Raw genomic sequence first — 70,028 nt, 5'->3', positions numbered from 1 at the left:
AAAGCTCCTCTCCCACTTTTATCTACTTCAGTCTCCAATTCATGTACTTCCCCACCACTGCTCCAATGTATTTCCTCTTTTATTCCCTTTGTTCCACATTTCTCTGACCTCCTCCACATGCCTGTTGCTCTGAGCCCCTATACCCCCACTTACAAATTCAACCACCAATTCCACCCTCTTTGACATTCCATGCCCCTGGTAAACCTGGAGGGGCTATGGGAAGAAGGAAGGTAATGGGCCTGTGAGAAGTGCATGTAACAGCTGAAGTCAGGAGAGTGTAGACTCAGGCCTGGTCTACACTTAAAATATAGGTCAATGTAGGTACAGCTCCCAGGGCTGTGAAAAATCCAAATTGTTCAGTGCTCTAACTATATTGACTTAACCCCTGGTGTAAATGCAGCTAGGTTTGTAGAAGAATGCTACCATCAACTTTACCTATCATTACTTTTGGGGGGAGGGGAGGGCTTGCCCCTGGGAGAGTTCCTAAACTGATGGAAAAACCTCTTCCATAACTGTAGTCTGTGTCTACACAATGGGGTTATGTCAGCATAGCTATGGCACTTTAGGGCATGGCTACACTTGTGAGTTAGGGCACATTAAAGCAGCCCCAGGTGCCCTAACTCACGACGTGTCCACACTGGCAAGACACGTGAGTGCCCGGACTCCGCAGCTGGAGTGCTCTTGGTAATACACCTCAACGAGAGGCATAACGCTTTCAGCATCACAGCTGGAGCGCCACGGCACCAGTGTGGATGCCCTGTTCTGTTAATGCGCTCCGATCTGCCTCCAGAAGTGTCCCAGAATGCCTGTTCTAACCACTCTGGTCATCACTTTGAACTCTACTGCCATGTCCTCAGGTGACCAACCATCAAATCCACCCTTTAAATTCTCTGGGAACTTAAAAAACCCTTTCCTGTTTGCTCAGCAAGGTGTGGAGTGCTCTCAGCAAATCTTTCCAGGTGACCATGCCTCCACAAGCCAGACGATCCCCAGTATGGAGCAATGGCGAGGTGCTGGACCTCATCAGTGTTTGGGGGGAGGAAGCTGTCTAGTCCCAGCTGTGCTCCAGCCATAGGAATTACGATACCTTTGGGCAGATATGAAGGGATATGATGGAAAGGGGCCATGAGCGGGACTTACTACAGTGCAGGATTAAAGTGAAGGAGCTGCGGAATGCCTACCACAAAGGCCTTGAGGCAAACCGCCGCTCCGGTGCTGCCCCCGCAACCTGCAATTTCTACAAAGAGCTTGACGCAATACTTGGAGGCAACCCTACCTCCACTCCAAGGACCACCATGGATACTTCAGAGCCCAGTTCAACAAGGCAGGAGGGGGAAAGCAGGAGCGAGGGTGCTGAGAAGGAGGGAGACAGCCTGGCATCCCTAGATGCATGGAGCCAGGAGCTGTTCTCAAGCCAGCAGGAAGGTAGCCAGTCGCAGCGGCCAGTGCTTGGGGAAGGACAAGCACCAGAGGAGGTGCCCGGTAAGTAGCTTTTATTTTGGGAAGGAAGTTATTTGATGCGGGCTCTTGGGGCAAGGAGGGTTAGGGCTACTTGCATGCCTAGATGCAGAATAGGGTGTTGATGTGCTCTCTCACATCATGGTAATTGGCCTCAGTGATCTCTTCAAAGGTCTCATACAGAAGCTGTGCAATGAGCTTGCGCATGTTCCTTGGGAGAGCTACTGTGCTCCTTGTCACAGTCAGGCTAACATGTCCACGCCTCTGTGCTGTGAAGGGCGGGGAAATCATTGCGGCACACAGGCAAGCTGTATATGGGCCAGGGTGGAAGTCACATTGTAGTAGAAGACCCTCCCTTGCTTCCCAGGTCATCCTCAGCAGTGAGATATCTTCCAGGACGAACTCCTGTGGAAAATGTGGGGACAGTGTTCAGTATAGGGGCCTCCTGCAGCTGTTAGCTCTCCCCAAGGCACAGAAACCCAGAGGACAGTATGTCCATGAAACAATCAGTCCCCCTTGTCCCTGTGCTTACTCACCATTTTGGAGCTCCTGTGGGTTATGTGCGCTCGCTTTGGGATGGGCAAATTCTGCTATTGTGTAAACTGTGCTTGTCTTTAAGTATAAGCAAATCATTGCTCTGTCTGGTGTGAACAATGCTTCCCCTGGTAAGTGTTGCATTTTGCCTTTACAGATGCGACCTTGAGATCTCAGCCGTCTGTGTTATCACCGGCCAAAAGACTCCACAGAATTAGGAAGAGGCCACGTAGAAGCAAAGAGGACATGCTGCATAAAGTAATGCAGCAGCCCCTTAATGAAAATCAAAAAGTGCAGGAGTGACAGGAGAGTGAAAGGAGGGTCCACCAGGAGAACGCAGAATGCGGTCACCAAAGTACGGAGCAGCTTCTAAGTATTATGGAGCACCAAGTGGACTCGATACAGGTGCTTGTAGCCATGCAGGCGGAGCACTACCGCGCCCCGCCCCTCCGAAGCCCTTATCCCAAAACTCTTTCCCTTGTGCCCCCATGTGACCTTCAACCCACTTTCTCCCACATTCGGGTTCTTATTGCCACCAGCTGCCTCAAAAACCTGTAGTTTCACCACCCAGCCCGGCAAATTACGTCCTTTACCCACTGCACTCAACCCGCATCACTATGCATTTTAGCCAGCCTGAAGTACAGCACTCACTGCACAGCATGCCAGACAGGAAAGAAGAGTATGAGAACAGGACATATGGAAATCTGTGATTGAACCATTCCCCACCCTACCCCCTTGCCCTTTCTGTTTCCCAAGCAGTTGTGTTTCTTTTCAATAAATTAATTTTCTTTTCAATAAATGGATTTTTTGGCTTTGAAAACATTCTTTATTATTGCATTAAGTAAAAGACACCTTAGCCCAGGAAAGCAACAGGCACTGCAAGTCAGTGTAGCAAACACTATTCCTACCAACATTGGAACCACTGCTCTTCACTCCCATGCAGGGCACCAAACATTGCTGGTGGCTTTCAGCATCAAATTGCTCCCTCAAGTCATCCCTAATCCTTGCAGTCCCACACTGGGCCCCTCTAATAGCTCTGCTCTCTGGCTGTTCAAATTCAGCCTCCAGGTGTTGAACCTCCGAGTTCCATGCCTGAGTGAATCTTTCACCTTCCCTTCACAATGTTATGTTATGGAGGGTACAACACGCGGATATTGCTGCGGGGATGTTGTCATCGGGCAGGTCCAGCTTCCCATACAGAGAGCGCCAACGACCCTTTAAACGGCCAAAAGCACACTCCACAGTCATTCTGCACCTTCTGAGCCTGTTGTCGAGCCACTCCTTGCTGCTGTCAAGGCTCCCTGTGTAGGGTTTCATGAGCCAGGGCATTAAAGGGTAAGCAGGGTCTCCAAGGATCACAATGGGCATTTCAACTTCCCCTACGGTGATCTTCTGGTCTGGGAAGAAAGTCCTGGCTTGCAGCTTCCTGAACAGGCCAGTATTCCGAAAGATGCATGCATCATGCACCTTTCCGGGCCAGCCTGTGTTAATGTCAATGAACCACCCGCGGTGATCCACAAGCGCCTGGAGAACCATAGAGAAATACCCCTTCCGATTAATGTACTCAGAGGCTAGGTGGGCTGGTGCCAGAATCGGAGTATGTGTCCCATCTATCGCCCCTCCACAGTTAGGGAAACCCATTTGTGGAAAGCCAGCCACAACGTCATGCACGTTACCTAGAGTCAGGGTTCTTCTGAGCAGGATGCAATTAATGGCCCTGCAAACTTGCATGAACACGATACCAACAGTTGACTTTCCTACTCCAAACTGGTTTGCGACCGATTGGTAGCTGTCTGGAGTTGCCAGCTTCCAGAATGCAATAGCCACCTGCTTCTCCACTGGCAGGGCAGCTCTCAATCTCGTGTTCTTGCACGGCAGGGTGGGGGCAAACTCAGCACATAGTCCTATGAAAGTGGCTTTTCTCATCCAAAAGTTCTGCAACCACTACTTGTCATCCCCGACTTGCATGACCATGTGATCCCACCACTCAGTCCTTGTTTCCCAAGCCAAAAAGTGGTGTTCAACAGAGGTGAGCATGCCTGTGAATGCCACAAGCAATCTCATGTCATATGCTTTACGTGAATTGACATCATCATCGGACTCCTCACTGTCAGTTTGTAGCGTAAGAAGTAACTCAACTGCCAAACGTGACATGCTGGCGAGACTCATCAGCATATTCCTCAGCACTTTGGGCTCCATTCCCGCAGACTGAAAGGGAAGACAGAGCACGCAGTACAAAAAACGTTGAAAGATGGAGCCAAATGTGGATGGAAGAACAGGGATTGCTGGGACGCGAAACGATGCATCACGGAGTGTTGGGAGAGGACCCAGAATGCCCTGCACCCCCTCATCCCCTTCCCACAAACCACAGCGCCAGAATGGGAAGAGGGGCTCTGTGGGATAGCTGTCCATAATGCACCACTCCCAATGCCGCTGCAAGTGCAGCAAATGTGGCCCCGCTAGTGCGCTTGCAGCTGACAGTGTGAACACACTGCAGAACTTTCCCTACTGCGCTCTCCGAGGGGTGGTTTAGCTCACAGCACTCTACATCTGCAAGTGTAGCCATGCTCTTAGCTGTGCCACATAGTTCTCATAGTGTAGACATTGCTCCAGAGACGTGGACTAAGTGCCTGGGGAAGGGCTTTACACATCCACCTGCAGCATAGGAGGCTGGCAGACATGTGAAGTGGCCCATTCGTCTTAAGGAGATGTTCTTAGATTAATACAAACTCCTCTTGGAGAAGAACAGAGTCTGAACAGAGCCTGAAACAGAGCCAGAAACAATGGCTCTTTGAGAGGTGTGAACTGCTCCATTCATCTCAATGGATGTTCTCATTCTCCTTACCCCAGTGTCAGTGCTTGTAGCTACTGCCATGTAATGAGCATGACTGTTCTCAACTCCCAAACCTGTCCAGCGCTGTGTGACTGTTCTGTTCCACTCATCCAACAAGCCTAGTCCCAGCTCCTGATTCCAGACTAAACATTTTGTGCCTGCTCCATGCACCGAGCCTGAACATTTTTCAGCTCTCCACCTTGTCCAACTCTGTGTGCCTGTGCCATGGATCAAGCCCCAGTGCCCCACCCTGGTCTCAGTATGAAGTGCCTGAGCCTAAATACCATTGAGGATAAGGTCTAATATGACCACTTTAGCTTCTCTGCATAACCAGAGTAGCCAGATACACCTGACTGAGCCAAGTATCAGACTGTCATGAATACTACCAGACTGCCAAACATCCCCACAGCAAAAATACACCATTAGATTCCTCTACAGAATGGCCTCGGTCCAAAGAGGAAGGATCCCCAAAAGACAAACATCCACCTCTTTTTGTAGCTCAGTGGCAGCTGTAGTAACATGCTGAACTAATCCCCGGCAGAGCTCCCCATCCCTGGAGCGGATGCGGCTGGAATGGGAGAGGGAGATGAAAATGAGGGAGCTGGAGGATCATGATTAACAACGTCAACATGAGGAGAAACAACGTCAATGTGAGAAGGAGGAGAAGGAGAGGGAACGTCAGGAGAAGGAGAAACAAAGACACCATGAACTGGAGCTGGCCAGGCTGAGGAGCAGTGGGGCCCCGGCTGCGGTGAGTGAGGGGGGACCCAAGACTGCAAAGAGCTTGGATAAGTTCTTCCTGGCCCAGCGTAAGGAGGGAGAGGACATAGATAGTTTCCTGACGCGCTTTGAGAATGCCTGCGAGATGCACACGGTTGACTCTGCAGACAGGCTCCAGTTTCTCACCCCCTTACTGGACCTCAAAGCTGTGGAGGTGTACAGCTGAATGACAGGGGTGGAGGCAGGGGACTATGAACTGTTCAAACAGGCCCTGCTCCATGAGTTTCGGCTGACCCCCGAGATGTACCGGAGAAGGTTCCGGAGTCAGCGTAAAACGCCTGAGGTCACATACCTACAACTGGTCAACCGAATGCAGGGATATGCCCGCAAGTGGACAGCTGGGGCCCAAGCTAAAGAGGACCTGCTTGACCTAATCATACTGGAGCAATTGTATGAACAGTGCCCTTCCCACCTGAGGCTATGGTTGGTGGACAAAAACCTAGAGAACTCCCAGCATGCAGGGCAGCTGGCTGACGAGTTTGTGAACAGTCGGTCAGGGGGTAGCAGGGAGGAGTCCCAAAAGAACAGGCCCCCCCCGATGCGGAGAGAGAGTCACCATGGGACCTTCCAGCGGGGTAATATGGAGAACCCCCTCCAAAGGGGAACGCCTGGCGTCGGGCCCCTCCGACCCGCTCGAGGGGACCAAAGTGACTGAGCTGCTATCACTGTGGCCAGAGAGGCCACGTATGGACCCAGTGCCCCAGGCTCAGGGACAGACTGAGCAGACCCAACTTACCCAGGGACCCAGCTGGATGAGGGGCAGACGACCCAGGCAAGGGGGGCTGCCAGTTTACCACCTGCTCAGGAGGGAAGAGTACCCCAGGCCAGCTCCCCCAGAGGGCTGGATGTTCGGGACTCAGGGTGCTTGGTTTACAGGGTGGGCGCAGGGCTGTCCCTCCGGAGAGAGTGCCTTGTTCCCCTGGAGGTGGATGGGAGGAAGGTCAATGGATACTGTGATACGGGCGCGGAGGTGACGCTGGCCCGGCTTGAGGTGGTGGCCCCAGATTGGGTGGTGCCCAACACCTACCTGACCCTGACGGGGGTGGCGGGACCCCATTTAAGGTGCCTGTGGTAAGGGTACACCTGAAATGGGGGGCCAAGGAGGGCCCCAAGGATGTGGGGGTACACCACCATTTGACCACTGAGGTGTTGATGGGGGGAGACCTAGAGGACTGGCCAAGCAAGCCCCAGACCTCCCTGGTTGTGACCCGTAGCCAGAGCCAGCAAGGGGCACTGCACCCCGACCTTGGGGAGGGTACCACACCAGAGGCGCAGGACCCTACCCTGGTGGGGAGGGAGCGCTGAGGGGCACGGCTCAGAGAGGCTGTGGCCTCAGACCCGGCCAGTGAGAGGGAACCGGTCCCCATCCCTTCCCCAGCCGCTGAGTTCCAGGCCGAGTTGAGGAAAGATCCCTCCTTGCGGAAGCTCAGGGATCTGGCTGACCTCAGTGTGGGACGGACCATGAGGAGAGGCTGCCAGGAGAGGTTCCTGCGGGAGAAGGGGTTCCTGTACCGAGAATGGGCTCCCACAAGGGAAGTAGAGTCCTGTGGGATCAGGAGGCAGCTGGTGGTCCCCCAGAAGTATCGCTGCAAACTACTGTACCTAACCCATGACATCCCCCTCTCAGGCCACCAGGGAATCCGGCGCACCCGGCAGAGGTTGCTACAGAACTTTTACTGGCCCAGGGTCTTTACCACGGTCCGGCAGTATTGCCGATCCTGTGACCCCTGTCAGAGGGTGGGGAAGGCCCGGGACAAGGGGAAAGTGGCTTTGAGACCTTTGTCCATCATAGAGGAGCCTTGCCAGAAGGTGGCCATGGACATCGTGGGGCCTCTCAGCAAGACGACCCGGTCGGGGAAGAAATACATTCTGGTGGTGGTAGATTTTGCCACCCGCTACCCCGAGGTAGTGCCCTTAGCTTCCATTGAAGCAGACACCGTGGCAGATGCACTCCTGACCATTTTCAGCTGAGTGGGGTTCCCCAAGGAAGTCTTAACAGACCAAGGGTCGAACTTCATGTCGGCCCTGCTCTGGTGCTTGTGGGAGAAATGTGGGGTCCGGCGCAACTGCGCCTCAGCTTATCACCCCCAGTCCAATGGGCTGGTGGAGAGGTTCAATGGGACGCTAAAGATGATGCTGAAAACCTTTATGAACCAGCACCCGCAGGATTGGGACAAGTACTTACCTCACCTGCTGTTCGTGTACAGGGGGGTGCCCCAGGAGTCTACTGGATTTTCACCTTTCGAACTGTTATATGGAAGGAGGGTAAGGGGCCCCCTGGACCTGATGAGAGACGAGTGGGAGGGGAAGGCCACTCCCGATGGAGAGTCAGTGGTGGAGTATGTCCTGATCTTCCGAGAGAGACTGGCTGAACTCATGGGCCTGGCCAGGGAGAATCTGGCCAGAGCCCAGAAGAAGCAGAAGGTCTGGTATGACCGCATGGCGCGGGCCCGTGCCTATGCCACCGGGGATCAGGTGATGGTTCTCATCCCCTTGAGAAAGAACAAACTACAGGCCGCCTGGGAGGGCCCTTTCAAGGTTGTCAAGCAGCTCAAAGAGGTATACTATGTGGTGGAGCTGTCTAACCGGGCGCACCACCACTGGGTGTACCATGTGAACATGATGAAGCCATATTATGCCAGGGGGAATGTGTTGTTGGCCGTGTGTGGACAGTGGGAGGAGCAGGGAGATGATCCTTTAGTAGATATATTCCTTGGGACCAGAGCTGGTTCCCCCCTGGAAACAATTCCCCTCTCGGATCAGCTAACCACTGCCCAGCAAGCTGAGGTCAGGGGGGTGCTGCATCTGTACTGACAGCTGTTTTCCAACCAGCCTGGATGCACTAATCTAACTGTCCACCGGGTGCAGACAGGGTCGCACCCGCCGCTAAGATGCTCCCCCTTCCGAGTCACAGGGAAAACTGATCAGGACCTGGAAAGAGAGGTCCGGGACATGCTGGCTTTGGGGGTGATCCAGCCATCTGCCAGCCCTTGGGCCTCGCCGATTGTGCTGGTCCCCAAAAAGGACGGGTCGGGTCCGGTTCTGTGTGGACTATCGGAAGCTCAATGCCATCACTGTATCTGATGCCTACCCCATGCCCAGGCCTGACGAGCTCCTAGACAAGCTGGGAGGAGCTCGGTACCTTACCACCATGGACCTTACAAAGGGCTACTGGCAAGTGCCGCTGGATGCAGATGCCCAGCTGAAATTGGCCTTTATCACCCTCTGGGGCTCTATGAGTTCCTGACCCTGCCTTTCGGCCTCAAGGGAGCGCCGGCCACCTTCCAGCACCTAGTGGACCAGCTACTGAGGGGGATGGAGAGTTTTGCTGTGGCGTATATTGATGACATCTGTGTCTTTAGCCAGACCTGGGAGGACCACGTGTCCCAGGTTAGACAAGTGCTGGACCGACTCCAAGGGGCTGGGCTGACTGTAAAAGCGGAGAAGTGCACGGTGGGGATGGCTGAAGTATCTTACCTGGGCCATCGGGTGGGGAGCGGCCGCCTAAAGCCGGAACCAGCCAAGGTAGAGGTGATCAGAGACTGGCCCGCTCCCCACACCAGAAAACAGGTCCAAGCCTTCATTGCGATGGCAGGATACTACCGAAGAGTTGTGCCCCACTTTAGCGCCATCGCCACCCCCATCACTGAGCTATGCAAGAAGGGGAAGCCAGACAAGGTGGTCTGGACTGAGCAGTGCCAGGAGGCTTTCCGGGCGCTGAAGGAGGCTCTGGTCAGTGGCCCAGTTCTGGCAAACCCAGACTTTGACCAGCCCTTTGTGGTGTTCACCGATGCCTCAGACATGGGACTGGGGGCGGAGTTAATGCAGGAGGATGAAAAGGGGGAGAGACACCCCATCGTGTACCTGAGCAAGAAGTTGCTACCCCGGGAGCAACACTATGCGGCTATCGAGAAGGAGTTCCTGGCCATGGTGTGGGTCCTCAAGAAACTAGAGCCATATCTCTTCGGGCGACACTTCATCGTCTACACCGACCACTCTCCCCTGACCTGGCTGCACCAGATGAAAGGAGCCAACGCCAAGCTCCTGAGATGGAGTCTGCTCCTGCAGGATTATGACATAGACGTGGTCCACGTGAAGGGAAGTGCCAACCTGATAGCAGATGCGCTGTCCCGGAGAGGGGGCCCTGAACTTCCCCAGGTCACTGGTTACAGTGACCCCACTCAGTTCAGTCTCGAAGGGGGGAGAGATGTGACGCAGCAGGAAGGGGGGAGTGTTGACCTGGGAATGTACCCTGGGGATGGGAGACCTGAGGGCCTGTAACCTCAGCCAGGAGGGGAAGGCGGAGGTAACACCTCTGTCCAGGAATGTGAACCGAGGCTGCAGGAGAGATGGCTGGGGGGGTGGGTTGGTTTCAGTTTGGAGCTGGGTGGTGGAACGCAGGGAACCCCAGGGGTCTAAGCTCCCTGCCCCCCAGAAGGACTTGACTGAGGGGTCCTGGTTGTACCCACAAGCTGTGTTTGAGACTGTGTTCCTATGGTCCAATAAACTTTCCATTTTACTGGCTGGCTGAGAGTCTCAGTGAATCCCAGGAAGAGGGGTGCAGGGCCTGGACTCCCCCACACTCCGTGACAAATGTATAGTGAAATACTTTTTGAAATATTTCTAAACTTGTCCTTGGTATCAGTTAATAGCTGAACTCAGTTATAAAAATTATTTATATAAATAAATATAGCAGAGTCCAATTATATATATATTATTAAGGGTTGAAACCCTATTTCTCCCCCTTAGTCTACACTGGAAGTTAAAACCAGGAGAAAATATTGGTAGCTTTTTTTTTTTTTTTAAATGAGGATGAGCACCCCTCGACCAAGTAACCCCTAATTTACCCCATTATCTCTATCCCTGGTCATCATGAGACAGTGATTTTCAGAACAACGTAAGCATGCAAATGGAATTTAGAACACTTCAAATTTTGGTTCTTAAATAAAATAAAATAAAATAAAATAAATAAAAAGTTTGCAGAACTGATGAATGGGGAAGACAACCTTTCTCTACCTTTCTGCAGAGGTGGCCTTTTCACTAGAGCCTCAGACCACCAAGATGACAATTCTGCTTATCATGGAAAAGACATTGCTGATTATCCTGTGGAAGCTGCATACCCTGAATAGTTACCAGTTAGTTTGGGGAGCGAGGAGGGTGGAGCAATTTGAGGTCAGTTAGTCCAGGACGCATGTTCTTGTATTGCAATATGTCAGTGGTTGCAGGGTCTCATGATCAAGGTGTGAAATGTGCTCAAGATCATGTGAGTGATCTGAATTGTTGGGCTTCTTGAACTGTATAGGAGCTATATATTGAACAGATATGTCCATTCTGTACCCTCCCAACTGCTGAATTCATTAATAGAAAATATTACCACTCAGTAATGAACCAAGCGTTAGTGGATCATATTGACTGTTTCCTGGGTATTGGGGGCATGCAAAGTGCATATAAACTTTAGGACTTTCCAGGAGTAGGCAGAGGGGAATTTTCAAAGCCACAGAATAATTAATAGGTACCCATAATCATGATTCTTTGAGACACTGCATACCCCTTGTTTCCCTAAGGCATGAAACCATATCTTAACTGCACAGACCCTGACTAGCAGCAGTTCAATTATACACTCAGAAGGTGCAGGACGGCAGAGCATGCATTGGGAGTTTAAAGTAAATCAGGGTTTCTGCTAACACTACAATGATGGAAATTCAGAAATTAGGGAATTTGAGAGGTTTTCCTTTAATATTCTACTCACCATTTGTGAAAGCAAGGGTGAGGTGTTTAACAGACAATGGATTGATGTGGTGATTGAACTCTTATTGCAACGTTTATACAGCTGGATAGACAAGAAATGTCTCTGGATATTGTGAAGTCTGTCAGCACCAGGCAAGCAAACGTAATCAGAGATGATTTGTACACCAATCATGCTAGGTCCAGTGGTATAAGAGATGAAGTTGAGCCCTGAAATAGGTGTTTCTGGTGTTGGTTTGATTTATGCAATGATTTTTTAAATAATCTTTAATGTAATATTATGAATTGATATGCTTTGGGGTGAGGGAGATTACGGAACAATGATAATGCAAAGAGAGAAATACAATACTGCAAACAAACACCTTTATTTGACTCAAAACAACTGATCAGCTGCAATAAGTAGCCAACAAAAACCCATATATAAAACATTATTTAGGGACAATTAACTGGAAAAGCATGTCCTGTGGTTTTCCATTCTTTTTGTACTGGTCACTGACAGGGTGGAATTGAAACAGAATTGAGACAAAAACAAAAAATAAACGTAGAAACATCTGCTTTTGATATGATAGGACATACATGTTGGTCTTCAAAGTCACAGCCAGCATTCTGAACGATAGTTTCATGCTGGATTTTTCCGGATTTTAATGTAATCAACGGTTCATCTCACCCTTTCCCACATCAGCTGCAGCAGAGATAGTTGTCTCGCTTGCGTATGGAGGTGGGGCAGGAGGAAAGGAGAGGAGAAACAAAGCCCTAGTGTTTTGAGCAGGCAGTCATTCTGCAATCACTTAAAATCAGTACTGATAAATATATTGTTAATACAGGAAAAGTACCAAGCATTTAGAATCTGAATATTTTTGAGCGGATGAAAACAACATAGCCTCCTGGAACATGTGAGTGTTCCTAGTCTTTTGAATACATGTGTATTAAATTCTCCTTGTTAAAAGAAAAGGAGTACTTGTGGCACCTTAGAGACTAACCAATTTATTTGAGCATAAGCTTTCCTGAGTTTTGAGCTGTAGCTCACGACAGCTTATGCTCAAATAAATTGATTAGTCTCTAAGGTGCCACAAGTCCTCCTTTTCTTTTTGCGAATACAGACTAACACGGCTGCTATTCTGTAACCTGTCATTCTCCATGTTGCAACTTTAGGAAATGGCGGGGAACGCTGGCGAGAAAACAAAGGGGTAGAGTATTATGTGTCAGAAGCTGATTGGTCAGAATTTGCTGCAGACTCCAAAGAGCTGAATAAGGCTGCTTCAATTATGTAAATCAGATCTGCTCATCTCACCAGGAATATTCGCTTCAGGAGAAATGCTCCCTTCGTGTTGTATCTTATATTGGTCCATTTAAACTATGTGGAAACATCAGCACCGTCAACAAAATGTTTTAGAGAGAAGGGGCTAGAAAGTGTACACTATCAATTGGTCGGCTTGTAAAATAGCTTCATCAGACCACCAGAGAACGAGAGAAGAGGGAGGAACAACAACAAATTACTAATAATACAAGCTGTTTGAAATCGGTTCTTGTGTTAAGTAATGTAGTTACAGAGACATCCAATATTGTCAGCAATGGGTTTCCATTGCAGTTATAATTATAATAATCATAGGTTTCGATATTCTAAATTGGACATTATTTTCTCTGAAACTATTCTAGAAATGTGAACTTTGAGTTTATTGCACGTTTGGCGGAGTCTAAACTGACCCAGAGGCAACGGGATGTTGGAGGGTGGGGGAGAAGGACAGAGAACCGTGCCCATAACCTGCCTCTTTCCTTTAGTTTTTAATCGGGTCTGAACTCAAGGAATATAAGAAGAGGCAGCGCAGGCCTATATGCATTAAGAGTTTTTTTGTGTATTTTGATAGTTTTGTACAAACAAATTATAACTGACTTTGTATTTTGATTCACACTGTGTGCTCGTGGTAAAAGTAGAAAGGGAGTAGGGAAAGGAGCTTCTAAATGCCCTAGAAACGTGCTGAGAGCGAGCATTCAGGGTATTACTAAAGCCTATTCGTTGGCTAGCTACCGGAATGATCTATGAAGAGACCCCTGGGGAGCTCAACGTTTTCATTCAGGATGCAGTCAGTCACCTACATTCAAGTGCCAAGCGAAAAACGGTGACGGCCATGGACTTGGTTAATGACTGCCTTAAAGTGCCAGGGATACACACTGTATAGATTTGAAGGTTAAAATCATTTTGGTAACATCTACAACACAAAGGCTCTTTTGTGCTGTAGTGCCTTCATTATATATATATATATATATATATATATATATATATATATATAAACTTAAAAGGAGTCAAAGTGTTTTAAAGAAAATGGGTAAAAAATCTAATCTTACCAATACCACAAATTTAAACAGTCTGTAGTTACATTTTTATTTTGCATGTTTTAACATTTAAAGTTTAGAAAATATGCCACGGAGTGAGTGAGTGATTGAGCTTCTTAAATCTATTTAGTTTAACAAAGAGGAAGTTAAGGCATGGCTTGATTACAATCTGTACCTACATGGGAACAAATATTTAATAATGGGCTCTTCAGTCTATCAGAGGAAGGTATAACACAATCCAATGGCTGGAAGTTGAAGCTAGATAAATTCAGTCTGGAAATAAGGGTTACATTTTAAACTATGAGAGTAATGAACCCTTAGAACAATTTAGCAAGAGTAATGGTGGATTCTCCATCAGTAACAAATTTTAAATCAAGATTGTATTTTTTTCCTAAAAGATGTGATCTAGGGATTATTTTGGGGGAAGTTCAATGGCATGTGTAATACAGGAAGAGAAACTAGATGACCACAATGTTACTTTCTGGTCTTAGAACCTTATTATTTGGAAAATAAAATAAAATAAAATATAAAGCTGAATAAATTTCATTAAAAACAGATGAGTGGCTCTAAAAATAAGTTAAGTACATTTAACCCCTTAGTAAGAGAAGATTTATTAGGGGGTGGTGAATTTAGTGAAGACTGAGAATGAAAATCAGAGATGTATGCAGATTTACGAATTCCAAAAGGGATACTGCACTGCTTTTATCGGTGGGAGAAACAGTCTCTCCACGCGACTCAAATCCAGAATTCTGGACCCCCCCCCCATTTGAAAGCGCGGGCTTTTCAAACTGTCCAATCAGAATTAAGAATTCAAATTTAGCGCTGTCTCAGATCAGCCCAATAGCTTTGAAACGACCAAGAAATCTTAAGAACCATACACTATTAACAAGGTGGAGGAAAAACAAATAAAACACAAAAACAACCAACCACCTCCCAATCAAACCAAACAACTAGAGTGCTCCTTAAATTATATGCACACACACACAAATTAAATTTCCAATCAAGGCTTTAAATAGAATCCATATGTGTTGTTTCTCATGAATTCCGAATTAAGCCACGGAGACTAATTAGGTTGTAATTTCGTTTCAACCCTGGCATTTCATGTCAGCTGGGCTAGTGCTAATCAGGTTACTGTTACCTTTTATTATTTAAAAATACAGCTCCAGTGTCGTCTCGAAATCATAATTTAAATGATAACAATGACAATAATAATACTTCATTAAGTTTCGAAGTATATTCCTTGGCCAACCGACCTCCAGTTTATTCTGTGGGAGGGTGTGCTACCTCTTTCTGTTTGAAATACATTTATAATGAATTCATTGATACAAATCACTGGCTTTCTTTCCTAATTAGAAGAAGACCATCAAAAGAATAGCATTACATTATTTCTCTGATCTTTTTAACAAAGGGACATTTTTAATTTACAAAGAAAATGAAAATGTTCTGTCTCCCGCTGTCCATCCAGCTTCAGTACTCAGGGTTTATAATCTTTTTTTTTAATGCAATTTTATTATTTACTGAAGGAAACACTAATGAATGAAAATATCCTGTTTCAACTTAATTTGCGTGAGAAAGGGGACAATTTGGTGGCAAATATCGTGCAAAAAATACACTTTATTGACTCCGAAGAAACACAAAATAAGAGAGGAGAGAAGAGCCCTTTCTGGTTTGCAGCGGGGCGGGTCTTTAACGCACCAATCAGACAGTGACCCCTCCCTATAAATAACAGGCATCAGGCTAGTTCACTTCAGTTCATGTTCTTTCCGATTTTGTAACGTGTCTGTGACCATGTCTGAAACTGCGCCTGTAGTTGCAGCAGCAGCTGCTCCTGCTCCAGCCTCCAAGGCTCCAACTAAAAAGGCAAAGAAGGCGGCAGCGGGTTCGAAACTCCGGAAGCCCTCGGGCCCCAGCGTGACCGAGCTGATCACTAAGGCAGTGTCAGCCTCTAAGGAACGCAAAGGGCTCTCTTTAGCTGCTCTTAAGAAAGTTCTGGCAGCTGGAGGGTACGATGTAGAAAAAAACAATAGTCGTATAAAGCTGGGGCTAAAGAGTCTGGTGAGCAAAAGCGTTTTGGTACAGACCAAAGGTACCGGTGCCTCGGGTTCCTTCAAACTCAGCAAGAAGTCGGGTGAGACAAAGGAGAAGGCACCTAAGAAAAAGCCAGCGGCAAAACCTAAGAAACCAGCTGCCAAGAAACCTGCCAGCGCCGCTAAGAAGTCTAAGAAAGCTGCGGCCGTAAAAAAGAGCCCGAAAAAAGCCAAGAAACCAGCGGCTGCCGCAGCCAAAAAAGCAGCCAAGAGCCCGAAAAAGGCCAAACCTGCCAAGCCCAAAAAGGCAGCTAAGAGCCCGGCTAAGGCCAAGGCAGTGAAGCCCAAGGCTGCCAAGCCCAAGCCAACCAAACCTAAAGCAGCAAAGGCTAAGAAGGCAGCGCCTAAGAAGAAGTGAAACTGTTTGAAGAGAAAATTAAGAGTCTCGTGCAAACAAACCCAACGGCTCTTTTAAGAGCCACCCACCCTCTTCCCCAAAGGTGCTGAAACACCTAGTGTTCTGTGTATCAAAGGTTGCTTTGGTGGAGGACCCGCTTTAGCAGTTAACCTTCCAAAAACTCATACTCCTTTTTCTCTACAGTTTAAGAAACCACTTTAAATTAATCTCTGAAGCAGAAACAATTTAGAAAAATCTGTAAAATTGGTTGTGTTAAGTTTTTTAAATCTAGGCTAGCAGGGATTCTAGCCATTATTTATTTAGACTTTCTGCTGTTAAAGCTCGTCCCGCCAGCTAAGAATGAAAGTCTGCTAGTCATTTAGAACGCCCTTCTCTGTCTATTTTGCTTAGCTGTTGGAAAAGTCTTTTTGCGGGTATTGGGGGAAAATTTGAAAAAGTCCGCGCTTTTTAGCAATTGGATAATTTGAAAAATCCGCGTTTTACAAGGATTGGTCAATCACACCCTTTCCCTTCCTCCCCTTTTTCAGTTTGAATTAAGTGAATCTACTCTATTTACACCAGAATATTTAATTTGTACGGGTAACTGTTTCAAAATTACACCAGTTTTTCTAAGTTTAATTCTCGATTTTTAACTGATTTCCGTCTATAACCTAGTACTCACGAAAAATATGTCTGAGTAACCTTGGCCCTGGTTAACTCAGAATAAGGAAGACGGTGGAACGAACGTGATTTAAGCTTTCACCCTGATCACTCTATAAAGACAAAATTTCACTTAATGAGAAGGAATCAAGGCACATATTTCTTTATTATTCCATATTTTCATTTTAAACTACTCAGAACTTCTGGTTTTTGAAGTATATAATGAATTAGTGTATTAGGAACTCAACTCTTTTTCTGCTATTGTGGGTGGCTCTGAAAAGAGCCTTTGGGTTGATTTAGTATATGGTCACTTTTACTTGCTCTTCGCTTTATGGCTCTCAGTCTTCTTGGGCAGCAGCACGGCCTGGATATTGGGCAAGACACCCCCTTGAGCGATCGTGACTTTCCCCAGCAGCTTGTTGAGCTCCTCGTCGTTTCGGATGGCGAGCTGCAGGTGACGTGGAATGATTCTGGTTTTCTTGTTGTCCCGAGCAGCGTTGCCAGCCAACTCCAGTATTTCAGCAGTCAGATACTCAAGCACCGCAGCCATATAGACCGGGGCGCCAGCCCCCACCCGCTCAGCATAATTACCTTTGCGGAGAAGACGGTGCACACGACCTACTGGGAACTGTAGGCCGGCTCGTGAAGAACGAGATTTGGCCTTCGCCCTTACTTTACCGCCTTGCTTTCCTCGACCCGACATTGACTCTCTAGTTGACAAAACTAAAGCACTTTTTAAAAAACAAAATCTGAAATTAGGAGCGCCCCGCCCTAATCCTGCCTTTTTATCCCTTCTTTGTGGCACAGAAACTGATTCACGATTGGCTGAAAATTTGCATTGTATTTCCAACCAATGGTGGTGAGGATTTTATTTTGACCAATTGGGTGTAGGATTTATCTTGTGTGACGTCTCCTTTACCTAAGGCCCAATAAAAAATGAAAGATTACAAGCGCCTCATTTGCATAAGGCCCCTATAAATAAGGGGGGTGGCCGCCATTATATGTACGTTGTTTTTGTCATTTAGAGAAAGCAACAAATCTCAATATGCCCGAGCCAGCGAAATCTGCTCCAGCTCCTAAAAAGGGGTCTAAGAAGGCTGTCACTAAGACCCAGAAGAAAGGAGATAAGAAGCGTAGAAAGACTAGGAAGGAAAGCTACTCAATCTACGTGTACAAAGTGCTGAAACAAGTTCACCCAGACACTGGTATTTCTTCAAAAGCTATGGGGATCATGAACTCCTTTGTGAATGATATTTTCGAGCGTATCGCAGGGGAGGCATCTCGTCTGGCGCATTACAACAAGCGCTCGACTATCACTTCCCGGGAGATTCAGACCGCTGTAAGACTGCTGCTGCCGGGCGAGTTAGCCAAACACGCGGTGTCTGAGGGTACTAAGGCTGTTACCAAGTACACTAGCTCTAAGTAGATTGTATCAAAGAACATAAAACCCAAAGGCTCTTTTAAGAGCCACCCACATTTTCAATAAAAGAGCTCATAACACTGTTTTCTGTTTTCCCTGACTAGGGTAAGTGATTGTTCTAAAAATGTTACCTTACAGGAAATACGTTTTTTAAAAAATCTAGATTATATCCTGATTTGCTAGGAAATGTATACTAAACATTTAAATTTCTATTCTTACTTGCGACGTCTCAAATCTTTATTTCGATCAAAGGTTCTCCTTCAACTCTTATATGCTTGGAGGCATTCTAATAAAACATGAACGTGGTAGCTTGTATGTTTAGTAATCTAAGCACGTAGTTGAATTTTTACTTAGCCAATCTCTCATACATCTTGGTTTTCAGGAAAGTAAAACACTTCACAGGACAATAACTTAACTATACTATATTAAAACTATTTCTATTTGCTCTTAATCGTTAATAAAAAATCATGTTGCTTATTTTGTGGGTGATGGGAGGAGAAGGGTTGTAGGTTATTTGTCACCCTCTAGGTAACCCCAAAGTGCAATATAAAATAGAATTCCCTACCAAACTTTAGGCATATGTGGTATGAATTTCCTTCTTCGCTGTCGCAGTTTGGGGGGGGGGGCGTGTTGTAAGGAGGAGGGAGGTATTCAGAATCCCATATCACAAATCTGTCGCTTTCAAGCGGTGAGCGAAGGATTTAAAGAGAAAAATCAGCAGGTATTAAAATAGGGCTTTATTAAATTACTAGGAGAGCGTAATCGAGGCTATGTGGGCCAGAGGGAGCGAGTGCTCTGTGAAATCAGATCATGGAGGGTGCGGGAGGCGGAGGCAGTATAGGCACTACCGGAGGGCAGAAAAGGCGGGAAGGGTCAATTATTTCCCTCCCGGCAGAGCGCGGGCTTTTCAAATATTTAAAATTGTCCAATGGAGTTTGTCTTTTTCGCTAGCCAATCAGGAGGAAAACTTTGGTTATATATTCAGGGTTTTGCTCCAGCGGGTGTTGTTTTCCTTGTCTGAAAGCAGGTTTTCGTTGTTAGTGAGAATGGCTAGGACAAAGCAAACAGCTCGCAAATCTACTGGGGGTAAAGCTCCCCGTAAACAGTTGGCTACTAAAGCTGCCCGTAAAAGTGCTCCTGCGACTGGAGGAGTGAAAAAACCTCATCGCTACCGGCCTGGCACCGTGGCTTTGCGGGAGATTCGCCGCTACCAGAAATCTACTGAGCTGCTCATCCGCAAGCTGCCCTTCCAGCGCCTGGTGCGTGAAATCGCCCAGGACTTCAAGACCGACTTGCGCTTCCAGAGCTCGGCTGTTATGGCCCTGCAGGAGGCTAGTGAGGCATATCTAGTTGGTCTCTTCGAGGATACCAACCTGTGTGCTATTCATGCCAAGAGAGTCACCATTATGCCCAAGGACATCCAGTTGGCCCGCCGTATCCGCGGGGAGAGAGCTTAAATTTCTAATAGGAGTTCATGCAACCAACTAAAAAAAACCCAAAAGGCTCTTTTAAGAGCCACCACATTTACACTGAAAGGAGCTGTATTTCTGCTTTAATATTTCAATGGATTGTACGAACAGTAAGAGTACCAAAAAGATTGCGGTCTAGTAAGGAGTAGACAATTTAGTTGCATGTTTCGTTTACAGAAAGAAATGTCTAGTACTAACAGACCTTTTAAATTAATTAATAAATGTTTAATTTGGTTTAAGTTGCGCTAGAAAGACGGTTAACATTTTTTGACAGGATGGAAGGAAGAGTCAGTTAAAACTTGCGGGTTACTTTGATGGCCGCTCACATTTTCAGGAGAGGAACTCTGTTGGTAAGTAAAATAATCATAAATAAAATCTAACACCCACCAGTTTTTTTTTTTTTAACTTTCCACATTTCAGTTAGCTAACTCAGCCCCACAAAGCCAAGAGTTAGAAGCACAAAATGACTGTACTAATGACTCGCTGCTTGCAGTATCTATCCCTCTTCAGACCCCCGCTTGAAATCATGATTACTTTTCAAAGCCTGAATTTTTCACTTTCCCCGATTCCCATACACACGCTGAGCCGCAATGAATAAAATATTATCTTTCAGAGCAAAAATGACGGGTATGTCTTAGAACCCACCTTAAAAATACCTTTGGGTTACTGGTTTTCTACCTGACCAGTTCTATATCTACAGAATATAATTAACGATGTTAGATGACAGTCTTCTTCAGCTTTTAATTTCTTTCGAATTTAGCACTTACAAAAAGTTACTACCATTTATTTCTAAGACAATATGTGTATACTTTATAAGAAATACATCCCTGGCCCTGTCCTCATGAAAAGTATATGAATTGTAAAATATAACGGGTATTTCATATTCTTTTAAAACCAAACAAAAACATGGCTTATTTTTTATCTGAAGCCACACTGTGTGAATGAGCCAAAAGTAAAATCTAAATGTTTTGCCTAATATTGTAGTTATTGGCAGCTTTTTCATATTAGGTGATTCCCTCTAAATTTCAGTATATTCTGTGGCTTTTACAAAATAGTTGATAGGTTAAAAATAGAGAGTCAGCTCTTCTGGTGGATGTTTGAGTGATTCCGGAAAGAGCATTTGTGTTGCAAATATGTTATTCATAATGTGGATTTGACCATCAAATCCATATGAAATATCCTCCTGCCCTTTCAGAGCACAGCCCAAATCCATGTCCATCAGTCTTTTGCTTGGCGAGTTCAGCTTCAGCATAGGTCCGAGAAAACCATCGCTGATCTCTCGCTAGATCTGTCACGAGATACGCTTCATGCCCCTACGGTGAGCCAGGATGTTATCCCTCAGTCTGCACTCTGCTGTGGTACTTTGCCGGGTCTTTTCCCAAACTCTTTACCTAGACCACCAGATGTGAAAATACAAAATAATCACGGTCGCGCTCCATGAAGCTACCCGTATCCCCCGAAGTCTGACCTGGGGGAAAGATGGTCATTTTTGGCACAATTCCCTCCCTCGCCTCCATTCTGTATACAGCTGGGCTGAGATTTCCCAAGGCATGCAATAAACCCAAAGATAGATTTCAGAGAAAACAATGCCCCATTTAGTAGTTCGAAAATCAATATCAAGTCTACAGTTATAATTTCAATGGAAACTCACATATCCCCTTAGCCTTGGGGGTTGCGTTAAATATATTACTATAACAAGAACGGCTTTCAAGACACATTTTCTGTTACACCCCCCCATACCCTTCCCCATTTCCGGTTGATCTTCTAAGAACACAATTCTACAGGGTGGTCACTTGAAATTCCCAGCATATTTTCGTGCTTCCTCTAGTAGAACAATTAGCTATAGTCTGTAAAATACACTTTTAAAAAGTGATGTCTGTCTTATTCGTGTTGCTATTTGAGATTATGACCCGCCCTAGCTTTAGCAACAGACTTGTTTTAACTGCATATACACTATGCTCAAATCGATTGATAAAGTGCCGTGGGAGATTTCTTGGAGTAAACATATATATATATACACGCACAAAAGGAAGATCAATTTCTACCAGCGTAACAATCTTTGTTGACCTTCACATTGGCTGTTGCTACTTGGTTTTTTTTTTTTTATTATTATTTTTGAGCGGGGGGGGGGGTGGTTTAATGCTCCGCTGTTTCAGGAGTGAGCACTCTGCAGCAAAATCGGACCAATCAGATTTCCTGACACACCATCTTCCTTTCACTGCAGTCTGTGTGTTACCGCCGCCCGCCATTTCTAAAGTTTAATCGGAGCGGGCTATTCTGAAAAATACAAAAAATCCAAATCCAAAGTCCAGTCTTTGTCCGGTGTTCCATTATCTTGACAGTTTTTTCTGTCACTTCTGAATATATGAATAACGTGTCCCCCCTTGCTCTCCCCCTGCCCCCCCATCCCCGCTCTTGAGTATCTGCTGGTTTTAGGAGATCTGATTGTTTTCGACAGAGAGAGAGATTCTTGTAAATGACACATTCACAGTGCGAAAATATATCTATAAAAACATTAGCGGACTTTTGGGCACTGTGACACTTCAGGGGTTAACCGAAATGTACAGGATGAATCACTACCACCTAGTTACAGTGAGAGAGAGCCTTGCCTGAGCTCAAGGGAAAAATCCTTCCATCTCGGCTGGCCGAATGAGCCTATGGGAGCATAAGCACTCCGCTCCCTGGGCTCTGTGTGTGAACACGGCTCTTTTCCTCTTCACTCTGCAGCAGGCTAGCAATTAGCACATTCCACCTTGTTACACTCCAGTGCCCAATCCCTTTTCTTCTGGACACCCTCAATGTACAGGGGTCTGCTGTCTCTGTGTACCCCAGCTCACCACTCTCCCTTCAGTTCAAAAAGAAAAGGAGTACTTGTGGCACCTTAGAGAAAAGGAGTACTTGTGGCACCTTAGAGACTAACCAATTGGTTAGTCTCTAAGGTGCCACAAGTACTCCTTTTCTTTTTGCGAATACAGACTAACACGGCTGTTACTCTGAAACCCTTCAGTTCAACACTCTCTTTCGTGCAAGGCACTTGGACCTGTATATAGTAAATCTAAATATATGTTTATTTAACTCAGTTTAAGAAAAAGATCCAAAATAGACATAAGTAAAAGGATTGGAAACACCAGGCTACAGAGAAAAGAAAAAAATAAAATACAATCTAGAACCTATGCTTATTAAGTTCATTTCCAGTGTAAGAAGGCATTTCTCAGGTAATTGCTAATCCTTTCAGTGCTCCTTCAGTCAAGATAGCTGGGATCCAAGTACTTCTGTTCTTTTCACTTTTCAGTAGACACTCCTGATGGCAGAGTGCCACGTGCATAATGGATAACATCTTGCACCTTTTCTTCTTCTCCTATATAGTCCCAGAAATTTTGTTTCTTTTCATAATCAGGTAGTCCATTAACTTCATTTCAGATCAGCCCTGGTGGTGCCCTATTCCGAGTCTTTTCTTGTGGTTCTTTTGTCTTTATAAACGATCAGGCCTGCATCTGGTCCAGTAAACACAGGGCTGGAATGATGTTGATTGTTCTCACTCTTGACTGAGGTATTTGAGCCCCGCCTGCCTCAGGTGACATGCTTCACCTGCAGCAGCTTAGGAACATAGTATTCCACATTTTACATATCTCTTAACATAGTTTCCATACAAATGTCTCACAGTAACTACGCCAATCAGCTAGTTCTTAGCTTTTGGCAGAGATCATAGAATCATAGAATACCAGGGTTGGAAGGGACCCCAGAAGGTCATCTAGTCCAACCCCCTGCTCGAAGCTGGACCAATTCCCAGTTAAATCATCCCAGCCACACACTTTCCCCCACCCCCCTCCTCCCATGATGAAATAAGAAGAAGCAGGTCAGACATAGGTATAATATGCCTGCCTGGTCATGTCTGGGCATGCCTACATCATAGGCAAAGTTGGTGGACATTCCAGCAGCATTTTCTGACCCACCAAAAGACACCAGACAAGGCTAATGATGGAGGAGGAGGCGGACACAGATATGGCAGACTCTCACTGGGTGACGCTGCTCATGACATTCAGTAAAGCTACTGATGCCCCCTATGTAGATCAGCACTTCTGGAGCAGGGGCACAAGCACGGACGGATGGGACCTACGGCAGGTCCAGAACTTTGTATGAAGAGAGCAATTTTTCTGGAGCTTTGCGAGCATCTTGTCCCGACCCTCCAGCGTTAAGGGACATGCCTGAGGGTGGCCATGCTGGCCCAGAAGCACGTTACTATAACCATCTGGAAGCTGGCTACCCAAACTGCTACAGGTCTGATGCCAACCAGCTTGGTGTTGGAAAGTTACCTACAGGCAAAGTGGTGTTGGAGGTTTCTGAGGTAATCAGGTGGGTGGTTTACCACCAAGTGGTGGACATAAAAGATATTCTTGAAGTAGCTGCTGGTTTTGAGAATATGGGGTTTCCAGACTACGCTGAGGCCACTTATGGGAATTGTGTGCCAATAGTTTGCTCTCTTTAATCTCAATATAGATTCAATATCTAAGGATTACTCCTCCTGGTGTATGATGTGCTGGCATTTAAACAATGATGGGCCCCAAACCAAAATGGAGTCACATGTGCTAACTTTTCCTTAACAAACAAAACCGTGAACAAAGTGTGAACAAGTGCAAGCAGTGAGAAAATTTCCAAGAAGGAAACCCTCTATTGTGGTGTATCCCCCTGTCCTTCCTCCGGTTCTTCTTTCCCTTTGTTACATATTTGCTGTGCGATGGTCACTGGGTGTGGGGGATAGAGGCATCACAGGGTGTGGGGAGAAGGGGTTCAGCATGGTGGTCTGCAGGAGATACATTTGGCCTGTCCACCCCCTGATAGGGCTCAATTGCCTGGTCCACCAAGCCATGGAATTGTCCAAACTGGTCCTTGTCTGTTGCATATTGTACCACGGAGGGGACTCAGGCTGTGGGGCCAGCATTGCAGGAGCCTAGAGACTGCAGTCTTGCAGCCATTAATGAAAGCAGCTCCTCAAACAGTTCTTTCTGCTGTGATCTATCTTCCTCCCTTAATTGCTGTTCTTCTTCCAGGAACTGCAAAGCAAGTGTCTGCTCCCACACTGAAATCCTGTCCTCTAGCTTTGCGTCTAGCCTGAGCCTTTCTGCTTGCTTCTCATCTTGCCTTTCCACTTGCTATAAGTCTCTCTCTCCTTGATATTGAACCTGCTTGTTGGCTCTGTCCAGAATATCAACCATAAGTTCATCTCAAAAACACTTCCCTTTGGAAGGCACCATGATGGTGTTGTGATGACCGATGCTTCTACTGTAATGTGGTCAAGATGTCCAGTCTTTCGAGGTCAGTGGAACTGGAAGTGGACAAGACACTGAAGGTTAATACCTCAAGTGTCTCAGTGCCTCAGCACAGAACAATTCCTTTTGGTATTTCAAGGCATAAAAAAATGCTACTTTGTGAAACTTCATTATATTGTTAGAGGAACACTTCAGAACACAGAATCTCCCTGGACAAAGCCAGGTTAATTGCAGTGAAAGAGGCAGACAGAAGTCAAAAGTCAAAAATCAAAGCCACTTTCTCCTAAAAATTGCAAGCCAGTTTGGGCTTTGTTGGAGGGTGGTTGTCAAGTTTGCCTAAGCCTCCTCTATCAATTCCAGCATGCCACATTTTGGAGGACATAACATTTCTTGAGGTTCCCAAGGAGCAAAAAGAGGTTTTATTCGAAGCTGCAGGTGGGAAGCCAGCTATGTACGCCACTGTAGTACTCAGGCTTGTGGTGAGTGAACTGCACATATATGAGTGGAGTGGCTGGTCAGAAACTCTTACCCTGACCACAGCCCGGCCATGATAAGAGCCATGTGGGCAGATGTGGGGAGCCACAGCGTGGACCCTCCACTTGGCCTAGGCGGAGGACCCGGAGGGCGGGGATACTGGCCGGGGGCTACTCTCAGGCCCCTCACCCAGGGCAATTGGAGGGTCCACTGTGGCTCTCCACAGCTGCCCATGCGCTTCTTATCATGGCCGGGCTGTGGCTCCAAGGCCCTGCCCCTTGGCTGGAGCTGGGTTGGGGTAAGAGCCACCACGCAGGCAGCTGTGGGGAGCCGGCGTGGAGTTATGGACCCACATCTTCACCTGCCTTGGGCCGGGCGGAGGGCCCAGGGGGCGGGGACATGGGCAGGGGGCTGCTTTTGGCCACCCCTGCCCACCCCAGGTGGGAGGGGGGTTGTGTTGCATGTGGCTCCCACAACTGCCCAGGCTCCCCTTCTGGGATCCACTAGCTGCTGACCTGGCCAGGGGTGGGACCTCAGGGGGAAGAGGAGGGGAAGGGGGCAGGGCGATCCTGGCGAAAGGTGGATGGGCCAGGTCTGTCTACTTTCAAAAAGTGAGAAGGCCTTGGCCCCCTGGCCCCTCTTGTTCCAGCGCCACTGGGCGGAGGCGCTGGTGGGTGGGAGGAGCTGATCGATGGGGTCCACCGAACAGCTGATCAATAGTTGGCTGGTGGGTGCTGAGCACCCACTATTTTTTTTTTCTGTTGGTACTCCAGCCCTGGAGCACCCATGGAGTTGGCACCTATGGAGCCTGAAGAGTGCTGCACTATTGTCCTGAACATTGCAAATACAGGAAGCACAATCCTTTGGTATTTGCAGGGCTAGAGCAAGAACTGCAATAACGGGGGACATGATGATTTATTTGAGGACAGATTGCTATGAGACATAATGAAAACCATTTCAAGGTTGTTGGTGGCATTCATATAGCAGCTGTGGATTGCTGAATACTGCTTCTGGGCCTGAGAAATGAGCACTGATGGTGAAGATCATGTCATAATGCAGGTTTAGCACGCCAAGCAGTGGCTGTGGGACTTGCAGATATGAAAGGCCATATTCCTGGATCTGTTTGCCGAGCTCATCACAGCCCTCCAGTGCAGGGAAACCAGAACGAGAGCTGCACTTTCAGTGGAGATGTGAATGGTCATGGATGGAGGATGAAGCTTCCCTGGGGGAGGCTAGCTCCCTCTCCCACCTTTTCTGCCCACAGCCCTGACCGCACGCTACCCCCACTCCACCCCAGGCCCCTCCCCGCTCTGCCCCAGGTCAGCACCCTGAACCCCCACCTGTGGCCGCTGCCCCATCCCTGAGCCCCCTTCTGCACCCAAACTCCCTCCAAAAGCCTGCACCCCAAACCCCCTCCTGTGCCCCAACCCCTTGCCCCAGCCCAGATCCCCCTCCCACATGCAGAACCCCTCATTTCTGGCACCACCCCAGATCCCTCACCTCACCCAGGCCAGAGGCCGTACTCCGTCCCACACCCCAACCTCCTGCCTCATCCCAGAGCCCCCCTCCCATACTCCGAACACCTCTGCCCCACCCCCCCAGCCTGGAGCCCCCTCTTGCACCCCAAACCCCTCATCCCTGGCCCCAACCCAGAGCACCCCCCAGCCAATGTCCTCACCCCCTCCCACACCCCAACCCCCTGCTCCAGCCTGGTGAAAATAAGCGAGTGACTGAGGGTGGGGGAGAGCAAGTGACAGAGGGGGGGATGGAGTGAGTGGAGGCGGAGCCTTGGAGAAAGGGCAAGGCAGCGGGCAGGGCTCATAAAGGGGTAGGGTAGGGGCGGGCGAGGGTGTTCGGTTTTGTGGTGGGGTGATGTACGGCGCATACATCCCTATTCTGGCAGCAGCCCATCTCACCAGAGAGTACATCAATAGAAAGGGCTACTTTTTATGGTTATGCAAATGTTGGTGGATCACTGGGGACATTTCATTGACATCAGTGTGGGTTGATCAGTGAAGGTGTATGATGCTCACATCTTCAGGAAAGCAGGACAGTTCAGAAAGCTAAAAGCTGAAACATTCTTTCCTGACAGGCACCTTTCACTGGTAACATTGCCCTGCCCATAGTGATCCTGAAGGCCTCAGCATACCCCTTGCTCCCCTGCCTCATGAAGCCATAAACCAGCCATCTCACCAGCACCAAGGAAAGATTCAACTACTAGCTCAGTAGATGCAGAATGGCGGGCGAACGTGCTTTTGCAAGTCTGAAAGACTCTGGCAGTGTTTACACAGAAGATTGGAATGCAGTGAGAAAAATATCACAGTGCTTATAACTGCCTGTTGTGTCCTTCATGATATCTATGAGGCAGAGGGGGAAGGGTTGCCTCCAGGGCGGAGGTGGAGCGGCTGTCTGCTGACTTGGAACAGCCAGACACAAGGGCCATTACAAGAGCTCAACACTGAGCTATGAGGCTGAGGGAGACCTTGAAAGAGCACTTTAATGGTCAGCCACATTAATGTGCTATGGCAGAGTGTGCTTAAGCTGGCCCTGAGGTTTTGGGGACTGTTAGGAATTGTGTAGTGCTGCGTGTACATTTATGAATATTACACAGTCTTTTAATGAACCTATAGATTATATGATGTTTGCTGTACATTTATAATTATTATACTGCATGTTGCACTGAACCTATGAGTTCTGTGGTCCTGTAAGATTACAAGTAATGGGAGCATGGAGTGGTGCTAAGCATTCTGCAGCATATGTTGTGACGTAATGAAGTTGAATTTATGTAAAAAAAAAAAAATAGAAATGTATTGCATACCAAAAACAATGCAAAGAAAAAGTGCAATTAAAAATAAAGCAGTACAATACCAACTTCTACAATAAATTAATGGAATAGAACTTTAAAATTAGAAAGGTGGAAACATTCCTGTCTATTTCAGTCCATTTTGGCTACACATATATCAGCTGTGGGTCTCCCAAGTCAGCGTATATGAAGCTGTGGTTGTTCTGGTCTGTCCCTTAGCATAGGGCAGTAGGGGTAGGGATGCAGCCTATGATGCGAAGTGGAATGTTGAGGGGTATCGGGACCTGCTAAGCTGGTGTACTCCAGTGACTGCAGAGGGTGGTGAGGCTGTGGTTGGTGGACCTCTAGGTCAACAAGAATCTGCAGCATTTGTGTTCACTGTCTGAGAAGTTCCATTATGTCCTGGTGCATCTCCCTCTCCTCTTCCTGCTGGGACATGTGGACCTTTCTCCTGTCCACTCTTTCCTTCTGCATTCTGTCTGCCATATTCACCCTCTGATGCACTTCTTTCTCCTTCTCATCAGGGTCAGGCATTCCACAGGAGGGGGTGCCCATCAAGGACACAAAGGCAGCAGCAACAGATAAAACAGACACGTATCGTCATAATGAAAACAGAAAGTTAAGTTTCAGACTTATTCCCATAAAAGTTTTAAATAAGGAATGCTTATTGACACTTCAACTTTGGTGTGCCTCTGCACACCATCCTTCTCCAGCCCCAGCCATCGTCAGAATAGCCCATTAGGGAGAGGGAGCAAAGGGGAAAAAGATGAGGACAGAATTTTTCTGTTGCATGAAACAATAAAATATCAACCCATATTTCCATGGGTATTGTTACCTGAAATTGGGCCAGCTAGTAAGCTTAGGGAGAACTAATGACCCACGAGAGTTTGGCAGAAAGCATCACGTTTATTATACTGATAACTAAGTTCAAAAGAAGTGTGTGTCGGGGGTGTCACAGTCAGACCCGAATACTAATGCTCCCAGGACAGGCACAGCACTGGAGATGTCAGGATTCTTCAAGGTAAGTGTATGAAGGTAAGTCTTCCCGAGGCACAATGGAATGCAACGCAGCAAACCACTGGCCAGGTGGTCCGGGCAAAGGGCCTTCATGGGAGGTACAAGCTTGTGAGTGCACTCCTAAGCATATGGCCCCTTCCCCTTTTAAGGACCTACTGCTCATGGCCTGCAACTAGAGATGACTTGGCCGTGTCCGATTGGTCACACTGCACCTCAGGCAGTGTCCATGCAGTGACCATGCACTGGGGGTGTGAGTGCTGCCTAATTAGAGTCCCAGATGCCTTGTCTACCTGGGAGCTCTTCTGATCTTCCAGCCTTTCAACCAGCCGGTTCATCCCACAAGCATTCCAGGAGGGAAGGGGAGGGGGAAAGCCACTTCACAGGTATTCAAAGAGGGAGAGGAGACAAAAGGTGGGGGAGGGGCAGGGAGTGTAACAGACCTTTTGAGCATACAGGTTATACAGAGCAGAGTCATACAGAGCATCCAGATCACTGCTGATCCTTCAACAGGTATGAGTACAGGGCAATGGCACCACGTATGGGCACTATTGCATCCGATGAAGTGAGCTGTAGCTCACAAAAGCTCATGCTCAAATAAATTGGTTAGTCTCTAAGGTGCCACAAGTCCTCCTTTTCTTTTTGAGGATACAGTCTAACACGGCTGCTACTCTGAAACCTGTTTTCCACAGTTGGTGATGATTTAGCTGATATCTCACTCCTGAGGGTAACAAAGGCACAGAGACCACAGCTGCTGCTCGAGTTCTGGACAGCCCAGGCCTCTATGCCACAAGCCAGTTTACTTCAATGGTGCATGCCAAGTTATTGCAGAGTGGTGTGGGAAAGTGCCTGATCATGGAGGACGAAATAAGGCAGCCATCTCTAGAAAAGCTTCAGAAGAGGATTGCAAAGTACGTCCATGGAAGTTCCATTGAGGTCTTGCAGGAGGATACAAGGGATAAGTACATAAACTGCCATGCATGCCCCCGCTCCCAACCTAACCCTACAGGGGAATGAAAAGCAGATAACAACACTACCTCTGTTTGTTGTACCTCTGTGTCTTCTCATACAAGTAAAACCATGAAAAGGGTTTTACAGGGATCCCCTAAGTCAGATATATGCCTAGTAATTCACTGAAGGATGAGATGTGAGTTCTCTAGAGCCAGTAGCCTGCTAGTCATCATAATCACTTTTCTTTTTGCAAAATGTATGTACGCATACTACTTAAAGAGTTATGTTTCTGTGCTGAAAATTATGTTCTTAAGGCAGGTAACCAATATGTGACATGTCTTAAACAAGTTCCTTTCAAGCAGGAGGTAACAGATACTTTTATGACAGATTTCAGAGCAGCAGCCGTGTTATTCTGTATTCGCAAAAAGAAAAGGAGTACTAATGGCACCTTAGAGACTAACCAATTACTCCACAAGTCCTCCTTTTCTTTTTGTGAATACAGACTAACATGGCTGCTACTCTGAAACCTGTCATTATGCAAGGCACTGAATTTAGCCATGTAGAGTGGAAATCTAAATTTGTTAGTCTCTTAGATGCTTTTATCTATGTCTGGTCATGTCTGTATTGGCATTACATGTCTCACAATGGATGCTGGTTTGCATACTGAGACACATGCTAATCAAGAGATTGCAAAATCTTTAAGAGAAGACATTTACAGAAAGAAATAAACAACAGAAGGGGATCCTGTTTATGAGTAAAGACAATGGATTGTTAGGGTATATGTAGGCGTGTAGAGGTACACCTTCGATCCTTCCCCCAGGATGAAAGCTAACTGTGTCTTTCTTATGAAAAGACGGTCACAGCCAAGCCTGGCTGTAAAATGCTAGAAGGACTTAGTCTATAAGACATGAAAACATCAAGTTAAGTAAATCTTGGTTCTAGAATGTGTCTTATTATTTTACTTTATATGTAACCATTTGTTTCCACTTGAATCTCTGTACATTGTTAAATAAACTTTTAGTTGTTTTTGCTATAAGCATATCTAAATGCGGTGATCTGAAGGGAACTGAGCAAGCTGGGATTTACGGTCTCTTTGGAAGCAGCAAATCTATGACTACTGTGAGTGTCCAGTGGAACAAGGACTAGACACTCCAGGAAGGTACTCAGAGGGCTTGCGGGTTGGAGAGTGACTATTGCCACCCTGTAGTGAGAAAGCAGGGCCTGCATAGACCTAGGGGGGAGTGCTTGTGTTACCCGTTGCTGGTGGAGTTCGGGAGATGATCTATGGCAGGCACAGATAAGGCTTTCTCATGTGAAGGGCAGGGGGTAGTGAGATGCTTCACAACTCTGGGTACCTGTGGGGAGCATCGTCACACCACAACCTGAAATAATGTAAAACACATTTCTACCAGTGGTTTGTTTTGCTATCTTTCCCTGCAGAGCACCCCCACTCCCCAAAAGCCCTTGCCAGATTAATTGTGCTATATAACGTACAAGAGTCACTTGCCATTGCCTTGCTCAGAAACAGGAAACCTGGCACACAGCAGCCAGCAAACAGAAAAGAGTAAGGATGAAATGGAATGGAAGGGCAGATAGTAGTTCCAGTTTCTGCTTCACTGTAACTTAGAGTGAAGGGGTAGACACTTGTTTCTTGGAACAAAAACCATAAATAAATAAATAAATAAAATTAAAATTAAAATTAAAATAATGTATCATTGTCTTTCTTTCCAGGTCTGTCAAACCAGGGAAGGACAGACTTTCTCTGAGGAGGCCCCTCATGGTGAGACAAAGTCTGCTGAATCTTTGCAACAGCAGAAAAAGATCCAGAATGACCTGCTGCAGGATGCGCAAAAGGAATTTATCAGCTGGTTAAAGCAGTGTCCAAGTCCTAAGTTCCAGAACATGGGGCAGTGGGCGGCCCTGAAAAAGAAGTGCTGGAAAGCAGGGCAGTGGGAAGCCCTGGGAGGGAGCAAAAGAGAGCAGGCATTGATTCCCTGGAGAGTCCCTCCCATCCTCACCTCCCACTACCTGTTCCTGGTTCCTGCTCCCATGAAGGGATCCGTTGTTTGGGTGTCTACACTATCTGGTTCCTGACATCACCAAGATCCAGCTCCAGCTCTGTCCTATGTTCCTGGTGACTCCAGTCCCCATGCTCCTCTGCCCAGTCCTAGTGGCAGTATCCCTGGCTCCCTCTGTGCTCTCCTGCTACGGAGGGCTCCCTGCCTGGGCCTGGCATTAGAAACTGCTGGCTCAGAGGCTGCTCTGCAGACAGGGACAGAAAGGACATACGTGGCCCAGGACCAGAAATACTGGAATACTCTGAGTCTGCAAAAAAGTGCTAGAACAGCATTCCAGAGCATTCCAGCAAAACTTGAGAACTGGGTTGAACAAGCTTTTTGAACTGGACCTGAAAAAACAGGATGCAAAAGGGAAGATGCTGGACTGGAAAGAAAAAAATGGTGGCAGATTCTCTACAGCATTATTGGGAGATGAGGTGAAAAGACTGGGAAATGAAAGAAAGAGTCAGAAGTGCATGTCTGGGAGACTCTTTGGTACGCTTGTCTCCAATCCTGGATTCCTCTGAACCCAGGGCCAGTCACAGCAAGTCACTGCCATGTACTGCAACTTGTTGAGAACATGGGGCGGGTGGAGGGGGTTGAGCCACTTCATGTATAATGGAGGTGCACGTGGTCAGTTGTGCCGTACCTTCACAGGGGAAAGAGAACAGGCATGTGACAACATGTAATTCCATGAAGTTTGACATTACACTTTAATTTTCTGGTTTTTGCACTTTGTTTCCATTTATGTTTCTGAGGTTTGTTGAGTGTTGGTTGTTTTGTTTAGGGTTAGCATAGTTTTGGAATTGCACCTGTCAGGTGGAGGGTTCCCAGGGTTGGGGAAAGGGGCCCCAGCCATACTCTTGTGCAGAAATACCAACCCTTCCTCCTAAGTGGGTCAGAGTTAACAAGCACCCCACTTTTACCTAACCCAGGGAAAGCCAGGATAAGACGCAGATCAGGATACCTAGGAGTGCTTATACACTCTCCCTTGCCCCTGGCACAGCATACAGCAAAACAGTCCCCGCCCCCCCATGCCTGGCTAGACACACATACACGCTCTGTGCCAAACTAGTGCAATCCCCTTCCCTCTTTGGGTCAGTCCAAGCTGTCTGTGTGCTTTTGACTGGTAATGGTGTGTGGTATGAGTTCAGGATCTGTTACGTGGTCTTAGCTCCTGTCAACTCCAGCTGTGGGTTTATCAGGAGTCCCCTTTTGTCAGCAGCTGGCTCGCCTCCAAGCAGCTCTTGCTTTGCCCTAGTTTAGGGCTCCAGCCTCCTGCCCTGCTAAATTGTCTCCTTTTTCAATTTTCCTGGCCATGCCCTGTCCCGCCCCTTCCCACTCTCCTTACCCCATCACTTATTGTCTCAATTCCTCCCTGCCTCAGAGTTAATTCTGTGTATTTGAGTGGGACTTCTCCCCAGCCAATTAGGTTTGTGCAGAGTAGTAGAAATTCATGGGCTGGGAGGGGAAAGACAGGAAGGGGGAGGATCTCTGGCTAGTTCCTCAACTTGTTCTGCTTTCTTGCATTTGCACTTTAGTTTTTGGCAGATGGACCATCTGTGTTAAAAACTTTCAATAAACAAGTTTGGACAACAGTCTTTTGCTTTGTATGCTCCAAAGAATAACACTGAAAACATTCACATCTAAATGAACATTTTTAACTGAAGTCTTAGATTTAAAATGAATACAAATGGCATAGGACCAGCTCAATACAGTAATTATGATTCCCCGTTCTACCACCCCCTGTTAATTAATATGAAATAAATGAATAAAAAAATAATAATTTACTGAAAGTCTGACATTATTTCAGGGACATTGCCCACCTTCACAGCACAGCAATAATTGCCTAGTAAACATCCACCATTACAGAACCGACAGTTGACTTGCCAACATCACACTAATTGCCCACAGATCTGTCACCAGTCAGGGTAACCAGGTTCTAAAGGGAAATAGCAAATTGCTTCTGGACCACTATTGGCTTTCTCATCCTCAAGTCCAGGGACTGGAGTTAGCTTCTCACACAGCTCCAGGAACACGACCTACTCACATGAAAGTTCTGGGCTCAGTGCTGATTATTCCAGGTCTGCATGACAATATAGTACCACCATTCTGTGACTGTGGGCTTACTCTCAAACCACCACTTGGCATTGGGGGATTCATCCACTATTAGATACCACATTTGCTGTCTTCACTCCTCCAATTCATGCAAGCAGCTTGTGTGATCTCCTTAAGAAATCTTTCTAGTGATGCCAAGTCCCTGCCAACACATATGTCTCAGGCCCTGGCTTTTCATTCTCTTGCCAGGTGATAGTTGCATTAATGTAAACATTCAATACAGGGCATTGCTTTGAGTTGAATCCATGTCTTGACACATGTTGCAATGAAGGCCTCGGACAGATATCTGGAACGTGTGCAGCTGGAACTGGTTTACCTTCATGAGTTGCTGGTTTCATAGTATTTCTGCCCAAGATCCCCAGATGTGACAGATAGGGTCTCCTACAATACACTGTGAAACCATCCATAGAGTGTCACAGTTTAATACATTACTTTAGGTCTTTAGTTCCTGGTTTTCAGAACGTAAGTATGTACATTCACTTAAAGTCTGTAAGGGCACCAGGAAATGCTGGGCAATTTTAACCATGCTAACAAAGTTTTGTGGTCTAAATTAAGGATATTACAATAGCTGCATTGGGCAAAAGCAGGGTGGATAAAAATTGATGATTTTTTTAAAAATACAATATTTGTTTTAATTTAAATCAGATTTTTTTATTTTGCTATTTAAATTATAGTAAGGTTTTTTGTTTGTTTGTTTGTTTGTTTATTTTTAAAAGTAAACCTGATTAAAATGAGTAAATACAAGGAGGAAGGGAATGACATCAATAAGTTTGAAAGGCAGCCTAAGTAACTTAGGAGACTATCTCATTCAGGAGCAGTGGAAGCACCCTGAAAGTGGGGGAGGCCACAGATACCTGAATGATGGCCCTGCCCCTTCCCTTGCTGTAGCTCCCCCCAGGTCCTGCCCCCGCAACACCCCTTCTCTCTGAGCCTCTGCCCTTGCATTGCCCCTTCCACTCCAAGGCCCCACCCTCACACCACCCCTCTCCCTGAGACCCAGCTCCGGCACCACCCCTTCCCCCCAAGATCCCGCCCCCGCTTGCTCCTCTCTGGACCTTCTCCCCATCACTCACCCCTACAGCTGATAAAAAGTTGGAGGGCACTGTCCCTTCCCTCTGCTCCTCTTCCCCACCCCGTGCCCCCCACATTCTGTCACCCCTGGTCTCATTTTCAAGAGACTTAGGCAAGTAAGAATTTAAGCTCCTGACACTTTCCCAGGCTGATCTGAGATAATCAGCTACATTCACTGACTGCAGTTAATCCTCCTTGTAATAAATCATTTAGTTGTAAATGTGAAACATGTTTTGTTAAGAAATATTTATGTATCCAAAACATTTTAAGTTATTTTATTTAATAAAAATAAATTTTATCTGCTGTTTTGGGTGTTTAATTCAATTCCAGTTACCATCTTATTGCAGCTTAACACAAAACATGAGCAGAAAAGTAATTATCTAGTAAATAAGCAATATATCATTCACAGTTTTCTAGCACACTAAAAGTGCACAATTAATAAGAATCTGAAAATATTAAGCTGTATAATTGCTTAAATAAATGCATATAGTTATATAGTGTACCCTCCTATGTAGCAAAAAGATGTACCAAGTCTAGTGTACGGGCTCTATTTAGTTGTCAATCAGCATGTTGTAATGGTTATATCAGCCAATAATAACTGAAGTATAAATGGAAAAGTTGATTAAAATTGATTACTTAAATCAAAGCTTTGCCTTCGATGATTTAAATCACCTTGTTTTAAATCAATCCATTATGGGCAAAAGACTGTAAACGATAGATAAGATTATTTTTAGGCTGAATATTCTTATGATTCATTAGGCCAATGAGGACTGAAATGGGCTTTCTTATCCTTAACCACTGTGGTGGTGTACTGGACCAGGCCTCAGGACAGCTGAGTTTTATTTCTGGCTCGACTGGTGGCTTTCTGGGCGAGCCTGGGCAATTCATTTTGGGCTTGATCGAGAAAGGGACTTTGATGTCTGACTGGAACTTTAGACTCCCAAATCCAATATTTAGGTCCCACTGAGTTCTTCAAGATTCCTCTTCAGCAGCTGTCTAACCCAGGAGGTGCCAAAATTTCTACTGGTAAAGTCTCCATGCTGGTTAATTTTTTTCTCAGTGGGCATGCACAAAGCCACCTAAATCCTGATGTCACTGAACTGCTCATACCTAAGTCCCAGCAGGATTCACAGATTAGGCATTCTGCCACCTGTTTTGCTTGTGTGGCCCAATCCAGTAGACATGCTCTGAATTGAACCAATCTGCACAAAGGACAGCTAGGATGTGATGCTGCTCTCCACTGATAGGCAAGTGGTTATAACATTCACCTGGGATATGGGAGACTGAGGTTCTAATTCCTGATCCAAATCTGGCAGAGTGGGAATTCCAGTCTGCATTTCCCACATCCCAAGTGAATGCTCCAACCAGTGGCCTGCTGGTGGTGAAGAGTACCATCATCTCCACCTCAATTTTTCATAAGAAAAGGCTGGTGTGGTTTAGGTGCCTAACTCCAGGAAAGGGTTCATGTCTGTGAATTTCAAGTGGAGAGGAACCTCCCTACAGACTGGAGTTGTAGACTAACTCTCTGAAAGAAGCAGGGTTTAGGACATACCCTTCTCCTATGCATTTCCTACTGGCTAGTTTAGGCAGTTCCCAACTCAGCAGCTGGCTTCTGTGAATCTCATTAGGCATCAGGATACCTAAAAGTTAGGTTTTGCAATGCTGGTAATTGTAATAGTAACCATTGTCAAGTGTCTCACAGATTCATCGACTTTAAAGCCAAAAGTGACCATTGTGACTGTCTAGTCTGACCTCCTGTATGTTATATGCCACATGACTCCCCTGTAATAATTTATGTTTCAATAGTCAGGGCTGGCCTTACCATGAGGCGAACTGAGGCGGCTGCCTCAGGTGCCAGATTGTGGAGGGGCGCCACTAGGACCCAGAGTTTCAAAGTTTTGGCCCAAGCGAGGGGAAAAGGGCTCCCCGCTTCAGGTGCCAAAATGTTGTGGGCCGGCCCTGGCTATGCTTGAACTACAGCATACAGTTTAGGAAAATATATCAATCAGTCAATCTTGATTTAAAATTTTCCAGTGATGGAGAAGCCACTGAAACCCTGGTCAAGTTGTTCCAATGACTAATTGCCTTTACTGTTACAGATGTGCACCTTATTTCTAGTTTGAATTAGTCTAGTTTCATCAACTTCCTGATTGAAGCACTCTCTATTATCACATTTCTGATCCCCATTTAGGTATTAATAGACAGTTATCAAGTCACTTCTTAACCTTGTCTTTGACAGGCTAAAGAGTCTTTCAACTATAAGACATGTTTTCCAATCCTTTAATCATTCTTGTGGTTCTTCTCTGAACCCTCTCCAATTTATCAACATCCATTTTGAAGGGACCATTCAAGGTAGAATGGCCCATTAAACACCTCTACTGTCATAGGACAAAAATAGGGGGGTAGTGGGTTACAGATTGTTGTAATAAGCCATAAATTCAGTGTCTTTGTTCAGTCCTTGAGATTTTTAGTGTCTAGCAGAATTATGAATTTAAGCTCCCAGGCTCATCTTTTGAAAGTGTTGTGCAGTTTTCCTTGTCTGCCTATAGGTTGACTGTGGGGTAACTATCATAGTGCCTTAGGGAGGATGGCTTCAGCTGGTTGAGCTCCAAAAACCTTGTGGGCCTTGGTGCCACTGGATGACTTGCACCATTGTAGCTTCACAGCTAACTGAACACAGTATTCCAATAGTGGTCACACCAGTGCCAAATACAGAGGTAATATAACCTCAGCTCCTACTTGACATTCCCCTGTTTATATATCCAAGGATTGTATTATCCCCTTTGGCCACGGAATCTCACTAGTAGTAAGAGCTTAAATTCCCTTACAATATTTTTTGAAGCGCTCCCCTCCCCGATGCCCCATTTGGACCTCCAGGTTTTAGCCCCTGCAGAGTGGGGTGGGGATGGGGAGGGTGTGTCTCAGGGCTTTAGGCCCACGGGGGCACGCCAGGGCTCGGGGCTTCAGCCCTGTGGGAGGCACTGGGGCTCGGGGCATCTGCCATGCAGATTTGAAATATTTACTGGCGCTCCACTCAAGGTAGCTCCAGCTAAATTTAAGCCCTGCTAGGAGCTCATGTTCAGCTGACTATCCACCATGACCCCCAAGTCTTTTTCACAGTCATTGATTCCCAGAATAGATGTATGTTTGTAGATGTATGACTTTATATTTGAACATATTGAAATACATATTGTTTGCCTGTGGTGAACTTACCAAGAGATCAAGTTTGTTCTGTATGAGTGTCCTGTCCTTTTAATTATTTCCATTCCCCCAATCTTTGTGTCATCTGCAACCTTCATCATTAATGTTTTTATTCCAGGTTACTGATAAAAATGTTAAATAGTGTATGGCCAAGAACGAATCCCTGCAAGACTCCACTGGAACCACAGCCACGCAACAACGATTCTCCATTTATAATTATATTTTCAGGCCTATCTATTAAAATTTTTTTAATTGAGTGAATGATTTTATACTGTTCTAGTTTATAAATTAAGATATCATGTGGTACAGAAGTCTAAATATATTACAGCAACACTGTTATGAATAGCATGATCAAAGAGACAAACTGAACGTTGAAGCTGTAGATCCATAGTACAATGTTTGATCTGGAAATGTAATCTAAAAATCACAAATAAATCATTATCTCCCTTAATTTCCTCCTTTGTAAAAAACCTGTACATTGTATTCTAAAAGTAATTTAATACCTCATTTATGCCCCAAACCATGTGTGTGTGTATATATATATCAATTTTTTTTCTCAGGTTAGAATTCCTGAAATAGATTTTGTTCTGATCCTAGTGTGCATATATTTCAATAGGCTTTTATTGTATTGTTACCACTTTTGAACTAAGTAGATAGCCAAAATTGGGGTATGGTGGGATGTTCCAGCTGTGAGGAGAAATTGATAATATAGCCATTTTCTTTGATGCAATCTTCTTTATTTACAAAATTATACATACAGTCCTGTTTCCTCAATCACAGGAGCAATCAAAAAGCAAGAGAGAGTGTGCTGACTTTTCCAAACCTGACTTTTCAGCCAGCACTCTGCTTAAACAGCTTTCTGTCTTTTAGCTTTGTCTCAGGGCCACATTACCAACATTTCTGTCTAACAGCAACACTAACTGCCTTTCTGACTCTGTGTCCTGAATGCATCTCATCCCCCCTCTTTCCCCAAACACACATACACAGTTACCCAAACAATGCTCAGATAAAGCCCTCTGCCATCATGATTAACAATCCTGGGTGGACTGGGTGATGGTGGTGAGCTGCTTAACTATCTCTCACCACTATCTTGTGGTAACTCACATCCATAACAAGGTTAAACAAAACATACAAAAACTCATCCCTCCTAAGCTTTGTCCATCCTCCCAAAGAGGCTGAAAATGAGGACACAACAACAAATCCTAACCAGGAAAAAATGAAATAGTTCAACAAATTATATTAATTATGTACTATTAACTATTTACAGTGTCAGGATGTTTTCACAAAAACAACGAGGAGTCCGGTGGCACCTTAAAGACTAACAGACTTAAAGACTTCACACAACTAAGCCAAATTAATTTTTTTTTTCATCCAAATCTTTTTGGATTTTTTTCTTTCAATCAGTGTAAAGAGGCCTCTTTCAATGAGCCCCTAAGGAACCCCTGTTGTTTCTGTGGAATTTGCTGAGTGATATATACTGTGCCCATTTTGTTCTAATTGGGAACTCATTTATGTTACAGTATTATCACATAATAATAAGTGAAGAGACATAATTCTGATTCTATGACATTATACAGTACAATAAAACAAATAAATTCTTAAATTCATTCTCTATTGTTGCCCCAATTAGATTGTATACATAAAGAAAATACGTATATGTTTTAGAAGTCAAAGCTAGTTTGCTCCTATATTGACCTATGAATCAGTCACACTTTGTATTGCTCTTCTGTGATCAGAAATTTAAAGAAAATATTTTCATTTATATGCATAATGAGATAATTTAAATGAACCTGGGAGACTTTGTGGTTTCTGGAATCTGTTCAATTAAATTAACACATTTACATCTTTGACCATGTAATTATTTTGTGCAACACTTTATTTTTTTCCTGATATTAATTTATGTTGAGATTAAGTTAAAGTTGAGAATATTAATCCATAACATTTTATAAAATATTTAAGAACATATTTTCATCATTAATTTTATTGTCTATGGCCTTAATATTTTAAATAGCCTTGTAGTGCCTAGTAGTATGCAACTATGATCATGTATTAATCATAAGAAAAAGAATAAACTTTTTAGTTAAAAGATTAGTTAGTGAACATGAGGGAAGATGTTCTATGGGAAAGATGCCATTTTTTTTACTAAACAATATGTTGACCAAATGTCCTGATAAAATTGCACAAAGTATGAAAAATGAAGATTCTTATGGCACCAAATTAAGTTCTCTTTTGGAAGAGACAGAAAAAAACAGTCTCACTAGTTCTACTTCTGATCTGTAAGTGATTTCTTCTCCTTTGGCCTTGACTAAAAACCTCCCTTCTCTTATTTCAGTTTCCCCTCTATTAAATGGGAGGGTCCTGTTTGTCTACTGATCTCACCACCATTTTGCCAAAATAAAGTAGTAAAAGTTTGCAACCATCTAAAAAGTACTGTATATGTGTGAAATGTTGTTAATATGGTTATGCACGATCATACTTCTGGGCATTATATGAATCTAAAGTGACCCACCTGATATTTACCTAACAGTGAAATATTATCTCTGTCCAGCAGCCGTCTGTACAGATGTTTAGATTGAAAGTTTCTGTGTTGAGCCAGGGAAGGAATTGTGGATAATGGTCTAAATTTCATTGTTGCAAATACCCAGGGATTACAAAATACACACTCCTGTTTCACTTGGTAAGTGTTCAGTCAAGAGCTAACTTTGGAACTATCCTTTTGAGTATTAATTATTATTATTATTATTATTATTAATCCTAGTAACTTGAGTCTTGAGCCAGAATGCAGAGACTTCCTTCTTCACTCCTCTCATCTCCCCCCAGCACTAACACTCGCCATTTCTTCCATGCATCTAGCATGTTCTCTGAGTCTGGCTCCTGTGAAATCAAAAACTTGTTTGTCCGTGATAGAAAATGGTAACATTCTGAATAATGGTAGAAATAATGGTGTTCTGTATTCTTGTCAATAAGTATGATAGACACTTAAACTGAAACAAATATGTTAGGGTAGTAAAGATTATCAATTAAAAAAACCCTGAAACAGCTAGGAACCATTGAAAATCTTGCCAGAAACAGACAGGAGTGGAGGAGCTTCCCGATGCCCTAAGTAATGGGTCCCAACTAACTAACTCTCTCTTGCGTCTCCTGCCGTAATGGTGAGGGATGTTCAGGGCTCAGAAACAAATCTGTGGTTTCCCGAGCGATCGCGTTTGCAGCGATTCACAGCCATGCTCACAATGTCATACATTGCACAAATAAACAACCAAAGCAGAAACGTTCAATCACAGTGAAACGAAGGAAAGAAGAGCGGGCACCGTGCCCCGCTCCCGCCCGGGCCCGCTTTGCCGCATTGTCTGGCTCGCAGAGCAGCGCCCCCGCCCAGTCCCCCACCCCGACTCAAGCTGTAGAAAATGGCGGCGAAGGGTAGAGACGGGCCAAGGAGAGAAGGCATGTGTCAGGAAACCTGATTGGTCAGATTTTGCCGCAGCCCACAAATCCTCGAAACCCAGAGAGGGGCGTTTTCAACCCCAAACAGCCGCCGACGCGCGACCCTCGCCCGGCAGACGCACCAGAAGGGCACCGAGACTAGCGGCAACGGAGTTTGAAAGCGGCCGTTGTTTTAAGCCAGGGGCGCGGAGGACTCCACTCTCATTCCTGGAGGTAGCGCTTGATAAGGAGTTTCCGCATCCTACCTGGGGGTGAGGCAGGGTTCTAGGAAGCCGTTGGGGGGAGGGCCCGTATTTATCTTACGAGAAAGCCTCGGGGGGTGTAACTGTCGCAGGGAACAGACCCCTGCGGGTGCGGGAGGGGGAGGGGGAGAGAGGCGAGCGGAGAGCCCACCCTTTTTCTTTTCAGTTCTCAATCAGGTCGTCCCGCAGACACTATACCGAGACTTCGCTCCGCGTCCAGGGAGTCGGTGGGCTTGTGGCTGTGATTTTACCATGTCCGGTCGCGGTAAGGGGGGTAAAGGCTTGGGGAAGGGAGGTGCCAAGCGCCATCGTAAAGTGCTTCGGGATAACATCCAAGGTATTACTAAGCCAGCTATTCGTCGCTTGGCTCGTCGCGGGGGGGTGAAGCGTATTTCGGGGTTGATTTACGAAGAGACCCGGGGAGTGCTGAAGGTGTTCTTGGAGAACGTGATCCGCGATGCTGTCACTTACACTGAACATGCCAAGCGAAAGACCGTAACGGCCATGGATGTGGTTTATGCTCTGAAGCGCCAGGGTCGTACTCTCTATGGTTTTTCATGTTAAGTTTTCACATCACAGCATAAGAACACAAGAATCATAGCTCTTATTGTGAAAAAGTGGGTGGCTCTTAAAAGAGCCTTTGTGTTGCCCTGTTGACTTTAGGGACCCGCTTAGCCGCCAAAACCATAGAGAGTACGACCCTGGCGCTTCAGAGCATAAACCACATCCATGGCCGTTACGGTCTTTCGCTTGGCATGTTCAGTGTAAGTGACAGCATCGCGGATCACGTTCTCCAAGAACACCTTCAGCACTCCCCGGGTCTCTTCGTAAATCAACCCCGAAATACGCTTCACCCCCCCGCGACGAGCCAAGCGACGAATAGCTGGCTTAGTAATACCTTGGATGTTATCCCGAAGCACTTTACGATGGCGCTTGGCACCTCCCTTCCCCAAGCCTTTACCCCCCTTACCGCGACCGGACATGGTAAAATCACAGCCACAAGCCCACCGACTCCCTGGACGCGGAGCGAAGTCTCGGTATAGTGTCTGCGGGACGACCTGATTGAGAACTGAAAAGAAAAAGGGTGGGCTCTCCGCTCGCCTCTCTCCCCCTCCCCCTCCCGCACCCGCAGGGGTCTGTTCCCTGCGACAGTTACACCCCCCGAGGCTTTCTCGTAAGATAAATACGGGCCCTCCCCCCAACGGCTTCCTAGAACCCTGCCTCACCCCCAGGTAGGATGCGGAAACTCCTTATCAAGCGCTACCTCCAGGAATGAGAGTGGAGTCCTCCGCGCCCCTGGCTTAAAACAACGGCCGCTTTCAAACTCCGTTGCCGCTAGTCTCGGTGCCCTTCTGGTGCGTCTGCCGGGCGAGGGTCGCGCGTCGGCGGCTGTTTGGGGTTGAAAACGCCCCTCTCTGGGTTTCGAGGATTTGTGGGCTGCGGCAAAATCTGACCAATCAGGTTTCCTGACACATGCCTTCTCTCCTTGGCCCGTCTCTACCCTTCGCCGCCATTTTCTACAGCTTGAGTCGGGGTGGGGGACTGGGCGGGGGCGCTGCTCTGCGAGCCAGACAATGCGGCAAAGCGGGCCCGGGCGGGAGCGGGGCACGGTGCCCGCTCTTCTTTCCTTCGTTTCACTGTGATTGAACGTTTCTGCTTTGGTTGTTTTTGTAAATAAAAACATATTTTTGCATAATTATGAGATGATGAGCGTTGCTGTGAATAATCACTGGGAAATGAAATTATTTGGAAAACTAAAGTCCGTTTACTTTCCAGCGACTCTGAGAAATCAAAGCTGTAAATTGAAAGTGGAAACAATTTCCTACCCCCCTGGTTGGAAGGGGCAATCACTCCAGGTTCTGACATGATATTAAAATTATCTATGAAGTCCTCTTCATGGTAACAGTATAACAATTATTTACGAACCTTTAGACCATTGAGAAACTTGGGTGAAAATGAAATTGTGAAATAAAGAGCTAAGGAACATATCAGCCATTTCCAATTTGGCCTCTGCTGCCATCTACTGGCTGTTCCAATTACTTAGTTTAAATCGTGGAGATTTCTAATAAGGCGTCTTTCTGTTTTCACTTCTAATATTTTCTCGTTGTCAATAGTAGGATTACCTATGTGTTGAATACTGGAATGTTTTTCCCATCAAGAGAAAGGGAAAAGAAGGACATAGAAACTCAGGGTATGATTTGTTTAAAATATATGAAATATAAAAATATGGCTATAGACGTGATTCCCTTGTTTGAAATATGTATACATTTTGATGTGTGTTCAACATACTCACCAATTTACTGCAACAAAACAGTGTCAATATATTTCGTGCTAGACCTTATTTGTTAAAGAAATAAAATCTGTGTGGATGGTGGTGGGGGAAGATTGCAACTGCTAGTTTCTCTTAATTTCTCAAATAAAAAATGATAGATGTGGCACATGAAATGAAATTTCACAGTATTAGCATGTTATGTACTTGAAATGCACCCATCAAAAATGCTCAGCTCTTAAGTTTACATCCACATTTTTTCTCTCTCATTTAATTGCACTATTTTTGATAAAAAGAAAAGGAGTACTTGGGGCACCTTAGAGACTAACCAATTTATTTGAGCATGAGCTTTCGTGAGCTACAGCTTACTTCATCGGCTGCATACCGTGGAAACTGTCCACGGTATGCATCCGATGAAGTGAGCTGTAGCTCACGAAAGCTCATGCTCAAATAAATTGGTTAGTCTCTAAGGTGCCACAAGTACTCCTTTTCTTTTTGCGAATACAGACTAACACGGCTGTTACTCTGAAACCTGTCACTATTTTTGATATTCCTTTTTCTGGTAAATCTCTCAAAAAACATTCTCTCCCTCCAGTGTGATTTGCATACAAATTTCCAATGAAAGGATTTACCACTTATACTTAAATGTTAATGCAAGGCCTTATATTGCTTAATTTTAAATAAATGGTATGCCTTCCATTTACTTAAATGGAAGAAGAATTGGTGTCTCTGAATATTGTTCCCCTTTCTTAACTTGTTCTATTATGTAAATTTTCATTTAGGAAATGTATTCATCTCTGATATACCAAAATAAGGAAAAGCATAACAGCTTTCAGTGTAAGGTGGGTACACAACTGGATGAAGACCACATTCAAAGAGTAGTTACCAATAGTTCTCCATCAGTTTGGGAGGATGCACTAGAGAGTTCCCACATGGGTCAGTCCTGCATCTGTTACTATTCAATATTTTCATTAATGACTTGAATAATGGAGTGGAGGGTGTGCTAATAAAATTTGCAGATGACACCAAGCTGAGAGGGGTTGCAAACACTTTAGAGGACAGTATTAAACTTCAAAATGATCTTGACAAAAATAATTGGTCTGAGATGAAATCCAATAAGAAGAAGTGCAAAGTACTTCACTTTCGAAGAGAAAATCTAATTCACAGCTACAAATTGGGGAATACCTGGCTAGGTGTCAAAGTAGCAGCCGTGTTAGTCTGTATTCACAAAAAGAAAAGGAGTACTTGTGGCACCTTAGAGACTAACCAATTTATTTGAGCATAAGCTTTCATGAGCTACAGCTCATTTCATCGGATGCATTCAGTGGAAAATACAGTGATGAGATTTATATACACACAGAACATGAAAAAATGGGTGTTATCATACACACTGTAAGGAGAGTGACTGCTAAAAATGATCTGAGTGTTATAGTGGATCACAAATAGAATGTAAGTCAATTGTGGCTGGTGAGATGAAGGCAGCTGCGAGATTAAGTTGAATTTGCCTGCAGAGGGAGGTAGGGTTGTGTGTTTTTCGTTTTGTTTTGATTTTAGAACCCTCCATGGGAGGAAAACTATATGTCACCAACAGCACTTCTAGCTCTTCCCCTGCCTCCACTTGTGGGGAACTCTGCCAGACAGGTATCCTGATCTTCAAGGCTTCCACCCAGGCCCTGGTGTGTACTTACTGGGAATGCCTCCAGCGTTGCCATGGCAATGAAAGCCAGAGGGAACCACCAAATGTAAGAGGTGTCTGTTGGTGGAGTCCCTCAGGAATAAGGAAAGAGATCTGCGGGAGGAGATGGCTCATTTACATGTCATCCAGGAGCATGAGGACTTCATTGTTAGGATGCACATGGAGACACCTGGGATGGAGGATGCTAGCTGACTGCAGCTAACTGCAGGCTACAGGGCTCTGGGAGCTAAGGTGAAGGAGTCAGGGGTATAGATGGTGTTCTCGTTCATCCTCTCAGTTGTGAATAAGGCTCTAAGCAAGAACACATGCAATCTGGACACAAATACATGGCTGCACAGATGGTGTCAACAGGAGGGTTTTAGCTTCCTCAACCATGTGACGTGGTTCAAAGCAGAAGGTTTGCTGGAAGAGATGGGGTCCATCTGGCCAAGAAGGAGAACAGCATCTTCACACACTGATTTACCAATTTAGTAAGGAGAGGTGAAAACTAAGTTCAAAGAATGTAGGTGACAAAAGCCCACAGGTAGGCAGAAAGAAAAGTTAATATTAGAAGAGGGTTAGATGTTGGTGGGAATATGGAAAATAACAATCTGGTCATAAAAGCAACAAGAGGGAAATCAGTGGGGGAATCTGGTCAACATCTTACATGTCTATACACAAATGCAAGGACCATGGGGGATAAACAGGAAGAACTGGAATTGTTAGTATATGAAGTAAATTATGAGATTATTGGCATCACAGAGACTTGGTGGGATAAGTCAAGATTTGATATTGGTATAGAAGGCTGTAGTTTGTTCAAGAAGGACAGGTAGGGTAAAAGGGAGGAGATGTTGCATTATACATCAAGAATATATACACCTCTTCTGAGGCACAGAAGGAAGTGGGAGGCAGACCAGCTGAAAGTCTCTGGGTAAAGATAAAAGGGGTAAAAAAGGAGTGACATCACAGTAGGGATCTACTATAGACCACTAAATCAGGAACAGGAGGTGAATGAGGCATTTCTAGAACAAATAATAGAAATATCCAAAACACAAGACCTGGGAAATTTAATTACCCAGGCATTTGTTGGGAAAGTAATATGACAAAATAGAAAAATGTCCAACAAGTTCTTGGAAGCATTGGGGTCAACCTTTTCTTTCAGAAAATGGAGGAAGTAACGAGGGGGACTGCCATTTTAGACCTGAGTCTGACAAACAGGATGGAATTGGTAGCAAATCTGAAGGTGGAAGGCAGTTTGGTAGATTTAAGGATTCTAAGGAAAGGAAGGAGTGAGAGCAGCAGAATAAGGCCAATGACATTAAAAAAAAGTAGACTTGAACAAACAGAGAACTGGTAGGCAAGCTACCATGGGAACCAAATCCTAGGGGAAAAGGGAGTTCAGGAGAGCTGGCAGTTTCTCAAGGAGATAATATAAAAAAAGGTACAACTTTAAACTATTTAAATGTGAAGTAAAGATAGACAAATAATAAGGAGCCAATATGGCTCCATCAGGAGCTCTTTAATAACCTGGAAGATCAAAAAGGAATCCTAGCAAAAGTGGACACATGGACAAATTACTCAGGAGGAATACGAAGAATAACACACACAAGTAGGGAAAAAAATCACAACAGCTAAGGCTCAAATTGAATTAGACCTAGTCAGGGACATAAAAGGCAACAAGAAGAGGTTCTTTAAATTCATCAGCAAGAGAAAGATGTAGGGCAGTGTAGTCCTTTACTCAGCAGGACAGGAAAGCTAATAAGTGGTTACACCAAGAAAGCTGAGATGTTTAATGTCCATTTTCCTTCAGTCTTCACTGAAAAAAATAATGCTGACCAGATATTCAACACAATTAATATTAACAACAAGGGGGGAGTAATGTAAGCCAAAATAGGGAAAGAACAGAACAGGAGGTGAATGAGGCATTTCTAGAACAAATAATAGAAATATCCAAAACACAAGACCTGGGAAATTTAATTACCCAGGCATTTGTTGGGAAAGTAATATGACAAAATAGAAAAATGTCCAACAAGTCCCCTCCACACAAACCCACTCTGTATAAAAAGATCTTCTATACTTTCCACAGTATGCAGCCGATGAAGTGATCTGTAGCTCACGAAAGCTTATGCTCAAATAAATTGGTTAGTCTCTAAGGTGCCACAAGTCCTCCTTTTCTTTTTGCAAATACAGACTAACACGGCTATTAATCTGAAACCTGTCTTTAAAAAGTGGAACAGAGTACCCAGGCAATTATAGACGAGTCAGCCTACCTTTGATACCTGGAAAGATAGTGGAACAAATTATTAAACAATCAATTTATAAGTACCTGGAGGAGAATAATCTTAGAAGGAATAGTCAGCATGTATTTGTTAAGAATACATTTAACTACAACAGTGTTCAAAAAAGAACTAGATAAATTCATGGAGGATAGGTCCATCAATTGCTGTTTGCCAGCACGGGCAGGGGTGGCATCCCTACCCTCTGTTTGCCAGAATGTGGGAATGGGTGACAGGACATACATCATTTGATGATTATGTTTTCTGTTCATTCTCTCTGGGGCACCTCGCATTGGCCACTGTCAAAACACAGGATGCTGGGCTAGATGGACCTTTGGTCTGACCCAGTATGGCCCTTCTTATGTTCTAACAAATCATGCCAAACCAACTCAGTTTCCTTGTTTGACAGGAATGATGGCCTAATGGATAGAGGGCAAGTGGTAGATGTGATCTATCTTGATGTTAATAAGGCTTTTGACACAGTTCCACATGACATTCTCATAAGTAAATTAGAGAAATGCAGGCTGGATGAATTTACTATAAGATGAGTATACAACTTGTTGAAAGAACATACTCAAGGAGTAGTTATCAAAGTTTCACTTCTAAACTGTGAGAGTGTATCTAGTGGGGTCCCACATGGGTTAATACTGGGTCTGGTACTTTTCAGTATTTTCATGAATGACATGGATAATAGAGTGGAGAATATGTTTATTCAATTTGCAGATGACACTAAGCTTGAAAGGGTTGCAAGCACTTTGGAGGACGGGATTAGAAAGAATTCAACATGACATTGACAAATTGGAGAATTGGTCTGAAGTCAACAACATGAAATTCAGTAAAGACAATTACAAATACTATATTCAGGAATGAAAAATCAAACACACAAAGATAAATTAGGGAATAATTGACTATGTGGCAGTACTTCTGAAAAGAATTTGGGAGTTATCGTGGATCACAAATTGAATATGAGTCAACAATGTTATGTAGTTTGTACAAAGGTTAATATCCTTGTGGGTTGCTTTAAGAGGAGTGTTTTATGTAAGACCTGGGAGCTAAATGTCCTGTTCCTCTTAGCACTGATAAAGACTCAGCTCAAGTACTGTTTCCAGTTCTGAGCACCACACTTAGGAAATATGCGAACAAATTCGAGAGAGTCCAGAAGAGAGTAACAAACAGATAAAAGTTTAGAAAACCTGACGTATGACTAAAGGTTAAAAAAACCCTGGGAATGGTTTTTTTTTTTTTTCCTTGAGAAAAGAAGACTGAGAGGGGAGCTGATGACTGTTCGAACATGTTACAGGCTGTTAGAAAGAGGATGGTGATCAATTGTTCTCCATGTTCACTGAAGGTGGACAGGAAGCAATGGGCTTAATCTGCAGCAAGGGTGATTTAGGTCAGATATTAAGAAAAAAAATTCTAACTGTAATGATAGTTAAGCTCTGGAACAGGCTTCCAAGGGATGTTGAGGAAACCCCGTCACTGGAACTTTTAAAGAACAGGTTGGACAAAAACCTGTCAGGGATAGTTTAGGTTTATCTGGTCCTGCCTCAAGGAAGGGGGATGGACTTGATGACCTCTCAAAGTCCCTTCCGGCCTTATGTTTCTGTGATTCTATATATTTGTATCTATGTATATTTAATACCAGTTCTTAATTTACAAAGTAGCTTTGGCAAAATAATAAAGTACTTCTTGTCACAACTAATATTCTATATGTATAAAATCTGAGGAAAAATGTATTTATACCTGTATTAATATATTGTATACATCAGATTTCCCAAATAAATAAATTAAATTTGTGCTGTGTTTTGCATCTGGTTCATAGTTCTGTCTACACCCTTTTTTCTTTCTTTCTTTCTAAATCTAGATTGTTATTCAAATACATTAAAATGAAGCAAAAAGTAATTGCCACTGACAATTTACAAATGCATAAACCTTGGGCATTGCAAAATGCTCTGTGTCTTCATTAGAGAATTGAACTGTTGGTAATTGGATAACTTGGACTACATTAGTTTAAGTACCAATAGTGCAGTTTGTCCACAATAGACATGCTCTTTTGGGAGCAGTTTGCCACCTTTAATGCTACTACTATAATGTAATAGCTGCCCTGTACTCTTGGTACCTCTCTGTCCCACAGTTCCTGGAATAGTTTACCAAAGAAGTTGGTTGTAGGAGATTTCAAAAGGCCTTCTGGGAATCTGAGGCCTCCCTGGAGGAGATAACGTCACATGCCTGAAGTCCTTGGGAACCAATGCTATTTCCAGATCACTTTCCCTAAAGATAAGACAGGGTGAATATTTGTGCAGTTTTCTCGTGAGCAAAATTTCTGCTGCAGATTTTGTAAAGCAATAAGAAAAGGAGTACTAGTGGCACCTTAGAGACTAACCAATTTATTTGAGCATGAGCTTTCATGAGCTACAGGATGCATCTGATGAAGTGAGCTGTAGCTCACAAAAGCTTATGCTCAAATAAATTGGTTAGTCTCTAAGGTGCCACAAGTACTCCTTTTCTTTTTGCGAATACAGACTAACACGGCTGCTACTCTGAAACCTGTAAAGCAATAGTGAGGCATCTTCAGACCTCAGGGAGGGTATTCCAGTGGTACTTGTGATGAGTTAGAGATTGAGACTAGCAGTTCACTGATTTATTGTTGCAAACTCCTTACGCCTACTTCTGGAGCAACTGGCTCTGGGCAGTACTTGACCAGTATGTTCACTAGATGGGACACCTGTCTTGTGTTCTGAACACTGCTCTAGGCTGGTGCCACTGAGTTTTTCTCAAAACCGGGAATTAGTAGCTGTGAATGAATAAAGTCAGAATGACACATTAAACATTTTTATATCTCTGTGCTGAGTTACCCTCATATTTTACAGCTTATGTTGATGAGGGCACTGTTCACTCATCCAACTTTCACTGTAATGCAAAACTTTGACAGTGACCTAATATGCTATTGTATCAATTATATTAACACATCTGATTGCCACACAGTGAAAGCATTTTGGAAGTTATTCTGCCTTAACACTGCTGATGTCACTGTTAATATTTTTGTGACAAAGTGGGAATTTTCTGTAATATTTATATGAAGTGTATATGTGCCTCAGTTTACCCTATATGCTGCATTGTTACCTAGTGGGTGGAAAAGGTCTGTTTGCTCTTGGGGCAGACTAAGACACAGTTGTGAATAGCACCTAGCTGTCTGAGTCAAGTGGGCTTCAATCCCCACATCAGTGGAGTGTCTGAGAAGACAATGGCAAATACAGTTGCCAGGACATTGACACTTAGAAATCAATGACTTCTTCACCTCTCCTTAAGGAAGCTGAACAACAATCCACTCCCAGCTTGATATCTAAGGACAGGAGAGATGCGAGATAGGTTAAGTGTGGGCTGCAGGAAGCAGTCAGGACACACAGCTGGGAGTCTGATGAAGGAGGCCAGATGGACAGACAGAGTTTGAACAAAGTTAAACCTTGTCTGATTCATCCTAGGATTGCATTAGCCTTGTTCACGGCCACATCATACTGTTATTTATCAAATTACCATAAAAAATCAAATATCCTCAGTGTTTATAGTCTATGTTTTTATTTTTGCCTTTTCAATGCAATTTTTACAAAGATACTGTTTAAAGCTCTTATTAAACTGAACTTTGTAATGCAACCTTAACTGTGGTACAACTACACCATAACTGAAAAGGCTACCCCTCCAAGGTAATGCAAGTCTTAGTGGGTTACTACCATTTCTTAAAACATACAGAGGGTGGCTTCACACAATTAATGATGACAAACTTTATTTCTATTTAAAAATAGAAAAAATGCCCCCTTTCCCCCTACACAGACACACACACACACTGAGCAGACAGTGAAGGACACTTGTGGCACCTTAGAGACTAACCAATTTATTTGAGCATTAGCTTTCGTGAGCTACAGCTCACTTCATCGGATGCATCTGTAAACTGTAGCTCACGAAAGCTTATGCTCAAGTAAATTGGTTAGTCTCTAAGGTGCCACAAGTCCTCCTTTTCTCTATACCAACAGGTTTCAGAGTAGCAGTCGTGTTAGCCTGTATCCACAAAAAGAACAGGAGTACTTGTGGCACCTCAGAGACTAACAAATTTATTTGAGCTTAAGTTTGCTTTTTGTCTATACCAACAGTGATTCTGGGTGATGTAACATACTTAACTTTGCCAAGGACCATGAAACTATAACCCAGTTTCACAGACTTAGACACTGCTTCAACTACAATCTCCTCGTCAGGGAGTGGAGTGTTTCTTGGGATTCTGTAAACAAGATAGAAAATTCTTTTTTACATGAAACAACAGTATCAATGACATACTAATTACAATGTAATTCCATTGTGTGTAATAGCTATGAAGGCAAGACGAGATCTTCAACATATTAGAATGAAGAGGAAGCTGGACTGGATGAAAAATATGTACAGCCAGATAATAGGTTGGGTCTAAGGATGTGATATATTCATGTAGCCTGCAGTGTGCATGCTGATCAATTTAGAAATACTTTATACACATTATTTCAAAGTGCAGGTGGGGAACTGGAAAAAAAATGATGCAGTTAGCTGTTACAACTGGGAGAAATAAATACAGTAATTGCTGCTATTAGAAATCATTGCTTCCTCTGGTGGTGGTGGGCTTTATCTTTATTTAGTAGGTTTGAGGTACTTTTAATTTGTTGTTTACAAATTGTATATGTTAAGATTTAGGAACATACTGAGGAGTGAATTCAGGGAGGTGGTAAAGCCACATTAAATGTAAATTATTTCCATTAAATAGCATCATTTACTTTATCTTTGGAGGCTTTACTTATTTACCATTATCTCTGTTATTTGTAAGAGCAAAGGCAAGGATATTTATGTAGGAGTAATCTGTGGATTTTTTAAACCTTACATCTTTCCCCTTACTCCAGCAGCACAAACTGGCTTTAAAACCATCATACTTGGACAACTGAGGATTCCTCCAGTGTAATTGATACAGTTTATGTCACCTTCTCTTACAAATTCCAACATGATGGAAGCACACCTGCAGGATGATGGTTTCCAGTGGCTGGAACAGCACTGGGGCCACTACCAGCTAAACTCAAATGTACAAAGCTCTGCGGCTACTCTAATCCATGCCAGGGGTTCCACTGATCCCTGGCATAAAGCCATCATTGTTCCTTCTCCTTTCGCTCCTTCCTTAGGTATAGCTTGGCCAGACCTGAGGATCAGGCCCAAAAATGCTGAAGTACAGTATGCTAGTTAAACAATTCACCACAGCGATAATTTGCTAAAATAAATGTGATTGGACACACAAACACGCAGGCCAACTCTAAAATGTAAATTTGAGGGAATATAGGGATTCACTACTTAAGGAACTTGAAATACGCACCTTGTGTATTTCAGTTTAATTTGTCCTGATTCCATGCAAGAGTATGATACGTGTAAAAGATCTAGGAAGTAGGGATCAGTTAATTATCTGCAGTTGTCTAGTATCATGATTTTATACTGTGAAATGGAAGCATGGACAGATGTCTAAGCCAATGTATTCAGAAATACTTTTGACTTTCCCCCCCTCCTTAAATCTAAACTTCTGAGTGTAATCCCTCACTCTTCCTATCTTCCTTTGAGTCCAAAAATGGATCTTTGGTTTTGCTTTCCCATGCAATCTGATTGACCAAATATTCTACCACTTACACCCTTGAACACCTGTCCCTTTGTGTACTCTGTGAGATCTTTTTTGTATTAATGTTACTGTAATCCATCCATATACATCTTTGCACAGTTGAATGGTTTCCTACCTTCATGATCCTAACAGATGCAAAGGTGTACATGAATGGAAAAGAAATCGATCAGGTAGAAGTGTTTTGCTTCCTGGGGATGTGATATTTTAAAGTGGCTGCCATCCAGATATTCATACAAGATTAGGAAAATCAAACACCACTTTAGAAGGATGAACAACATTTAGTCAAACAGAGGTCTCCATATCAAACTAAAGATCAGACTATACTGCAGTATTGTAAGGAGCAGAGATTTGGAAGATGACAGTGACTAATAAAAAGAGATGAGAAGCTGCCAGTTACAGATGGTTGAAAAACACTACACATTTAATGGAAAAACAAAACAACAAATGAGAGAGTAAGGGCGCTGACAGAGCAGGATGTGTTAGATAATATACACAAAGAAAGAAGGCTCAGGCAGTTGGGAGATGTACACTGTATGGAAGATGGGAGACATGGTAAGCAAGTATGGAACGGAGTACCCAAGGGAGGAAAAAGAAAGTGAGGATGGCCAAGGAAACACTGGCAGAAGACAGTGACAAAGGGTATTCAATATGCTGGAATCATCTGGGAAGAAGTATCACAATTAATGAATGTCCATAATCAGTGGAAGAACTGGACTGCCTGATGTGTCAGTGGCTCAGGAGGAACTAAGGAAAGGTTACTGAAATAGAAAAATAAGAGGTTAATACACATAAGGCCGCTAAAAGCCTTCCTTCCATCTAAACAATGAAGGCGCCTCCCAAAAACACACCACTCAGAAGTCTCCCAAGTTGCTCATGTTAAGATTTCTATTGAGATAAGAGAATTGTTAGCATAACAAACCAAAATGTTCCTATGATGACAATAAATATGCACGTACAGTGGAAAACAGTGACTCTGAAAAAAGTAGGTAGCCAATTAAACAGGAGCTCTGAGTGTAATGCTGTTGCTAAGACTTCTAACACAAACCTTAGATGTATAATTACGATGGTATTACTTCTTTATGTGGCTTTGGTGATACCATTATAGTAATTCTTTGTCTAGTTCTAGTGTCCACGCTCCAAAAAGGATGTTGAAAAATTTGGACAGGGTTCAGAAAACTCCAAGAATGAACTGAGGCCTGGAAAATCTACCTTACAAAGAGACTTAAGAAACTCATTCTGTTTATCTTATCCAAGAGATGAGCAAGGGTGTCTTGTTCTCAATCTCCAAGCACTGACCTGGAGAGTTTTTGTTTGTTTTGTTTTAGTTTAGTTTATAGTAGAGAGCTCTTAAATGTAGCAGGCAAAGGTATAACAAGAGCCAATGACTAGAAACCTATATAAGGGGTCAGCTTGTAACAAACAGGGTAATTGGACCAGTTTAAGAGTTACAGTGAAATCTACCTCTAGTCTCCCTCACCGCTCAATAAGAGTACATTTCAGCAGACCAGAAAAAATGTAGCTCTGCAACACTTCATTGTAGCTAAACTGGAAGCATCAGAGAGAAAAGATGCATTTTTCCTATATTCTGTTCTTCTTTTCTCGGTGTTTGGGATGTTTGCTCTTAAAATAGTCAACCTTCAAAAATAAAGCCAGAATTGTTCCCTTAAAAAAACCCCCCCAAAAAAAACCTATAAATATAAAATTAACACATGTAGTTAAAATATTTTTAAAGCACACAAAAGAAGAAGATAGGCTGCTTACAAAAGTGTGGTGTACATATAAAACTAAGTTCTTGGAAACAAACCCCAAACACAAGTTATTGTTGTGTCAAAACAAGAGAAATAAAGGTTATTTAAATAAAACACAGAAACCCTATCTAATGCACAACACACCTCCCCAACCTATCCCAAAAGGCTCTTTGTGACCATAGAGGTCCAGTAGGTAAACCTGAGTGTAATAAACTGATGGCCTAGCACTGAATAAGGAGCATTCTAATGTTAATGGGACTCAAAGGAAAGATGCTTTACCTAACCTGGAGAGACAGCTATTGCATGGCAGCAGGAAGTTTGTATTTCACATCAGGGCTACATTTTGGGAGGAAGAACACATTTATTTGGAGCTTGACATATAAAGGGGGAGGCTTTGAAATGAGGAGGTAAGAACAGAACCCCACACTCACAGTATCACAGCTACAAGCTACCTGCACAGCATCAGAGTTCCAAGCTCTCTCCCATCAAAGTTGTTTACCTTCCTGGAGCATAGGTACTCTAGTTATCCTTCATTCCTGCTCTGCAGGGAGTCGATGCAGTAAAGTGCATTACACATTATGGAGATAAATTATAAAATGGATTGTGAGGGATAGGGCTGGAGATGGAGTTATAAGCACTTGAGAGGTTCCCCCGTAGCTGGTGCTGTGGCTCGCTTGGGCTGACGGAGGCACTTTGATCCTTCGGGACTACAGCCGTGGTATAGGCGGGGAATCGACGCAGAAAACACCGATGTATTGGCTCATTATGGGACTCTATTATGTGCTCCCCATAAAACTAGGAAACCCTCCGACCCGCCCCCATCGCCCTCTACATAACCAGGGAACCGCATGGCAACCTCGGCACTCTACCGCACCGAAACAGCTGCGCTCTGGACATGTGAGCTGGGAAATCTAAATCTCTGAGAATCTCTTAACTCAGTTCTGCAGGGCGTACTCTTTAGAGCGCCTTGATCTCTTCAGTACAGAAGGTTAAAGGAGAGAATGAGGAAAAAAGGAAAGCGCCGCTGTTGATTGGGAGGAACGGGAGAGAAGGAAGAAATACAAAACGCAGCTGACTGGCAAGGAAATGAAAACGGCTGGCAGGTTTGAAAAGCCCGCCCAGTGCAGCAATTGATAAGCGCGGCCGGTGGCAGCTCATTTTGTCGTGGGGTTTTTTCCTCTACATTCAACGCTTCATCGCCCAGTCTAGGTGATTTGAGGAGCTAGTTTGGTTTAACACACCGCACCTCTGGGTTTCATTTGTTCATTTCCAAATAAATCTAAATTACATCGCAGGAAAGCTTTATCCCCTTAAATCAGAGCACAAACACCACAAAGAGATCTATTAATGGCAGTAATACATGGATTTTGATACTTTTTGTCCTTTTTATTGTATACATCTACCTCTTACTGTGCTAGTGTTTCAGCCGATCCTCTAAATTCATTCACGTCTCTAAGGGACCTTTTTTCGGAATGACCTTGAAGGTGATACATTTGTAAGAGACAGGCAGAACGACACCACAATTAAAATACTGGGGAGATAGGTTAAATACGGAGCATAGCAGAAGTGAGGTTTTACGATTTACTTTTAGTTTCCATATATTTGTTAGTCTCTAAGGGGCCACAAGTACTCTTTTTCTTTTTACGGATACAGATTAACACAGCTGCTACTCTGAAAATTGTCATATACCACTTAACTACCACAATCTTAAATTAAAAATTTGTTTTTCGAAAACGAAGAATAGATATACTAAATTATATCGATAACACCTAGAAATCCATTGCAATACAGCTACTGGTAAATCGAAAGGTTTATTCCTTCATGCAGAAGGTGGGGAACCCTAAGAGGAAAAAGTGCAGCAAAATGATTAAGTTAAAAATACAAAGCGTACTCACTTTATTAAATCCGTAAGACAAAATAATTTAGCTCTTTTCTGATCCTGTGGGTGGCTCTGAAAAGAGCCTTTGGGTTATTTTTAAGAATTATCTCGTTTTCTCTAAGTCACTTTTACTTGCTCTTGGCTTTATGACTTTCGGTTTTTTTAGGCAGCAGCACAGCCTGGATGTTGGGCAGGACACCCCCTTGAGCGATCGTGACTTTCCCCAGTAGCTTGTTGAGCTCCTCGTCGTTACGGATGGCGAGCTGCAGATGGCGGGGGATGATCCTAGTCTTTTTGTTATCCCGAGCAGCATTACCAGCCAACTCGAGAATCTCAGCGGTCAGATATTCTAAGACAGCCGCCATATAGACAGGGGCTCCAGCTCCAACTCGCTCAGCATAATTACCCTTCCGGAGAAGCCGATGAACACGGCCAACCGGAAACTGCAAGCCGGCCCGAGATGAACGAGACTTTGCCTTCGCCCTCACTTTTCCGCCTTGTTTCCCTCGGCCCGACATCGTAACTCTTCTTCACCACAAGAACCGCCGTTCACAAAAACACAAATGGGAAAAGTATAATGACGCAACGATTCTTGCTCTTTTATTCCCTCTCCCGGACGGATTAGTGAATCATGATTGGTTGAAAAATGTCACTCTCTGAGCAACCAATGAAGACGAGGATCTCACATTGACCAATTGCAGCATACAACGCAACACCATATGTTGAATCCAACTGCCAATAGAAAACTAGAATACATAGGCTGCTCATTTGCATAGCAAACCTATAAATACAGGGAGGAACGGCTTTTTTTTTCTGATTTTGTTGTTGTCGTTTTCGAGTTGGAGAGTACACTTAACTGTTAAAATGCCTGAGCCGGCGAAATCTGCTCCTGCTCCCAAGAAGGGTTCTAAGAAGGCCGTGACCAAGACCCAGAAGAAGGGAGATAAAAAACGTAGAAAAACTAGGAAGGAAAGTTACTCAATTTACGTGTACAAAGTGTTGAAGCAAGTTCACCCGGACACCGGCATTTCCTCTAAGGCGATGGGCATTATGAACTCCTTTGTAAACGACATTTTCGAACGTATCGCGGGGGAAGCGTCTCGTCTGGCGCATTACAACAAGCGTTCAACCATCACATCCCGAGAGATCCAGACCGCTGTGCGCCTTCTGTTGCCGGGGGAGTTGGCCAAACACGCTGTGTCTGAGGGTACAAAGGCTGTTACCAAGTACACAAGCTCTAAGTAAAGATATATGAATGCTAACATCTGTAACCCAAAGGCTCTTTTCAGAGCCGCCCACTTACTCTGTAAAAGAGCTTTGGCACTAAACCATGCATTGTGTTGTTTTAACACGTATTTTATTCTGCGTTTTTAGTTTCGGTGTTAGTTATTGATGCTGGAAATACATTAATTGCGATTACTCTAGTTTAAAAATGTATTGCCCTATTGAGGAACCAAAATCCACGTAAATACAAGAAATAAGAATAAAATTTACTGTATACAATACTCAAATGATGAAAGTAAATGTTATAAATATCCTTTGTTACTGCTTTCTTTTACTTATTTTTCTGTTGAAGGGGGGCATTCAGTATCCATATAAATGCTCCTTGCTACTTTTGTCCGTTTTGCGTTGATTAACTGTCAGTTTGCCTGGCAAGACTTCCCGCAGATGAAATAGTCAATGATGTAATAACTCTTGTTTAAATCACACATTCTCAAGTTAACTCAAAACTCTTGATGAACTATTACGTTGCACTTGAAATAGCTGGCATGGTTTGCAGCAGTAACAAACAGGGAAATTGTTTAATCCAATATAGTAAACCTAAGAAGCGTCTTGGTTCTAGGGTACATTTTGTGTTGGGAAGTAAGAAAAATACGAGGAAACAGTTTATGGAAGTATTGTAAATGAATCCAGGTACATTCTCCATCTGTCCTTTATCTACACTTTAAACGTAAAGAGAAGAATTGGTGGGTTCTGGATTGCATACGTAATCAATCTGAGGGGAAAGGAATTTAGCTCGTCCTCACCTTTAAATCATCTCGAATTAATACAAGATTGGAAATATGAATACATTAAAAAAATTAAAAAACAAAACAAAAAAAAAAGCCACCCTGGTCTATCGCCCTGCTTGTTCCCTGGGATTAGTGTTCAGGGGTCATAAATAGGTCAGTCTGAAAAAGAAACAGTGAGGCAAGTACACACACACACACACACGAGAAAACAAAATAGTTTTCAGGAAGTGGGCTCCAGGAACTGTCGGAATTGGGCAATAACAATGCAATTGGGATGGGAAATTCAGTCTTCTTGTAGCCCTGTCGGTCCCAGGATGTAAGGACAACGTGGGTGAGGTAATATCTTATGTTGTACCAAGTTCCATTGGTGGGAGAGACAAGCTTAAAGATATTATCTTACCCACCTTGTCTCTCTAATAGTTGGGGGAAAGTATTTGAAAGACGAGTGCTTTAGGGGAATGGGGCTGGAAATAGGAAAGTCAGGATCCTTCAGGGAGCGAGCGTTTCAAGGATCGGGTCATTGGTGACGACAGTTTTTGTGATCAAACAAATCAGAGACAAGGAAGGGCGCTCTTCTCAGAGCGCGCGGGGTTTTCAAAACTTCGGACATGTCCAATAAGATTTATCCATATCTGCACTATCAGCCAATCAGAGAGGAGATAGCCAAACAGCACGGAGAAAGTGCGTAGTTCTCGGTTTCTTATTTTGTCAGTACTGGTCTAAATGGCTAGAACTAAGCAATATAGTCTAGAATCTACTGAGAGCTAGGCACCCCGCCCCTAACCAGCTGACTCCTAAGCTACCTAGAAGCGTGTCACGGTAAGGGAGTTTTAGCGATAGCTTCCCGGCGCTACAAGCTTCTTCACTCCCTATATTTTTATTTAAAACTGCCCAGGAAATGATCCCAATAGTAAACCGGAACGAACGAGCATTCTTTCTCTTTGTACATACTCACTATACCCGACTTATATAACAAAGCGAGTACTCCGGATACCTTCAAGTCACCCAGTGTTCTCGCGTATAGCAATTTTGCTCTTTTTCTGAAACTTGTGGGTGGCTCTTAAAAGAGCCGTTGGGTCAGAAATTTTCTCTTCAAATTTACACTTTACTTTTTGGGTGCTGCCCTCTTCGCCTTCGCTGTTTTGGCCTTTGTAGGCTTGGGCTTGGCAGCTTTTGGTTTCACCGCCTTAGCCGGGCTTTTAGTTGTCTTCTTGGGCTTGGCGGCTTTCACTTTTTTCGGACTCTTGACTGCTTTCTTCACTGCAGAACCCGCTGGTTTCTTCACTTTTTTCGGGCTCTTTTTCGCCACTGCAGCCTTTTTGGGCTTCTTGGCGGCGCTGGCGGGCTTCTTAGCAGCCGCCTTCTTAGGCTTTGCCGCTGGCTTTTTCTTCGGCGCCTTCTCCTTAATCTCACCAGGCTTCTTGTTGAGTTTAAAAGAACCAGAAGCACCGGTACCTTTTGTCTGCACCAAAACGCCTTTGCTCACCAGGCTCTTTAATCCTACCTTGATGCGGCTGTTGTTCTTCTCCACATCGTACCCTCCGGCGGCCAGAACCTTCTTAAGGGCGGCCAGCGAGAGCCCTTTGCGCTCCTTGGATGCGGACACCGCCTTGGTGATCAGCTCGGTCACGCTGGGACCTGGAGGCTTGCGGGCTTTAGAGCCTCCTGCCGCCTTCTTCGGTTTTTTAGTAGAGGTTTTTGCCCCAGGAGCGGAGACAGTAGGCGCTGCAACAGGCGCAGTTTCCGACATGCTGACAACCGTTTTCAGCAAATCAAAAGTAATTGGGCTGGAGAGACTTGGTCAGATGCCTGAATTTATAGAGAAGAGCTGATCTGTGATTGGTACGTTAAAGAGCCCGCCCAGCTGCAAGCCCAAAAGGGCTCTTTTCTCCTCCTTGTTTGTGTTTCTTCGGAGTTAAAAAAGTGTATTTTTTGCAAAATATATATCACTAAATTACCTCATTTCTTAGCTGCGTGAAGGTGAAAGAGGGTATTTTCATTCAGTAGAGTTTCTTGTAGGAGAGAATAAAGATGAGGTAAAGAAGAGCCAATAAACCCTGATACTTAGAGCTGGAGAGACCTCTGAAGAGGGAAACTTTTGTTTTTCGCTTTAAATTAAAACTTTACCGTTGGCAATAAAACCACAACTACAATGAAATGTTGTTCTTTAGAGGGTTTTCTCCAACTCAGGATATAAAGCCAGTTATTTGAATGTATGTTGTCAATATAAATTGGTTTTGAAAAGAAGGAAGTAACACAATCTCATTCCTGAACTGGGAGTATGGATTAAGAACTGTCTCCCTTATCCAAATCCTTTATCTCCTAAAAATACTAAATTCTGCTGAAATAGTCCCCCATGCAATGCCACAGGGATCTGATTAAAGACTTGTAGAAGGATGTTTATTCTCCAGACATGTATATGGAAGTAATTGTCTCACTGTATGGGTCTAGGTGTTCAAATAGAACAGAAACCTCATCTTGAGCTCTCTGAATTAATTGTTCCTAAAAAAAATACAATTAAAATAAATAACTTCTATTCATTAAATATATTAGCAAAACTGAAAACTAATGAAATTTATGCATTGTTTTAGTCTGAAATAAAAGAAAAATCTGTGCTTTTATATCAGCGTTCATTAAGATTTATAGCAAGCCAGAAACAATTTTATAGCAATAATAATAATAATAAGAAACAAAAGTCCAGTTTTCTGTTTAAATTTACTACTATGCAAAACTAGCTCTTATAAACTGAATAATTAATTTTTCAAGTTATCTACTTTTATCTCTATTGTATCTGTGTTATATTTTGTCTTCATGTTATATATGCCACCCTTTTCAAGAGAAAAAAAATGCTTGAGAGAACTTTAATCTTTTCTGTGGCAGTAATTTCAATGTGATTTAGTTTTGTGTTTGTTTGGTCAGTCATTTTTCTCAAGAAGTAACAGAACCTCTAAATTAATTCAAAGACTCTTGGTAGAGTAAATTAAAAATTCAAAAAACAATGGCTGAATTATCACTATCCTACGATACAGGCACAACCAAATGTGAGAAATTGCAACTTCTCTTTCTGTTTGGTAACAGTAGCCAGAAGTTGCTTTAGATTATCTTGATTTTAATCAGTGAGAACTAGGCCACAAACAGCTCCTGGGCAGAAATCTGAAAATGTGGTAATATGATAAACTTAAAGATCCAGAATAATATTTGACCAGATTGTAACTGGTGACAAGCAAATGTCTACTATGCAGAATCTCCACTGATTGTTTTAGAAAAGTAAGGTTCGCCTCACCACATTCACATTATACTATGGATAGGGCTCTAAAACTATTCTAAAATAATTAGAAATAAAAATGCCAATTTAAAGTGAGAAATGTAATTTATCTGTTTTAGTCACTTCCTAAAACAACACCTTTGTTATTTTTTAAAAAAATGTATAAGCAACAAAATCATTTTACTATAAAGAGAACATTGATAGAAAGAGTAAATGGAAGCTGTAAAGATAAATAGTGAAATCTTCACCTTCTTTGTTTCATATGTAATCCTGATTTTATTCTGCTCTATTTGAATGTAAAAAATTAGGGCTGTCAAGCAATTAAAAAAATTAATGGAGATTAATCGTGCAATTAAAAAATTTAATGGCGATTAATCACGCTGTTAAACAATAATAGAATACCGTTTATTTAAATATTTTTGGATGTTTTCTACATTTTAAAATATAGTGATTTCATTTACAACACAGAATACGAAGTGGTAAGTGCTCACTTTATATTTATTTTTATTACAAATATTTGCACTGTAAAAAAAATATAGTATTTTTCAATTCTCCTAATACAAGTACTGTAGTGCAATCTCTTTATCATGAAAGTTGAACTTACAAATGTAGAATTATGTACAAAAGAAAACTGCACTCAAAAATAAAACAATGTAAAACTGTACAGACTACAAGTCCACTAGTCCTAGTTCAGCCAATCACTCAAACAAGTTTGTTTACATTTGCAGGAGATAATGCTGCCAGCTTCTTGTTTACAAAGTCACCTGAAAGTGAGAACCGGTGTTCTCATGGCACTATTGTAGCCGGCATCACAAGATATTTACATCCTGGATGCGCTAAAGATTCACATGTCCCTTCATGCTTCAACCACTATTCCAGAGAACATGCGTCCATGCTGATGATGGGTTCTGCTCGATAATGATCCAAAGCAGAACGGACAGATGACGCATGTTCATTTTCATCATCTCAGTCAGATGCCACCAGCAGAAGGTTGACTTTTTTTGGTGGTTCGGGTTCTGTAGTTTCCGCATCTGAGTGTTGCTCTTTTAAGTGTAAGGGGACTATTGTCCCCTTACTAACATTCAGTGGGGGTGTTTTGATTGGCTAGCTCAAAGTACCAAAAGGGGAAGGGTCAATGGGAAATCAGGACCCTGAGACTGACAGTCCCCAGGAACAATGGGGAGAGGACAATGCTCCAGGTCAGCCTGATTGACAGGGCGGGTAGGCTAATCAGGGAGTCAGGAGGCCAGGATGAGTCCCCTCTTCCCTGTGAGCTGGAATTATCTGGGTCAGGCTACGTCTACACTACAAAATTAGGTCAAATTTATAGAAGTTGGTTTTGTAGAAAGCGTTTTTATACAGTTGATTGTGTGTGTCCCCACACAAATGCTCTAAGTGCATTTAGTCAGCAGTTAGTCTGCAGAGTGCGTCCACAGTACCGAGGCAACCATCAACTTCCGGAGCATTGCACTGTGGGTAGCTATCCCACAGTTCCCCCAGTCTCCGCCGCCCATTTGAATTCTGGGTAGAAATCCCAATGCCTGATGGAGCTAAAACATTGTCGCGGGTGGTTCTGGGTACATATGGTCAGGCACCCCCTTCCCTCCCTCCCTCTGTGAAAGCAATGGCAGACAATCATTTTGCCCCTTTTTTCCTGGGTTACCCGTGCAGACGCCATACCATGGCAAGCATGGAGCCTGCTCAGCTCACCGTCACCGTATGTCTCCTGGGTGCTGGCAGACGCGGTACTGCATTGCTACACAGCAGCAGCTCATTGCCTTTTGGCAGCAGACAGTGCAGTATGACTGGTAGCCATCGTTGCCATACTCCAGGGTGCTCTTTTAGATGACCTCGGTGAGGTGGGTCAGGGGTGCCTAGGCAAACATGGGAGTGACTCAGCCAGATCATTTCCCTTTTAAGTTTCATCTCATGGCGATTCAGTCTTGCCAGCAGTCCTACTGCACCGTCTTCGAATGAGCAGCCAGGAGACGATGATGGCCAGCAGTGATACTGGACCGTCTTCTGCCGAGCACCCAGGAGATGACAATGGCCAGCAGTCGTACTGCACCGTCTGCTGCCAGCAAGATGTATAAAGATAGATGAAGTGGATCAAAACGAGAAATAGACCAGATTTGTTTTGTATTCATTTTCTCCTCGCTCCCTCCGTGAAATCAACGGCCTGCTAAACCCAGGGTTTTGAGTTCTATCCTTGAGGGGGCCATTCTGTTTCTCCTTGATGCAAAGCCACCCCCTTTGTTGATTTTAATTCCCTGTAAGCCATGTTGTCAGTCGCCCCTCCCTCTGTCAGAGCAATGGCAGACAATCGTTTCGCGCCTTTTTTCAGCGCAGATGCCATAGCACTGGGAACATGGAGCCCGCTCAGATCACTGCAGCAATTATGAGCACTATAAACACCGTGTGCATTATCGAGCAGGGTATGCAGAACCATAACCTGCAAGAAAAGCGAAACCAGGCGAAGAGGAGGAGACTGCAGTGCAGTGATGAGAGTGATGAGGACATGGACATAGACTTCTCACAAAGTACAGGCCCCTGCATTGTGCACATCATGGTGTCAATTGGGCAGGTTCGTGGCATGGAACGCCAATTCTGGACCCGGGAAACAAGCACAGAGTGGTGGGACTGCATAGGGTTGCAGGTCTGGGATGATTCCCAGTGGCTGAGAAACTTTCGCATTCGTAAGGGCACTTTCATGGAACTTTCTTGACTTGCTTTCCCCTGCCCTGAAGCACAAGAATACCAAGATGAGAGCAGCCCGCACAGTTGAGAAGTGTGTGGCGATAGCCCTGTGGAAGCTTGCAACGCCAGACAGCTACCGGTCAGTCGGGAATCAATTTGGAGTTGGCAAATCTACTGTGGGGGCTGCTGTGATGCAAATAGCCAGTGCTATCACTGAGCTGCTGATATCAAAGGTAGTGACCCTGGGAAATGTGCAGGTCATAGTGGATGGCTTTGCTGTAATGGGATTCCCTAACTGTGGTGGGGCCATAGACGGAACCCATATCTCTATCTTGCCACCGGAGCACCAAGGCAGCGAGTACATAAACTGAAAGGGGTACTTTTCAATGGTGCTGCAAGCACTGGTGGATCACAAGGGACGTTTTACAAACATCAAAGTGGGATGGCCTGGAAAGGTACATGACTCTCGCATCTTCAGGAACTCTGGTCTGCTTCAACAGCTGCAGCAAGGGACTTACTTTCCAGACCAGAAATTAACCACTGGGGATGTTGAAATGCCTATAGTTATCCTTGAGGACCCAGCCTACCCCTTAATGCCATGGCTCATGAAGCCATACACAGGCACCCTGGACAGTAGTCAGGAGCTGTTCAACTACAGGCTGAGCAAGTGCAGAATGGTGGTAGAATGTGCATTTGGACATTTCAAGCCGCACTGGCGCAGTTTACTGACTCGGTTAGACCTCAGCAAAACCAATATTCCCATTGTTATTACTGCTTGCTGTGTGCTCCGCAATATCTGTGAGAGTAAGGGGGAGACGTTTATGGCGGGGTGGGAGGTTGAGGCAAATCGCCTGGCCACTGATTACATGCAGCCAGACACCAGGGCCGTTAGAAGAGTACAGGAGGGTGCGGTGCGCATCAGAGAAGCTTTGTAAACCAGTTTCATGAATGGCCAGGCTACAGTGTGAAAGTTCTGTTTGTTTCTCCTTGATGGAACCTCACCCCCCCACCCCGGTTTCACTCTACTTTCCTGTAAGCTAAGCACCCTCCCCTCCCCTCTTCGATCACCACCTGCGGAAGCAATAAAGTCATTGTTGCTTCACATTCATGTATTCTTTATTTATTCATCACACAAATGGGGGGATAACTGCCAAGGTAGCCCGGGAGGGGTGGTGGAGGAGGGAAGGACAAGGCTACACAGCACTTTAAAACTTTAAAGCTTTAAAACTTCTTGAATGCCAGCCATCTATTGCTTGAGCAATCCTCTGGGGTGGAGTGACTGGGTGGCTGGAGGCCCCCCCCACCGCATTCTTGGGCGTCTGGGTGTGGAGGCTATGGAACTTGGGGAGGAGGGCAGTTGGTTACACAGGGGCTGTAGCGGAGATCTGTGCTCCTTCTGCCTTTTCTGCAGCTCAGCCATATGCTGGAGCATATGAGTTTGATCCTCCAGCAGCCTGAGCATTGAATCCTGCCTTCTTTCAGCAAGCTGACGCCACCTACCATCTTCAGCCCACCACCTCTCCTCACGGTCATACTATGTTTTCCTGCACTCTGAGATTGTCTGCCTCCATGTATTGTGCTGTGCTCTGTCAGCATGGGAGGACAGCATGAAGTCAGAGAACATTTCATCATGAGCGTGTTTTTTTGCCTTCTAATCTTCGCTAGCCTCTGGGAAGGAGAAACATATACAGCTGGTGGAGGGGAAAAAAAGGGAGAGTGGTAGTTAAAAAAAAAACATTTTATAGAACAATGGGTACACTCCTTCACGGTAAACCTTGCTGTTAACTTTACATAGCACATGCGCTTTCATTACAAGGTCGCATTTTGCCTCTTATTGAGGGTATGCTGGTTTGGTGTGAGAGATCACTCACGCAGGGCCGGGCAGTAGAATTCGGCTTGTAGGCAGCCATGGTAAGCCACAGTCTTTTGGCTTCTTTAACCTTCATAACATGTGGGGATGGTTTCAAACAGCAGCGCCCTTATTTCCCATACGAAGTAGCCGTTGGGTTGTCCATTAAAAATGGGTTGGCAATTTAAAAGGAGGGGCTGCGGTTTCCAGGTTCACATGCAGCAGAAACCCTACTAACCCCTCCCCCCCCCACACACCCGCCCCACACACCCAATTTTGTGGGATGATGGCTTCATCCCTCCCCCCAGCGCGTGGCTAACAGCGGGGAAGGTTTCTGTTCAGCCACAGGCAAACAGCCCAGCAGGAACGGGCACCTCTGAATGTCCGGTTACTAAAACCACCCTATTTCAACCAGGTGACCATGAATGATATCACTTTCCTGAGGGTAACACAGAGAGATAAAGAACGGATGTTGTTTGAATGCCAGCAAACACTGGGACCATACGCTGCAATGCTTTGTTCTACAATGATTCCCAACTACGTGTTACTGGCCTGGTGTGGTAAAGTGTCCTACCATGGAGGACGGAGTAAGGCTGCCCTCCCCAGAAACCTTTTGCAAAGGCTTTGGGAATACATCCAGGAGAGCTTTATGGAGATGTCCCTGGAGGATTTCCGCTCCATCCCCAGACACGTTAACAGACTTTTCCAGTAGCTGTACTGGCTGCGAATGCCAGGGCAAATTAATCATTAAACACGCTTGCTTTTAAACCATGTATAATATTTACAAAGGTACGCTCACCAGACGTCCCTTCTCCACCTTCAGGGTCCAGGAGCCTGCCTTGGGTGGGTTTGGGGGGTACTGGGTCCAGGTCCAGGGTGATAAACAGATCCTGGCTGTTGGGGAAACCGGTTTCTCCGCTTCCTTGCTGTGAGCTATCTACAACCTCCTCCTCATCATCATCTTTCTCGCCCCCAAAACCCGCTTCCGTGTTGCCTTCCACTCCTTGGATGGAGTCAAAGCACAGTGTTGGGGTAGTGGTGGCTGCACCCCCTAGAATGGCATGCAGCTCATCATAGAATCGTCATGTCTGGGGCTCTGAACCGGAGTGGCCGTTTGCTTCTCTGGTTTTTTGTAGGTGTGCCTGAGCTCCTTAATTTTCACACAGCACTGCTGTGGGTCCCTGTTATAGCCTCTGTCCTTCGTGCCATTGGAAATTTTTTCAAATATTTTGGCATTTCGTCCTTTCTAACGGAGTTCTGGCAGCACTGATTCATCTCCCCATACAGCGATCAGATCCCGTACCTCCTGTTCGGTCCATGCTGGAGCTTTTTGAGAATTCTGGGACTGCATGGTCTCCTGTGATGATGAGCTCTGCACTGTGACCTGTGAAGGTGAGCTTGCCACCCTGGCCAAACACGAAATGAGATTCAAAAGTTTGCGGGCCTTTTCCTTTATACCTGGCCAGTGCATCTGAATTGAAAGCGCTGTCCAGAGCGGTCACAACTGAGCACTCTGGGATAGCTCCCGGAGGCCAAGACCATCGAATTGCATCCACAGTACCCCAAATTTGACCCGGCAAGGCCGATTTCAGCACTAATCTCCTCGTCGGAGGTGGAGTAAAGAAATTGATTTTAAGAGCCCTTTAAGTAAAAAAAAAGGGCTTTGTCATGTGGATAGGTGCAGGGTTAAATTGAGATAACGCTGCTAAATTCGTCCTAAACTCATAGTGTAGACTAGGCCTCAGACAGAGTGGGGCTGAGCTAAGGAGAGAGCAGGGGCCCAAGCTGAGGTAGGGAACAGAACAGTGCCAGCCAGAGGAGCCAGAGACACAGCCCAGGGAGAGCAGATCCTGTGCTGGGAGCAGGGCTGCAGCCATAGATCCAGAGAAGCAGCCCAGGGGGCTGGAGGCAGAGCAGCAGCATCAGTGCTGAGGCAGAGTGGAGCCAGAACTAGAACAGGGGAGCTGGAGCAGTCTGGAGGTGGGTGCAGTGAGCAACTGGGGCCAGCCAAGGGGAGACCCTGGGCAAAGGGCCCAATGCAGAAAGACACCCCCAGCCAAGGGTCCTCGCAAGACAGACTGGGAGGGTGATCTTAATCCAATGGAGGGCTGACGCTGGGAAGAAGGGTCCCACCACCCAAAGCCTGGAGGTGTGTGGACACCACCAGAGCAAGTGTCGAACCCACAGCATCCCTGCAGCACAGCCAGGGCCTGAGAAGGAGGCCTGGGACTTACAAGGACAGACTGTGAACTGCCCGGACATTCCAGAGACACTGTTTGTTTTGTGTTCCCTGCCACAGAGCGGGGTGATGTGTTCCCTTTAACCTTTCCCATTTTTCCTTGTTCTTTTTAAAATTAATTGTTGATTAAATAACTTGTACAGGGGTCGGCACCC

At 44.6% G+C, this 70,028-nt stretch overlaps 9 protein-coding genes and 1 pseudogene across 9 annotated transcripts; 6 read left to right on the top strand and 4 right to left on the bottom strand.

Moving 5' to 3' along the window:
• The first annotated feature begins 13,265 nt into the window (after positions 1-13,265).
• On the top strand, positions 13,266-13,540 carry LOC140906576 (histone H4-like; annotated as a pseudogene).
• A 1,893-nt stretch (positions 13,541-15,433) lies between these two features.
• On the top strand, positions 15,434-16,168 carry LOC140904957 (histone H1-like). Its single transcript, XM_073327344.2, has one exon. The coding sequence runs from the start codon at positions 15,470-15,472 to the stop codon at positions 16,124-16,126; it is 657 nt and encodes a 218-aa protein (XP_073183445.1). The 5' UTR covers positions 15,434-15,469; the 3' UTR covers positions 16,127-16,168.
• Positions 16,169-16,997: 829 nt separating this feature from the next.
• Positions 16,998-17,545, bottom strand: LOC140904959 (histone H2A.J). Its single transcript, XM_073327346.2, has one exon. The coding sequence runs from the start codon at positions 17,466-17,468 to the stop codon at positions 17,079-17,081; it is 390 nt and encodes a 129-aa protein (XP_073183447.1). The 5' UTR covers positions 17,469-17,545; the 3' UTR covers positions 16,998-17,078.
• Positions 17,546-17,747: 202 nt separating this feature from the next.
• Positions 17,748-18,268, top strand: LOC140904960 (histone H2B 8). Its single transcript, XM_073327348.2, has one exon. The coding sequence runs from the start codon at positions 17,811-17,813 to the stop codon at positions 18,189-18,191; it is 381 nt and encodes a 126-aa protein (XP_073183449.1). The 5' UTR covers positions 17,748-17,810; the 3' UTR covers positions 18,192-18,268.
• A 920-nt stretch (positions 18,269-19,188) lies between these two features.
• Positions 19,189-20,260, top strand: LOC140904958 (histone H3). Its single transcript, XM_073327345.2, has one exon. It carries the CDS (start codon positions 19,232-19,234, stop codon positions 19,640-19,642), a length of 411 nt encoding a protein of 136 aa, XP_073183446.1. The 5' UTR covers positions 19,189-19,231; the 3' UTR covers positions 19,643-20,260.
• Positions 20,261-41,889: 21,629 nt separating this feature from the next.
• Positions 41,890-42,860, top strand: LOC140904955 (histone H4). Its single transcript, XM_073327343.2, has 2 exons — positions 41,890-42,267; positions 42,463-42,860. Exon 2 carries the CDS (start codon positions 42,549-42,551, stop codon positions 42,858-42,860), a length of 312 nt encoding a protein of 103 aa, XP_073183444.2. The 5' UTR covers positions 41,890-42,267; positions 42,463-42,548.
• Positions 42,834-43,921, bottom strand: LOC140904954 (histone H4). The gene is made up of 2 exons (XM_073327342.2): positions 43,561-43,921; positions 42,834-43,365 (listed from the first exon to the last, which is right to left on the bottom strand). The coding sequence occupies exon 2, from the start codon at positions 43,277-43,279 to the stop codon at positions 42,968-42,970; it is 312 nt and encodes a 103-aa protein (XP_073183443.1). The 5' UTR covers positions 43,280-43,365; positions 43,561-43,921; the 3' UTR covers positions 42,834-42,967.
• An 8,703-nt stretch (positions 43,922-52,624) lies between these two features.
• LOC140904952 (histone H2A.J) lies at positions 52,625-59,059 on the bottom strand. The gene is made up of 2 exons (XM_073327340.2): positions 57,828-59,059; positions 52,625-52,786 (listed from the first exon to the last, which is right to left on the bottom strand). Exon 1 carries the CDS (start codon positions 58,327-58,329, stop codon positions 57,940-57,942), a length of 390 nt encoding a protein of 129 aa, XP_073183441.1. The 5' UTR covers positions 58,330-59,059; the 3' UTR covers positions 52,625-52,786; positions 57,828-57,939.
• LOC140904953 (histone H2B 8) lies at positions 58,602-59,917 on the top strand. Its single transcript, XM_073327341.2, has one exon. The coding sequence runs from the start codon at positions 58,676-58,678 to the stop codon at positions 59,054-59,056; it is 381 nt and encodes a 126-aa protein (XP_073183442.1). The 5' UTR covers positions 58,602-58,675; the 3' UTR covers positions 59,057-59,917.
• Positions 59,141-61,631, bottom strand: LOC140904951 (histone H1-like). Its single transcript, XM_073327339.2, has one exon. It carries the CDS (start codon positions 61,571-61,573, stop codon positions 60,929-60,931), a length of 645 nt encoding a protein of 214 aa, XP_073183440.1. The 5' UTR covers positions 61,574-61,631; the 3' UTR covers positions 59,141-60,928.
• Positions 61,632-70,028: the final 8,397 nt, after the last annotated feature.

This window comes from Lepidochelys kempii, chromosome 1 (genome assembly GCF_965140285.1).
Source record: "Lepidochelys kempii isolate rLepKem1 chromosome 1, rLepKem1.hap1, whole genome shotgun sequence".
In the NCBI taxonomy this organism is placed as follows: Eukaryota; Metazoa; Chordata; order Testudines; family Cheloniidae; genus Lepidochelys; species Lepidochelys kempii.
Note: the sequence above shows the minus strand (reverse complement) of the source record. Positions and strands in the feature narration are given on the sequence as shown.

Excerpts from the sequence above, each read along its gene's own strand:
- LOC140904952 (XM_073327340.2), bottom strand. The coding sequence starts at position 58,329 with ATGTCGGGCCGAGGGAAACAAGGCGGAAAAGTGAGGGCGAAGGCAAAG.
- LOC140904954 (XM_073327342.2), bottom strand. The coding sequence starts at position 43,279 with ATGTCCGGTCGCGGTAAGGGGGGTAAAGGCTTGGGGAAGGGAGGTGCC.
- LOC140904957 (XM_073327344.2), top strand. The coding sequence starts at position 15,470 with ATGTCTGAAACTGCGCCTGTAGTTGCAGCAGCAGCTGCTCCTGCTCCA.
- LOC140904958 (XM_073327345.2), top strand. The coding sequence starts at position 19,232 with ATGGCTAGGACAAAGCAAACAGCTCGCAAATCTACTGGGGGTAAAGCT.
- LOC140904960 (XM_073327348.2), top strand. The coding sequence starts at position 17,811 with ATGCCCGAGCCAGCGAAATCTGCTCCAGCTCCTAAAAAGGGGTCTAAG.
- LOC140904955 (XM_073327343.2), top strand. The coding sequence starts at position 42,549 with ATGTCCGGTCGCGGTAAGGGGGGTAAAGGCTTGGGGAAGGGAGGTGCC.
- LOC140904953 (XM_073327341.2), top strand. The coding sequence starts at position 58,676 with ATGCCTGAGCCGGCGAAATCTGCTCCTGCTCCCAAGAAGGGTTCTAAG.
- LOC140904959 (XM_073327346.2), bottom strand. The coding sequence starts at position 17,468 with ATGTCGGGTCGAGGAAAGCAAGGCGGTAAAGTAAGGGCGAAGGCCAAA.
- LOC140904951 (XM_073327339.2), bottom strand. The coding sequence starts at position 61,573 with ATGTCGGAAACTGCGCCTGTTGCAGCGCCTACTGTCTCCGCTCCTGGG.